Source organism: Arachis stenosperma, chromosome 3, assembly GCF_014773155.1.
Source record: "Arachis stenosperma cultivar V10309 chromosome 3, arast.V10309.gnm1.PFL2, whole genome shotgun sequence".
Classification (NCBI taxonomy): Eukaryota; Viridiplantae; Streptophyta; class Magnoliopsida; order Fabales; family Fabaceae; genus Arachis; species Arachis stenosperma.
Window position 1 is genome coordinate 47,275,471 of NC_080379.1, and position 72,089 is coordinate 47,347,559.

Sequence of the window (72,089 nt, forward strand, 5' to 3'; positions counted from 1 at the left end):
CAAGTTATGATCAATTTAGTACTGAGAGGTCAGGGTTAACAGCTTTCCAAATCTCATTTTTTCATGGTTTCTTCCCTTTTGCATGCTCTTCTCATCACTAATCCAACCCATGCTTGCCTTAAAAATCTGAAATCACTTAACAAATATATCAAGGCACCAATTGAAATTAAAGTGAATAAAATTAACTAGGATTAAGCACAAAAGAGCATGTTTTCACATTTAAGCACAATTTAGCGAGAAATCTCAAAAGCATGCTATTTAGATGAATAAATGTGGGTTTATGTGATGGAATCCACTCAAATCAAACCAAAATATATCGTAAAATATGGATTTATCACCGATCAAAAGCGTCAGTCAGGTGTCTTACCTCAGACTGCAAACTCGAGACAGTTGTGACTACACTCCTAGTGATACGGCTACACTCCTGCAGCAATGAATCAAAATGCATAAACATTTTTAATAGGTTGAAAAGTCATATGAGCATCACACACCATGTTGTATAGGAACCGAACGTTTACTATGTCACAAAGTTGGGTTACGTTTTACCTGGCTACAAGCCACAATGGAAGACCGGCTGCTGGCAGCATATGCATCATCCTGTTCACTAGCAGTCGTTGCTGGCCTGAAGTATACAATCGACTACTTCAGTAAAGCAAATAACCTCAGAGTCACAGTGACAAATCCAGGAATCAAAGAGTAGAGTGGCCGAAAATTAAAATTTTTTATATTCAGTTGTAGTGTCATATATTAGATATTAGAAATAATCAACATTAGTTATTTATTTCAAAAAATTAACAAGTCCTTCTCAAATACAATAATTATCTTCGTGTTTATAATTTTTTTTACTGTTTCAAATGTAACAAAATATATAATTAGCTATTTTTAAATATTATGTTAATTAAGTTGCTTCGTTAAGTATCTATGTAACAACAAATTATATTTTTATGCTTGATTATAGTATAAAGTATCGCATGAACTAAAAGTAATTAATTTCACTATTTATTTTGATATATGGATTTAAAATTTACTAAAGTATTTTGATATAATAACATGGACAAAAAATATGACAAAAATAATGAAAACAAACAACTAAACATAATTACAGAATAAACAATGTTATTAGAAATAATATTGGAGTACTTTTTATATGATTATAGAGGTTAAAATTAATTAAAAAATTAAAAAGAAGGTCCAAACCAAATTAAAAATACAGATAATCCGATTGCATACAGAGAAACAAACTAATTCAAAACAGGTAACATAGGTTTCAAACTTGAAATTTGCATGTGCATAAAAGGTCCCTTAAAAGAAAAATCATATTGAATTATTTGTTTCAGGATGGAAAGGTTAGCATTCTTTGACATTCTGCTAAACTTTTTAAGTCAGTTATTTCTAGCCTTCGTCTTTATTCGGGTATTGATGCTCTTAATGTACTCAATAGGTTATTCGTTGCTTTCAAATATTTTAATCATGAAAAACAAATGACATTAGTTTATGGGATGCATGAAAATTTTTCACCCACCACAACATAAAGGTATTGGTACTCTACGAGGTTGTAGTAACATTTGATTAGACAACAAATCACTGCCTAGAAAATGAACAATTTGGAATTTTTTCTTTTTTAATTCATCATGCCATATCCAATTCAAAATGGGTGTACAAAGGGTCCCATGGGGCAACTAACCTATTACTATTGTTAAAAAGTCTTAAAAAGTGTTCACTTACTACTGTTTGCGCGGGGGTGTCTCCCATCTTGCGCATGAGGATGTCGTCTTTCCAGAGGATTCAACTGGAGTGGCTCGCTTCACTCCACTACAAATTTTGTTGCTAGTGTTCTTTGTGCACGAAAAATGAGTCCTCATTGACTTCTTGCAAAGCATAAAGACTACTTGTTATGCATGAGTAGCTAAAATATGTATTCAAATCAAACATTGATTGAAGGCAATTGAAGTAGTCATAGGTATTTAAATTAGAATACAAAATATAGGAGGTCATCAACATAAGCCATTACTATTAAAATATGTTGCACAATTTAATATCTGGTATTAATATCCCAAAAAAACCTTTTCAGATTTTAAGTTTATCGTTTTATATTTCTTTATTGATCTTAACTTTTCTTAAAAAACCATTGATTTCAATATATATATATATATATATATATATATATATATATATATATATATATATATATATATATAATACTTTTAGTTGTTTTTTTCTGAATTATAGCCTCCTTGTTGTAATAATTTATTTCCATGGTTATAAATTTATGATGACCCAAAAAATAAAAAATTACTACATTTAACTTGAACATAAAAAATCTTACATAATATAAACAATGAATGTTAAATTTTAGTTTCCTAAAATCTTTTTTGAAGAATGGCAACTAAGCTCATTAGCGAAGAGTTATACTAAAATTCATTTTCAACAGCATGCAGAAGATTTATGTCAGCACCATAGCAACCTAATTCGTTAGAAAAAAAATGGGTCCATTAAAAAATAACCTGAGTTTTGGTACCAAGTGAAAGCCGGGATGAAGATGTGAAGGCAGGACACCGAAGAGGGGAAGTCGCAACTTTGGGAGGAGGAGGGCAAGATGATGGCGGTGCTTTGAAGAGAAGAAAAAGGGGAAAGATAACTGCTGTGCCTTGAGATGTGTGAGGAGGGACGCCGGTGGCGAGTAAGATGTCAGCTTTGACATTGATGAGATCCTTGGAGAAGAAAAGCCAAAGTCACGATTAGGGTAGTTGGTTCTACCGAGATTGGGGCTTTTGCTTGATGTGGAGGTGAATTTAGGTCTTCAGAGCTTACCCTGACCCAATTGGTTATATTGGGTTGTTTACGGCCATGGCTTATGACAAGTATTGTTTCATAGTTTAGGAACAGCCAGATTTAGCAACGAAGAGCCAGCCAGTGGGGGTAGCCATGGATTTTGGCGATGTAGAGCAACAGAGGCCTACGACAAGAACTCCAATGCAAAAGCGAGTTTGGGGTATGGTTGAGCTTGATGACGGTCTGGGTTTGGATTTAGTTATTTTGGTTAGCCCAAATGAAAAAAATAAAGATTGGGCTTAAACAAATTAACGGATATCGGGCCAAGAATCATTTTATGTTGTTGTTACTTTTTGGTGATGACACATTTGGGGCGTCTGATGACATGTCTCGTTTGGGTTGTTGTAACTTTGTGGCCCATTTTTTAGGCCCATCATAGTTTTGTTGGTAAATGGATCGGAAGGATCAAACCCTGTCATGAACTATGCAGCGTGCTCTGCAACATGCTACCGTTGTTAGGGTTTTCGATCACGCACCCATGATTCAAGCGTCAGGGGGTCACTAACACTGAGACGGAGACCGTCTATAGACATTATTTTTGTAACGCGAACATGTGTCATTACGCAGAGACAACGCAACATTAACAGCTCCGTCATCGCTGTTCATCCAATTCTCATAGCTATAAACATGCACTCATATGGTTGATAGTAACCTAGAATAAAGTAGCGATGCATACAAAGTAGAAAAGACAAGTCAGGTACACTCACATGATTCGCAATGCATGAAAAGATCTCGAGAAATAATGCACATCAACGTGCCCTCCAGCTTTATGTCCAATGTCCTTTTCTTCTCTGTATATTCACACATGCCATGGTTGTAGAGATTCTCAAGTGGAAATATTCCCTCAACCTAGCCTTGTATGGGTCATGAGATTGAAAATCAATGCAAATCTTCAACCTGAGATCTTCGGTGAACCCCCACTCTCACACCCAAAGAAAAGACTAGAGGTGAATGGAAAGGTGTTCGCAAGAATTTTTATGAGTAAGAGGCAACTAGTTGAGTACTTATCTTTCTTTTCCTTCAAATAACCTTTACTGAGTTGTCTGAGGGATAGAAAAGGGTGGCACAAGATGAAGTCAAGGGTAGTTTCGGAAATCACCAAGAATCACGCTTCCTGATGCATGTCCTCTCATGTGTCCCATCTACGTGGCCTCAATCAAATTTCTGATTCCCACCAGTTATTAGGGTGGGAAAAAATTGGACTTTGGTGCCAAATTATTTGCTTATATAGAAGGTGGGCTTATACTTTTTCGAGGTCTAATTATAGGAGTAATACACAAGGGTTTGCCACAGTTGAATATAACCATAACTATAGTTGGGTTTATGTTTGGTCTTTTTAATCTTTGATTATATTTTTGCAATGTCTATAGTTATATCAAATTAAGAAATTTTACCAAGAGTATGTGACATTAAAATTTATAGAATACAATCTCGTTAAAAATATTTAAATTTACTAGAATACAATTTTAAACAGATTATGAGTACTATTTTGTCAAGTTTTTTTTACCAATTAAACCCATGTTAAAAAAAATACATCATTATACCTTTAAAAACAAAACATAATAACCCTTAAAAAAGTTTTTTTTATTCTTATACCAGTAACTCAAATGAATATAGATAAATACTTTGTTATGAAGATTGATTTAATTAAGGAAATAAAACTTTGAAGACTAATTCAATTTGGTTATTAAAAGTTTTCGACAACTAAAGCATTCAACTAAATTTTTTTTATGAATTAGCTTTGGAGTATTATTCATTAATTTAACTATAAGAAGACTGGGCTCATCGGGACAAGTTTAATTAATTTTACTATCTAACATAAATAAAAAATGTTATATTTCTTAGGAATTCGGTGAATAACTTGTAAATTAATGTTAAACTTATAAAGTTCATTTATTAAAAATATTATACATTCACATCAATTTGATCTTTTGAACGTAATTCATTATAATTACCGAACAAAGATAAAAGCACGAGCAATTATACAATAACTACAATAAAAAAGCCATGTGAAATTGATATCTTTTTTAAAATATTGATTTGTTTGTTTCTCTACTCTCTTTATATAATAGATAATAGAGTTTAAAATTTAGTACATCTAATTCTAAAACAGATAAATTTATTCATATTTGCTGGTGTGAATGTTTATCTAAGTTAATATTGTATAGTATAATTTTGAATTTTAATATAAAATTCATAATTTATGTTTGAAAATAACTAAACAAGTTAAGAAAAAGGAATTGAGAATAAAAACACAAATCATATAATACATAATAGAGAAATGTAGAATCATAAATAAACTCTGTTAATCACAATATATTGAAATGTATTTTTATTAACAAGTAGAAGTTGTATCAAAGCTAAACGTATTTAGAGATAATTTTTTCGACCACTCGTTTGATTTACACAATATAAGATGGAGTAATAATCACAAGAATGTTATTGAACATATTTTTGTTAAATCTTTTTTACTCTGAATATTTGAAATTAAAAATTGGCGTCATAATAAAGATAATGTAGATATTAATTATATTTAACCGTTATATTTTAATTCAATTGAAATTATCAATAACAAATTTGATGGATTAGTCGTACATTAACACTGATTTAACTTTTGAAACAGTTGATAATAAACGATACAATTAAATAGAGACAACTATTTTTAATATTAGACTTTATATTCTTTAAATCATTATTATCAATTTATGCTACACAATTATATTAACTTATTATGTTAGATAATTCCATTGTTACTATCAATGGAAAAATTGTTGATAACTACTATACGATGAAAATGTATGTGTTTTAATGAAAAACAAATAATAGGATACTTGTTTGCAATTTTGATTATAATATTAAAATGCAAGATATTATGGATTTTTGAAAAAGTTACTAAATGACAAACTCACCAAAGCAACTTGGGTTCTATAAATACCATTAGAATGAGATCTCTATCTACACCTTAAACACATAAATATGTAACCCATGCCCGCATACATGGGAGATGTGAATAATGTCTACTTTCGGATCAAGTTATACTTTCATACCCTTAACTTCTTCTGCCAATATAACAAGCTACGCGGCTCTTGATGGTCTGCCGTACACATGGAAATGAGTGAAATTGGAAATTCATAGGATGTTGACATTATGTTGACATCCGGAACTGGAAGGATAACGGTGTGAGTATTCTTTCCAGTGAGTTGAAGAGGGAGCGGTTGACGGTAGACACAAGTGATCTTTGGATGATGTCCACCATTATTTTGGCATCCTCCAATGCTGAAATAAGTGGGGTGTCTTCCTAAACGTGACCGATGCATGCGTCTCACCTACCCACATGTCCGACAATTAGGAGGGCTCCAGTGACAAGGGCTTCAGACAACGAGAGTGCCTGCAACTTTCGTCCGTTTTTAATTTATATTTGTAAAACTTTCAATTTAATTTGATGATTTTTTCTAATTTTGTGTTCGAACTCAAATTCAATATTTCGATTTTTCTTCTTTCTCAATTAGTGGTAAGAAATTGTAAAGTGAAATAAAATACTTGCTCTAGTAGAATATAACATTTTAATAACGTGACTTGCTGTAATAAATTGGTACTATGATAATTACCTTCAGCTTGATTGTTTAAATCTTTCCTAGTGATGATGGAAATTAAAAATCGTCTCCACAACATATATACCATTCGTATCATATGTATACTATAGTTTTCAATATTTTAAACATAATACAGCCAAAACAAACTACATATCATAAACTATATAATATGGCACAAGGAGAGATGAAAGACACGGCAAGAATAAGTCAATTATTTAAGATTTTCTAAACAACATTAAAAAAAATCTTACATGGTAATATGTAGGATTAATTCTGATTATTAATAAGCTACCGTTAAACAGAAAAAATGGTCCAACGAGAATAAACAACTCATAATAGAAAAAATTTATTCTCTTTTTTTTAGAGATGCTAGAATGACACTCCCCTCTCCCCTTTTTGTAAAATGTACGTTCCCTTCTCTTATAACTTTCAAAAAACCTCCTCTTTAATGATGGTTAAATTTTATGTATTAACTAATATTAACTTTTATCTATTTTTCAAGAAAAAATAAATTATTCTTTGATAAAAAAACCCTCTAATGAAAAAAATATTTTTGTCATTAAATTTTGCTTCCCAAAATATCGTTTAATAAATTATTTTTTATGAAATTGTATTTTGACAAAAATATGTTAAAAAATTTGGATAATTAGATTATTTGTGTCTAAGATACCGTTTAAGATTTTTTTAATTATTAAATTATTATTTTATCAAAATATTCGTTAACAATTATTTTTATATTTTACAATTAATTCTCCCTTATCAATATATATTATTTAATATCAAACAATAAAAATTTTCACGAACTATTTTTTATGTAATGTTAATATAATATATATTGATATCGAGAAATTAATATAAAAACATATAACTATAATTACTAACAAAGAATTTGGTAAAAAGACAATTTGATAATTAAAATTTTTTTGAAGGGTAACTTAAAAAAAACTAATTTAATTCCTTAAACTTTTTTGACAATATTTTGATAAAAATACACACAACTAGAAAATGGGTTAATACAGATAGATTTACAGATAGATTTAGTCTTTATTAAAGACGGATTTTTGGTTACCGACGGATTTTGTCCCTCTGTAAAAGTTCCGTCGGAAATTATTTACCGACAGGTTTTTTTCCGTCGGAAAATTACTGACGGATTTTTACTAGTTACCGACGGATTTTTCTTCTGTAAATTCTCCATCCATTTTCCAAAGGCGACGAACTTTCCGACGGATTTTTCGTCTGTAATTACAGATAGATTTTCAGACGGATTTTCCGTCTGTAATTATAGACGAATTTTTCTACATATTTTACGTCTGTAATTTGAACTTTGAAAAATCATCTCACACTCTGATTACAAATAGAAAATCCGTCTGTAAATCTGTCATTAAGGTAAAATAGAATTTTTTATTTTTCTAATTACAAAATAAACTTGTTTTCATACAAATAAATATAAATTTAATACAAATTTTTATCTAATTTGTATTCGAATATTTATAATATTTCAAAAAATAAACAAATTCATCGTATTATCAAACTAAAAGAAAAGTACTATAAACAAGCAAGTCAATATAATTCAAAACATAAACAAAATGTATTGATCATCAACTATAATTCCTAGTATATTGTTCAACCATACTAAAACTATCAGCTATAGTCTTCAGTGTCATCTTCATCCTCATCATCATCATAGTCCTCATTCAAAGACATTGAGGGTGGCGGTGGTAGTGGAACTGCACTAGAATTACTTGACGCTCTAACATTCTCATAATAGCTAACATAAGCCTCATTCCATCTCTTCTATTTCAGCTTTTCCTTCTTGGCCTTTCCAATTGCCCGTTCCAACTTTTCTAACTTCTTTTGAGTCTTTTCCAAAGGAGCCAAGCATGTATCTAACAACTTACTAATACGCTCATCTGTTTGTTGAGTAACACAATGAAAAAGCTCTTCATTCAGATTATGAATTTGTTCTCGCAAATCAGGAACAGAATTTTGATTTATTGGTGCTCTTCGAGATACAGAATTGGTAGAAGTTGTTCCAGACTTGATAGAGCTAGAAAAGAATGACCCTTTTTCGTAAACTCGATTCTTCTTTTGTCCACCACACACTTCCTCCCAAATCAAGTCTTCATTAATTGGTTGTAGCTCCATTCCTTGTGCTTGAGCCTCGGCATGTTGGGCCTGAACTTCTGCCAACTTTTTTATAAACTTCTTCTATTGCACAATGATGATATCAATTATATTATTATTATTATTATTATTATTATTATTATTATTATTATTATTATTATTATTATTAAGACAAATAGCCATGCATATCACAGTGCAGCAAATGCAGATTATAGAAAACCAAGATGATAATTATGTTGACTTTTGTAATTGAGATAGCTTAGTTATAAGCTTTTTCAACAAGGTTTAGATTACAGAGAAGTAATAAGCTTCTTCAACAAGGTAAACCCAATCCATACTAACTAATAACCTAAATATACAAAGTAAGTGTGACATGGTAGATGGGCGTATTCAAGGCTCTAACATGGTACCCTATGCTAATCATATCGTCATATATATCAAAGAAAGAAAAATAATTGAAAATAAAAATAAGAAAGAGAAAGAGAAAGAGTGAGGGGCACAGAAAGATAGATAAGTGGGGTGTATGTGTTCTTTGCATGCAATGGCCATATGCACGCAAGAAATCCATGTCAGTTAAAGATGTCTCTTTTTTGAGTTATAGGAACAGAGCGAAGGGCAAGCAACTGAACCTATTTCCTTAATAGAATAGAATGTGGCTAGTTGGCGGACTTGATGTCATCTAAGTCAACTGGGGAAATCGGCTTCGATCCTCTTTGCATTGATTCTCTAGTCGGAGAGTCATTTAATGATTATCCTCTTGATTTGTCTTTGTTACACCAGGCTTCCAAGTAATAGTATGAACCGCTTGCTTTGATCGCAGCTTACACAGGGCTGTGGGAGGACTTGAGCGATGAGATCCTGCGAGACCTCATCTGAATAGGTCTCGCTCCGTCCGTGCCTTTTGATTTGACTTGGGATGGGACTGAAAAACCCATGATCTCAGGTTCGAACTCATTATCATAGTATGGGCTTCGGTTCGGAACTCTGAATCGATCAATCAAATGGGACTACTCCGATCTTCGCATCGGTGAAATAACGCATAATAGATAGACCTGGAAATCGATGCTTTCTGGCTCCTCACTTCCGGCTTGATTAAGAGGTTGAGGGCGCCTCCCCTCTCTTTTACTTTAAAGATACTTTACCCGAAGGAGATAGAAAGAGAGGAGAACAAGTCACTTATTTTCTTTCACTATTCCCATCAAGCCTTGGGTTATCTTGATGCTTTCATTTCCCTCAACCTGAGTAAGCTGGTTGGTGCGCGAAATTGTGAACTATACTTTTTCACAACTCTCATAATCCCTGGTAATGGCTCCAAAAACTTGGTGCGCTCAATACCATGGCATTACACAACTTCGCACAACTAACCAGCAAGTGCACTGGGTCGTCCAAGTAATAAACCTTACGTGAGTAAGGGTCGATCCCACGGAGATTGTTAGTATTGAAGCAAGCTATGGTCATCTTGTAAATCTTAGTCAGGCAAACTCAGATATATATGGTGATGAACGAAAATAACATAAAAGATAAAGATAGTGATACTTATGTAATTCATTGGTAGGAACTTCAGATAAGCGCATGAAGATGCCTTCCCTTCCGTCTCTCTGCTTTCCTACTGTCTTCATCCAACCCTTCTTACTCCTTTCCATGGCAAGCTCGTATAGGGTCTCACTGTTGTCAGCAGCTACCTCCCATCCTCGCAGTGAAAGCTAATGCACACACTCTGTCACAGTGCTGCCAATCACCAGTGTGGTTCCCTCCCCTACCGGAATAGAATAACTCTTTTGCGTCTGTCACTAACGCCCAGTAGGTTACAGGTTTGAAGCACGTCACAGTCATTCAATCATTGAATCCTACTCAGAATACCACAGACAAGGTTAGACCTTCCGGATTCTCTTGAATGCTGCCATCAGTTCTTGCCTATACCACGAAGACTCTGATCTCACGGAATGGTTGGCTCGTTTGTCAGGCGAGCACTCGGTTGTCAGGCGATCAACCATGCATCATGCAATCAGGAATCCAAGAGATATTCACCAAGCCTCAAATGCTTGTAGAACAAGAGTGGTTGTCAGTCACTTTGTTCATGAGTGAGAATGGTGATGGGCGTCAATCATCACCTTCATCATGTTGAAGAACAAGTGATATCTTGGATAAAGAACAAGCGGAATTTGAATGAAAGAACAATAGTAATTGCATTAATACTCGAGGTACAGCAGAGCTCCACACCTTAATCTATGGTGTGTAGAAACTCCACCGTTGAAAATACATAAGCATAAGGTCTAGGCATGGCCGAATGGCCAGCCTCCCAATGATCTAAGAACTAAAATGTCCAAAGATGATCTAGAGATCTAAAAGTGATCAAAAGATTTCTATACAATAGTAAAAGGTCCTACTTATAAGAAACTAGTAGCCTAGGGTGTACAGAAATGAGTAAATGACATAAAAATCCTCTTCCGGGCCCACTTGGTGTGTGCTTGGGCTGAGCAATGAAGCAATTTCGTGTAGAGACTCTTCTTGGAGTTAAACGCCAGCTTTGGTGCCAGTTTGGGCGTTTAACTCCCATTTGGGTGCCAGTTCCAGCGTTTAACGCTGGGATTCCTTGAGGTGACTTTGAACGCCGGTTTGGGCCATCAAATCTTGGGCAAAGTATGGACTATTATATATTGCTGGAAAGCCCAGGATGTCTACTTTCCAACGCCGTTGAGAGCGCGCCAATTGGGCTTCTGTAGCTCCAGAAAATCCACTTCGAGTGCAGGGAGGTCAGAATCCAACAGCATCTGCAGTCCTTTTGAGTCTCTGGATCAGATTTTTGCTCAGGTCCCTCAATTTCAGCCAGAAAATACCTGAAATCACAGAAAAACACACAAACTCATAGTAAAGTCCAGAAAAGTGAATTTTAATTAAAAACTAATAAAAATATACTAAAAACTAACTATATCATATCAAAAACATACTAAAACAATGCCAAAAAGTATACAAATTATCCGCTCATCACAACACCAAACTTAAATTGTTGCTTGTCCTCAAGCAACTGAAAATCAAATAAGATAAAAAGAAGAGAATATGCAATGAATTCCAAAAACATCTGTGAAGATCAGTATTAATCAGATGAGCGGGGCTTTTAACTTTTTGCCTCCGAACAGTTTTGGCATCTCACTCTATCCTTTGAAATCCAGAATGGTTGGCTTCTTTAGGAACTTAGAATCTAGATAGTGTTAATGATTCTCTTAGTAAAGTATGATGATTCTTGAACATAGCTATTTATTGAGTCTTGGCTGTGGCCCAAAGCACTCTGTCTTCCAGTATTACCACCGGATACATACATGCCACAGACACATAATTGGGTGAACCTTTTCAGATTGTGACTCAGCTTTGCTAAAGTCCCCAATTAGAGGTGTCCAGGGTTCTTAAGCACACTCTTATTGCCTTGGATCACAACTCTTATTCCTTTCTCTTTTTTTTTTTTTCGTTTTTTTTTTTCGGTTGTTTTTTTTTTTTTTTTGAAATGCTTTTTCTTACTTCAAGAATCATTTTATTGATTTTTCAGATCCTCAGTAACATGTCTCCTTTTTCATCATTCTTTCAAGAGCCAACATTCATGAACCACAAATTCAAAAGACATATGCACTGTTTAAGCATACATTCAGAGAACAAAAATATTGCCACCACATCAAAATAATTAAACTATTATAAAATTCAAAATTCATGCAATTCTTTCTTTTATCAATTAGGCACGTTTTTATTGAAGAAAGGTGATGGATTCATAGGACATTCATAACTTTAAGGCATAGACACTAAGACACTAATGATCATAAGACACAAACATGGATAAACATAAGCATTAAAATTCGAAAAACAGAAGAACAATAACAAGGAAATCAAAGAACGGGTCCACCTTAGTGATGGCGGCTCTTTCTTGCTCTTGAAGATCCTATAGAGTGCTTGAGCTCCTCAATGTCTCTTCCTTGTCTTTGTTGCTCCTCCCTCATGATTCTTTGATCTTCTCTAATTTCATGAAGGATGATGGAGTGTTCTTGATGCTCCACCCTCAGTTGTCCCATGTTGGAACTTAGTTCTCCTAGGGAGGTGTTTAGTTGCTCCCAATAGTTTTGTGGAGGAAAATTCATCCCTTGAGGAATCTCAGGGATCTCATGATGAGTGAGATCTCTTGTGTACTCCATCCTTTTCTTGGTGATGGGCTTGTCCTCATCAATGGGAATGTCTCCCTCTATGTCAACTCCAACTGAATAACAGAGGTGACAAATGAGATGAGGAAAGGCTAACCTTGCCAAGGTGGAGGTCTTGTCCGCCACCTTATAGAGTTCTTGGGCTATAACCTCATGAACCTCTATTTCTTCTCCAATCATGATACTATGGATCATGATGGCCCGGTCTATGGTAACTTCGGACCGGTTGCTAGTGGGGATGATTGAGCGTTGTATGAACTCTAACCATCCTCTAGCCACGGGCTTGAGGTCATGCCTTCTCAATTGGACCGGCTTTCCTCTTGAATCTTGCTTCCATTGTGCGCCCTCTTCACATATGACTGTGAGGACTTGGTCCAACCTTTGATCAAAGTTGACCCTTCTAGTGTAAGGATGCTTATCTCCTTGCATCATAGGCAAGTTGAACGCCACCCTCACACTCTCCGGACTAAAATCCAAGTATTTCCCCCGAACCATAGTGAGATAATTCTTTGGATTCGGGTTCACACTTTGGTCATGGTTCTTTGTGATCCATGCATTGGCATAGAACTCTTGAACCATCAAGATTCCGACTTGTTGAATGGGGTTGGTAAGAACTTCCCAACCTCTTCTTCGGATCTCATGGCGGATCTCCGGATATTCACCCTTTTTGAGTGAAAAGGGGACCTCGGAGATCACCTTCTTCAAGGCCACAACTTCATAGAAGTGGTCTTGATGCACCCTTGAGAGGAATCTATCCATCTCCCATGACTCGGAGGTGGAAGCTTTTGCCTTCCCTTTCCTCTTTTTAGAGGTTTCTCCGGCCTTGGATGCCATAAATGGTTATGGAAAAACAAAAAAGCAACGCTTTTACCACACCAAACTTAAAATGTTTGCTCGTCCTCGAGCAAAAGAAGAAAGAAGAGAGTAGAAGAAGAAGAAATGAAGAAGAGGGAGATGGTGGTGTATTCGGCCAAGAAGGGGGAAGAAAGGGTGTTTAGGTTGTGTGAAAATGAAGAGTTGAAGAAGGGTATTTATAGGAGAGAGGGGGGTAAATGGTTCGGCCATGATGGGTGGGTTTGGGAGGGAAAGTGGTTTGAATTTGAAGGGTGAGGTTGGTGGGGATTTATGAAGGATGGATGTGAGTGGTGAAGAGAAAGATGGGATTTGATAGGTGAGGGGTTTTTGGGGAAGAGGTGTTGAGGTGATTGGTGAATGGGGGAAGAAGAGAGAGAGTGATGGTAGGGTCCTGTGGGGTCCACAGATCCTGTAGTGTCAAGGAAAAGTCATCCCTGCACCAAATGTTGCTCAAAATCACGTTTTGAGCCATTTCTGGCGTTAAACGCCGGGCTGGTGCCCATTCCTGGCATTTAACGCCAGGTTCTTGCCCTTTACTGGCGTTTAACGCCAGTCTGGTGCCCCTTTCTGGCGTTAAACGCCCAGAATGGTGCCAGACTGGGCGTTAAACGCCCAACAGCTAGCATTACTGGCGTTTGAACGCCAGTTTCTTCTCCTCCAGGGTGTGCTGTTTTTCTTCCTGTTTTTCATTCTGTTTTTGCTTTTTTCATTGTTTTTGTGACTTCTTATGATCATCAACCTACAAAAAAGATAAAATAACAAAAGAAAATAATTAATTATAAAACATTGGGTTGCCTCCCAACAAGCGCTTCTTTAATGTCATTAGCTTGACAGAGGGCTCTCATGGAGCCTCAGAAATGCTCAGAACCGTGTTGAAACCTCCCAACACCAAACTTAGAGTTTGAATGTGGGGTTTCAACACCAAACTTAGAGTTTGGTTGTAGCCTCCCAACACCAAACTTAGAGTTTGACTGTGGGGGCTCTGTTTGGCTCTGTTTTGAGAGGAGCTCTTCATGCTTCCTCTCCATGATGACAGAGGGATATCCTTGGGCCTTAAACACCAAGGATTTTTCATTCACTTGAATGATTAACTCTCCCCTGTCAACATCAATCACAGCCTTTGCTGTGGCTAGGAAGGGCCTGCCAAGGATGATGGATTCATCCATGCACTTCCCAGTCTCTAGGACTATGAAATCAGTAGGGATGTAATGGTCTTCAATCTTCACCAAAACATTCTCTACAAGTCCATGAGCTTGTTTTCTTGAGTTGTCTGCCATCTCTAATGAGATTCTTGCAACTTGCACCTCAAAGATCCCTAATTTCTCCATTACAGAGAGGGGCATGAGGTTCACACTTGACCCTAAGTCACACAAGGCCTTCTTGAAGGTCATGGTGCCTATGGTACAAGGTATAGAAAACTTCCCAGGATCCTGCCTCTTTTGAGGCAGTTTCTGCCTAGACAAGTCATCTAGTTCTTTGGTGAGCAAGGGAGGTTCATCCTCCCAAGTCTCATTTCCAAATAACTTGTCATTTAGTTTCATGATTGCTCCAAGGTATTTAGCAACTTGCTCTTCAGTGACATACTCATCCTCTTCAGAGGAAGAATACTCATCAGAGCTCATGAATGGCAGAAGTAAGTCCAATGGAATCTCTATGGTCTCATTTTGAGCCTCAGATTCCCAAGGTTCCTCATTGAGGAACTCAGAGGAGAGTGGTGCACGCCCACTGGGGTCTTTCTCAATGGCGTCTTCTTCCTCTCTTTCCTCTCCATATTCGGCCATGTTGATGGCCTTGCACTCTCCTTTTGGATTTTCTTCTGTATTACTTGGGAGAGTACTAGGAGGGAGTTCAGTAACCTTCTTGCTCAGCTGACCCACTTGTCCTTCCAAATTTCTGATGGAGGACCTTGTTTCATTCATGAAACTTTGAGTGGTCTTTATTAGATCAGAGACCATTGTTGCTAAGTCAGAAGTATTCTGCTTAGAACTCTCTGTCTGTTGCTGAGAAGATGATGGAAAAGGCTTGCCATTGCTAAACCTGTTTCTTCCACCATTATTGTTATTGAAACCTTGTTGAGGTCTCTCTTGATTCTTTCATGAGAGATTTGGGTGATTTTTCCATGAAGAATTGTAGGTATTTCCATAGGGTTCTCCTAGGTAATTCACCTCTTCCATGGAAGGGTTCTCAGGATCATAAGCTTCTTCCTCGGATGAAGCATCCTTAGTGCTGTTTGGTGCATTTTGCATTTCAGACAGACTTTGAGAAATCAAATTGACTTGTTGAGTCAATATTTTATTCTGAGCCAATATGGCATTCAGAGTGTCAATCTCAAGAACTCCTTTCTTCTGACTAGTCCCATTGTTTACAGGATTCCTTTCAGAAGTGTACATGAATTGGTTATTTGCAACCATTTCAATCAATTCTTGAGCTTCTGCAGGCGTCTTCTTCAGATGAAGAGATCCTCCAGCAGAGCTATCCAAGGACATCTTAGATAGTTCAGAGAGACCATCATAGAAAATACCTATGATGCTCCATTCAGAAAGCATGTCTGAAGGACATCTTCTGATTAATTGTTTGTATCTTTCCCAAGCTTCATAGAGGGATTCTCCATCCTTCTGTCTGAAGGTTTGGACTTCCACTCTAAGCTTACTCCATCTTTGTGGTGGAAAGAACTTTGCCAAGAAGGCATTGACTAGCTTTTCCCAAGAGTCCAGGCTTTCTTTAGGTTGAGAATCCAACCATATTCTAGCTCTGTCTCTTACAGCAAAAAGGAATAGCATCAGTCTATAGACCTCAGGGTTAACCCCATTAGTCTTGACTGTGTCACAGATTTGCAAGAATTCAACTAAAAACTGATGAGGATCTTCCATTGGAAGTCCATGGAACTTGCAATTCTGTTGCATTAGAGAAACTAATTGAGGCTTAAGCTCAAAGTTGTTTGCTCCAATGGCAGGGATAGAGATGCTTCTCCCATAGAAGTCGGGAGTAGGTGCAGTAAAGTCACCCAGCACCTTCCTTGCATTGTTGGCATTGTTGTTGTTTTCGGCTGCCATGGGTTCTTCTTCTTTGAAGAATTCGGTCAGGTCCTCTAAAGAGAGTTGTGCTTTGGCTTCTCTTAGCTTTCTCTTCAAGGTCCTTTCGGATTCAGGATCAGCTTCAACAAGAATGCCTTTGTCTCTGCTCCTGCTCATATGAAAGAGAAGAGAAAAAGAAAATGTGGAATCCTCTATGTCACAGTATAGAGATTCCTTGAAATGTCAGAGGAAAAGAGAAATAGAAAGAAGAAGGAGAAGAAGAATTCGAACTTTAATTAGATAAGGTTCGAATTGTGCATTTAGAAGGAGTGGTACTCCATAAATAGAAGGATGTGAGAAGGAGGGAAGAGGATTTTCGAAAATTCAATCAAAAGATTTTGAAAACATTTTGAGAATTTGATTGATAATTTTCGAAAATTGAAAGTGGAAGAGAAATCAAGTGATTTTTGAAAAAGATTTTGAAATTAGAAACTAAAAAGATTTGATTGAAAACTAATTTGAAAAAGATATGATAAAAAAAATATGATTGAAAGGTTATTGTCTTAAAAAGATGTGATTGAGAAGATATGATTTGAAAACCATTTTAAAAGATATGTTTTGAGAATTATTTTAAAAGATTTGATTTGGAAAATTAGTGACTTGCCTAACAAGAAAAGATATGATTCAAACATAAAACCTTCCTTAACAGAAAAGGCAAAAAATGTTCAATCAAATCATTAATTGTTAGTAAGTATCTTTGAAAGGAAAGAAATTAATTTTGAAAACATTTGAGTGAAAAGATTTGATTTGAAAAAGATTTGATTTTGAAAAACTTGAAAAAATTGATTTGAAAACAAAATCTTCCCCCTAGCACCATCCTGGCGTTAAACGCCCAGAATGGTATACATTCTGGCGTTTAACGCCCAAAATGCTACCTTTTTGGGCGTTAAACGCCCAACCAGGTGCCCTGGCTGGCGTTTAAACTCCAGTCTGCCTTCTTCACTGGGCATTTTTGAATGCTCAGCTTTTTCTGTATAATTCCTCTGCAGTGTGTTCTGAATCTTCAATCCCTTGTATCATTGACTTGAAAAGACACAAATTAAAAATATTTTTGGATTTTTAATAATTAAAATGCAACAAGAATCAAATAATAATGCATGCAAGACACCAAACTTAGCAGTTTGTATACTACTGACACTAATGAATTGAAAATGCATATGAGACACACAAAATACTCAAGTCAATAGAATTCAAAGATCAGAGCAAGTGAATCATCAAGAACATCTTGAAGATCACTAAGACATATGAATGCATGCAGTTGACACCAAACTTAGGATGAGACACTAGACTCAAACAAGAAATATTTTTGAATTTTATGATTTTTTTTTTAATTTTTTTTTGTGTTTTTCGAAAATTAAGTGGAAAAAGAAGGTATCAAAATTCTTAATGAGAATTCCAGGAATCAGTGCAATGCTAGTATAAGACTCCGGTCCAGGAATTAGACATGGCTTCACAGCCAGCCAAGCTTCCAAAGAAAGCTTCGGTCCAAAACACTAGACATGACCAAAGGTCAGCCAAGCCTTAGCAAATCACTGCTCCAAAAGCAAGATTGATACGAAATCAACAAGCTCTTGTGGTGATAAGTTGAAACCTCGGTCCAATCAGATTAGACATGGCTTCTCAGCCAGCCAGATTTCAACAAATCATCATGAAACTCTAGAATTCATCTTCAAGAATTTCGAAAAAAAATACCTAATCTAAGCAACAAGATGAACCGTCAGTTGTCCAGCCTGAACAATCCCGGGCAATAACACCAAAAATTTGATGTTGTTGCCGGATCTTGGCACTGATGTTACCAAAGGCTTGCTCAAAACTAGAACAATCCCCGGCAACGGCGCCAAAAACTAGGTGCGCGAAATTGTGAACTATACTTTTTCACAACTCTCATAATCCCTGGTAATGGCTCCAAAAACTTGGTGCGCTCAATACCATGGCATTACACAACTTCGCACAACTAACCAGCAAGTGCACTGGGTCGTCCAAGTAATAAACCTTACGTGAGTAAGGGTCGATCCCACGGAGATTGTTAGTATTGAAGCAAGCTATGGTCATCTTCTAAATCTTAGTCAGGCAAACTCAGATATATATGGTGATGAACGAAAATAACATAAAAGATAAAGATAGTGATACTTATGTAATTCATTGGTAGGAACTTCAGATAAGCGCATGAAGATGCCTTCCCTTCCGTCTCTCTGCTTTCCTACTGTCTTCATCCAACCCTTCTTACTCCTTTCCATGGCAAGCTCGTATAGGGTCTCACTGTTGTCAGCAGCTACCTCCCATCCTCGCAGTGAAAGCTAATGCACACACTCTGTCACAGTGCTGCCAATCACCGGTGTGGTTCCCTCCCCTACCGGAATAGAATAACTCTTTTGCGTCTGTCACTAACGCCCAGTAGGTTACAGGTTTGAAGCACGTCACAGTCATTCAATCATTGAATCCTACTCAGAATACCACAGACAAGGTTAGACCTTCCGGATTCTCTTGAATGCTGCCATCAGTTCTTGCCTATACCACGAAGACTCTGATCTCACGGAATGGTTGGCTCGTTTGTCAGGCGAGCACTCGGTTGTCAGGCGATCAACCATGCATCGTGCAATCAGGAATCCAAGAGATATTCACCAAGCCTCAAATGCTTGTAGAACAAGAGTGGTTGTCAGTCACTTTGTTCATGAGTGAGAATGGTGATGGGCGTCAATCATCACCTTCATCATGTTGAAGAACAAGTGATATCTTGGATAAAGAACAAGCGGAATTTGAATGAAAGAACAATAGTAATTGCATTAATACTCGAGGTACAGCAGAGCTCCACACCTTAATCTATGGTGTGTAGAAACTCCACCGTTGAAAATACATAAGCATAAGGTCTAGGCATGGCCAAATGGCCAGCCTCCCAATGATCTAAGAACTAAAATGTCCAAAGATGATCTAGAGATCTAAAAGTGATCAAAAGATTTCTATACAATAGTAAAAGGTCCTACTTATAAGAAACTAGTAGCCTAGGGTGTACAGAAATGAGTAAATGACATAAAAACCCTCTTCCGGGCCCACTGGTGTGTGCTTGGGCTGAGCAATGAAGCAATTTCGTGTAGAGACTCTTCTTGGAGTTAAACGCCAGCTTTGGTGCCAGTTTGGGCGTTTAACTCCCATTTGGGTGCCAGTTCCAGCGTTTAACGCTGGGATTCCTTGAGGTGACTTTGAACGCCGGTTTGGGCCATCAAATCTTGGGCAAAGTATGGACTATTATATATTGCTGGAAAGCCCAGGATGTCTACTTTCCAACGCCGTTGAGAGCGCGCCAATTGGGCTTCTGTAGCTCCAGAAAATCCACTTCGAGTGCAGGGAGGTCAGAATCCAACAGCATCTGTAGTCCTTTTGAGTCTCTGGATCAGATTTTTGCTCAGGTCCCTCAATTTCAGCCAGAAAATACCTGAAATCACAGAAAAACACACAAACTCATAGTAAAGTCCAGAAAAGTGAATTTTAATTAAAAACTAATAAAAATATACTAAAAACTAACTATATCATATCAAAAACATACTAAAAACAATGCCAAAAAGTATACAAATTATCCGCTCATCACTGGTCCCCCCATCTCTAAATACAAACTTCTTCAAGTTCGCGTTGTTTACCTTGGTCGGAAATCAGGGTGGATCAAAGGGTTCCTTCGGAGCAAATAAATCTTGCGTTGCTTTATTAAGGAGCTCCCCACATTCGCACGGGCTGGGGACATGATGAGAGCAGCAAACATGGCTCTGGAATGTGTCCCTTACCACCCTAACTACTAGCTCTAGATCAGGAGAGGAAAGAGCCCTCGGATTTACAAGCAATTGCTCTGGTATGCTAAACCACCAAACGGAGAATCCAATCCATAAGCAAGTTAGGAGCTCCCTTACATACGAATAAATGAGTGCCTCCTCTAACTCTTTGATTCAGGCGTTGTACATCACAAAAAAACCCCTACCTTCGACCTCAGAAAATAGGAATCTCTTCCTACTTCTCTTATTCTGAACGGGAATTGCTCCATATTCGCTGTAGGTGGAAGCCAAGGACCAATGGAATACATTCTATGTCGCTCGCCCTGCTTTCCCAAAGTGTACGCCGGGCAGGAAGTCGAATGGTGCAGGTGGATGTACTTATAGTATAACTGTCGTTGGAAGGGACTTCTCGTACTTCAGGCACTCCAGAGGTTAGTTTGTAAAAGAGTGAGAACATGTGAAACAACAAAGAGAATTAGGAATGGAAGGTGGGTGCCCTCTATATTGGGGGTTGATTCTAGCTAAAGCTAAAATATCTAAAACGAATAGGTAAGGGCTTTCACTAATGTACCAACTGTCGTGAGTTGGGCGGGTCAAGGCTCAAATCCTGGGGCAGTCGCTACGGAATAGACTTGAAACCGAGCGGGAACATGGCTGGGAGTAGCTTTTAACAGTGCTGGTCTACCCCGATTTACCCATGGAGAGGGACTGAAAGCCTTGGTTTCGCCGCCCCTATTTCATTAGTAGAGCTCTATTGAGAAAGACCTTGGAATTGGCCAATCACCAACCAAACCAAGGGCGATGTTAGGTTAGCATATGCTGTGGGGTGATCAATGAAAGCGAACACACCTTCAATTCATGCATCATCATATCCCACCATATGCCATATATATCCATCATTATTATCATTGTTTGCTACTGCCAATATTCACCATGCATATATCTATAATCTCTTTTTCTCTTATTTTTGGTAGAACCATTTCTATGAAAAAAAGCTTAACTCGTTAGGTAAATGCTGATAACTACTCATATATTTAATAGTTTTTTTTTTTTGTGGGACAACAAAATTAAATTCTACATATTTTCATAATATATATATATATATACGAATTTTGATATTATATCATGATATTTTTTTAATTAAACTGATAAAAATATATATTAATAATTATATATGTGACAGATTTAGACAATCAACTTTTTGGGGTTTTACATTCAGTTTAGATAAGCTTCAAAGAGAAACACAATCTTGTTCAATTACCGCATCAATTCAGTTTACATTTTCTATTTTGAAAGGTGTTTGCTACAGTACGATGATAAATATATACGTACTGATATGTTTAAAATATGGACAAATAACATCAAGACATGTGTAATTTATTTTCCACGTCAGCATTTAATTTTTTTAAATATATAGTATATTACCGCTTTTACTAAAATACCCTTTTAATTAAATAAAAATAAAAAATATTTATTTATTTAATTTTATAAAAAAGACTTAAACATCCTTTCTTTGTTTGATTAGACAAAAAATACCTTTTTAAATTAATCAAATTTTAGAATTCAGTTAATCCTAATTTTATAGATTCAAATAATTAAAACAACAAAAAAAAATATATTAAAAAAACAAAAAATTAAAATTATTCTTCATTTGTATTAAACATATTAAAAACACAAAAAACCAAAATTGTTCTTTGTCTGGGTTCAGAAACCTTCTCATTCACGCTTATGAAGGTTTCAGTCTTCTTCATCGTCTTCTCTCCTCTTCCTATCCTCTCTCTCTCTCTCTCTCTCTCTCTCTCTCTCTCTCTCTGCTCCTCGATCTGCGTCGCATGCAAGATGCCATCTGCCCTCTTTGTGAAAGGACCCTTTCCTTTCCCTCCGGTGACAATTCTGATGCCCCAGCTTCTTCCCTCTGTAAATTCTGCCACCCACACCCTGCTTCTGCCTCCTTTGCCTCCAAAAGACTCTTCCAAATCCTAGTATCTTCTTCCTTTTTTTCCCTCTTCAAAGTTCTGTTGCAACAACGCGATTTTCTAATCCATTGCATGACGAAACCCTAACTTTCTCGTGTGTAGTCCCCCCCCCCCACAAAAAAAGACCATGTATGGTTGTGTGTTTATAAGGAATTTGATTGCTTAAAATTTAATATTGCAGGGGATGTTGGTAGTGTTTACTTCGGGCCAAACCATCCGATGAAGCCTCACAGGCTATGCACGACTCACCATCTTGTTCTCTCATACGAACTTCACAAGAAGATGGAAATATATGTTAGTTACATACACTTTCTGTTCAAATATTATATGTATTTGGGGTTATTGTTACCTCATCTGTTCAATATTGTGTGCTTCATTATGTAAACAATGATTTCCTCAATGTATGATGCAGCGCCCACATAAAGCATATCCTGTTGAGCTTGCCCAGTTTCATTCAGCTGACTATGTTGAGTTTTTGCATAGGATTACACCTGACACTCAGCCTTTGTTCTCCACAGAATTGGCAAAATGTATGACTTTTTCCTCCTTATTTCCTATATAGTTTTTTTAATTACCATTTGCCATCAAAGACATACTGAATGAAGGTGTTTAGCTAGGACCCTTTTTTGATGAATCATTTGCAAACATTTCTTTCGTTATAAATTTATGGTTGACTTGTTATGTTATAAGTCTTGTGCCTTTTATTATCAACATCTATAAAAAGAAGCATGAAGTCCTTTATATGAAAAGCTAAGGAACTTAATTTCAAAGAACCATATATTGAATTTAATGTAGCTACTGGTGAATATTGCTCAAACATGAATATTACATTATTTTCGTGCCAGGCCTTTTTTCTTTTTGCTTTAATGCTATCTTGGATAAATTGATGTTATTAGAGAAGATATTAGTTCAGCTTAAGGCTTCTAGCAGTGCAGAGTGCATGGTTTATTCTATTGAAACTTGGAATTGACAGTAAAATGTTTATAGTTTCAAATTTTTTCAACATGCTACACAAACATTTATGAAAATTCCCTTCTTTGGAGCCGTCTCATATCTAACATTTGCCATTACCCCCTTTTGCATAGTGTTCGCTGTGATATGGGCAGTTTATTGTTGTGCTTCATTTGCTTGGATCGGTCAAGACATTCTTGTAAGATTAACTTACTACTTTCACCCCCCTTTTTTACCATACCAATGTCTTCTACTGTTTATTATTTGGCCTGAGCTACCTAGCATATCTTTGTAAAACTATAAAATGTTCATGAACTAGAACAGAATCTGTTACTTCTCATTTGAGTGTAATATGATACTCATTGCATTTATTTTGAGAATGTTCTTGGTCACTGAGATAGGATATAGCCACTACTAGTTTTTGTGTCCATGTTACTTGTAGTTTCAGGTTCATGTTGATGTTGTCTATTTTCTCTTATCATGTTTTATTTTTCATGATATTAGTTCTCTGTTAATGTTTGATTCAAATAGAAATTGACAAAAGACTATTGGTTGCGTGAGGGAATCATTGTTAAGGTTATGAGCAAGGCCTTGGCAGAGAAGGGGTATGGAGTATTTCTTTTACAATGGAGTAATATGGAGAGATATGGAGAGATAAAAGACGTATTTTTGGATGGTGCAAAAGGAGAAGGGAAGAAGGACATGGAGTATTTCTTTCACACTTGGTTCTCTCTCATTCACCAGCTTCAGCCCCTCGCCGTTATATTTTCTGATGCTGGTCTTGACACTAGGTGGGTTGGGAATGAACTTGGTCTTGGTGCCTCTACTTGTTGGTCTATTTACAACTCCACTCTCACTCCAATTCATGGCATTTACAATGATCCTCGGTGGGTTACTTAAATTCCTACGCTTTAAGCTCTATGCTTTGTTATGCCTTATCTCAGATTATTCAATGTTTTCTTTATTTCTAACAGATATGCGGCTGAGGGAGATTCGGCTGGTCATGAGTGGGTACCTGCCCTCTGTGATGTCTCAATCAGACCTGGTTGGTTTTGGCATCCTTTAGAACTTCCAAAGTCTGCAATCAATCTGCCTGAAATATACTATAAGAATAATTGCTTTTATTCTTTTTGCTAGAGGAATGTTGCTTTTACTAGAGGAATGTTGCTTTAGATCCTCAATTAGGTTTTACTAGAGGAATGTTGCTTTTATTCTTTTGAATGCATGACCATATACAAGTAGCCATATCAAAAAGATTTCTTCTCCTTGCTCATGCTTTCATATATTAATATGTTTATTTATATGCTTTCTTCAGATATGGTCAAGAATAAAGGCTTCTTGCCATCGGGCCGCTCAGAAATTCATAAACAAAGAAATCAGATAAAGGCTATTATCAACTCTTTGCTTCCAGCTTGCAACAGTGCTGATCCAGATACTCATGTTGCATTTAACGCAGATGCAATAATTGCCAACCCTCCAGCATACGGTTACACTCTAAAATAACTGGTTGAAGATTACGTGTGTGTTTGGATTGTGGTTGGTCAAACTGGAGTTTGAATAAAAGTGATTTTATAAAATTGATTTTGAGTAGAAGTAAGTTTATGTCAACATGATTTATGTTTGGCAATTCTATACTAAAATTGATTTTGATAAAATAAATATTGTTTGGATAATATTAGTTAAAATCACTTTTAGATAGATAATTACTAAAAAGGACATGACATTAAATTATAATGTTATTTTTTATATATATTTAATTTTTTATATTTTTTTCTTATATGTTTTTATATAGTATATTTTTAGTATTCTTAGTACTTATTTTTAGTATGCTATAATTTTTTACTATTATTATTATTTATGGTTAATTTTTTTGTTTAATTTATTTTACTTAATGGAATCAATAAATTATATTATAAAAAAATAATAATAAATATAATGTACAAAAATTACCATTATAAAAATATATAATGTCAAATAAAAAATTAATAAAAATATAAATAATAAATAATAGAAAAAAAACTCATATAAAAAAAAATAAGAATTCTATAAATAATACAAAAATATGTATAAAGGATAAAGTTGGTAAAAGAAAAATAAAGGTTAAATGTCAACGGCTAAAAGCGAGTTAGTACAACGCAGAAGCTAGAAATTCTTGCTTCTTGTAAACGTGATTTTGTAACCAAAATCACTTCTGTGTTTATAGATAGAAAAATTAGCCAAACCAAAAATTGAAGCGTTCAAGAAGCTGTTACGTGCTTTTCCTCTTTCAACCAAACACACCCTACATTGTCAAATAATGAAAATGGTATATTGCTAAGAGTTATATAGGAGAGATTAATTTGCGACCTGTTTCAGCGGCTATGAGAATCAAATCATGGCAGAAAGAGAAGGAAAGGGAAATGCCTTTCACCATTGATGATTTGATGTCTTAGTTTTTACAATGTCCATAATGAGTGAATCATATCTTAGATCTTGACAAGAATTTCCTCCTTTTGTGCAACTAAGAATGGAAAAGTCAATCATAAATTGCTAATAGCAAATTGAAAGAAATTCATCGATAGAGTATAGAAATTACTATAAAATTAACAAATAATGTGGCATTGTTTACATCCAATGTATGATGAAAAAGTATCTCACGTTCTTTTAATGTATGAAATTATGCAGGGCATACTCATGTTGCTGAGTTACTAAAAGTTCCACTTCACATATTCTTTACAATGCCATGGACGTAAGTCTTGCTTGGTACACAGACTAATCCTGCACTTAGTCACCTGTATTTTTGACTAAATTATGTGCTATATTGCATCATTCATTGACTTGGGCATTAGGAAGGTTCTCAGTAAGGCTCATTTATTGATTTGTTGTTAGCATAAAGATTATTTGAGCAACTAATATAGGTGTAAGGATCTTATTCTAATGATGTTTGACTATATTTTCAGGCCAACATATGAATTCCCTCATCCTCTTTCCCGCGTTAAGCAACAAATGGCATACAGAGTAAGTTACATGGCCTCAGAGAGTTTATCCAACATAATCAATCTATTAGTTTCACTTGATATGACTAAGTTATTAGTTTTTTGTATGTCTTTCAGCTGTCATATCAAATAGTTGATTCTTTAATCTAGCTTGGAATACGAGATTTAATAAATGAATTTAGGAAGAAGAAGCTAAAGCTAAGGCCTATTACTTATCTAAGTGGATCTTATACGTCCCCTCCTAATATACCATATGGTTATATATGGAGCCCTCATTTGGTTCCTAAACCAAAAGGTTAGATATGCATTTATATTTTATAGTGTCATCTCATCTTTCCATTTTTGGCACTCTCTAACTCCGAGCTGTTTCTTGACGATGTTATGATAGACTGTTTGTGTTTTGCTTCTTATTTTACAAATTGGGGACCCAACTTTGATGTTGTTGGATTTTGTTTCCTTGACCTTGCTTCAGATTATGAGCCACCAATATCATTATTAGAGTGGCTTGAAGAAGGCGAAAAGGAAGGAAAAAAACCTATATATATTGGATTTGGTGGCCTTGTGAGTTTCTTTGTGACTGTTCACTTGTTTGGGCTTTTGGATATATGATTACACAGCAATAAATTTGCAGTTTTTCCCCCCGAGTCTAGCAACTAGTAGACTCTAACTGGAGTTGTCAAGTCTGCCCATAATGGAGTGATATCCCAGCACTAATTATTTCAATAAGCAACACTCGAACTTGAGACCCTGCTTAAATAGAATAAGTTGAACCAATAATTATTGGTGCATTCTTTTTTATCTAAACATAACCTTCTTAGGTAACATTGAAACCTGGTTGTAAGATGTTCTAAATGTTTTCAGGTGCATCATGAGGGTGCTAGAACAACTGCTGCTGGTCTTAGAGCTGTTGTAATGTATCTTGCATTTGTGAATTTTGTAATCTAAGTGGTATATTCATCTTACAACAAGAACATCTATGTTTGTTTCTACAGTGCCCAACAATAATTGTACCATTCTTTGGGGACCAGCCATTTTGGGGAGAGCAAGTGCATGCCAGAGGAGTAGGTCGGGCACCGATTCCACTGGATGAATTTACATTAGGTAGGCTGGTTGATGCTATAAACTATATGCTGAAGCCATAGGTAATATATATATGCAATCAAAGTGGTTAGTATTTGTCTCATACCATATGTACCAGAAAAAGGAAAGTAGAAAAAGCTTTTAGATGTAAAGGGAATTAATCATCAGAGACAAAGCCAAGCATAAGATCCATTTATAATTTCCTCCTAAAATACAGCATGGAATCATACAGAAGAGAGTATAAATAAAATAAATGCAAGTTATGTTGACAATTTTGGCTTTTTATTAGCATTACATGTTTTACATCGTTCTTACATCTCACAGGTAAAAAGGAATGCCGAAGAACTTGCCGATGCCATGAAACATGAAGATGGGGTGGCAGGAGCAGTTGCAGCCGTCTATAAACATTATCATCCTCAAACACCTGATTCCGAGACCAACCATCAACCGGTAGCCACCGTGCCTAGACTTGGGTTCTCCTTCCTAGGATGCTTTGGTCTCTCTAGATCTAAATCCACAACTTCTAGATAGATATAAATCCTCGTACAGCTAACTGGCTCACTTAAATCACATGTTCACCCTTCAGTCTATTCTAATGTAATGTGCCATTAAGAAATGTAAATCGTGTTTTTTTTAATTCTGTGTAATCATCTCCATGGATATTTCTGAATGATCCATCAGGATCTAATTTACTTGTGAATGATAATCACTCTTCTCTCTTATTTAGTAGCAAATAGTGAATGTTCCTGCTCCTCATTTTATTGATCAATGCTACTTATTTTACACCCACTGGTGGATGGAATGTAAATTCCATTTACTTTAGGCCCTATGTCTTATACTAAGAAATCAAGGTATATTAACTCATATTCTTACAAATGTTATTTCAGATATCATTATTCCAATCTCTGTTGACACTTATACTAGAAAAGTAGAGAGTATTTTGTGCATCCTCCTCTAAATTTCTATAGATGAATTTATAGTTTGTGAATTTAGGTAAACTATTTTATAGAAGTTATGTCGATGTGAAAGATATCTGTGCTCCAATCTTATTACATGCATAAAAAAATGGATGGAAGATAGCAAAATTGTAAACAGGTCCTTTTGTGAAGAAAAACCCGAACATCCCACTTATATGCCCACCACATATAGCATGGCCTGCCTTCTTCCCGGCTTCAACAATGCCGCGAACAAACTCACCTGTAATTTTATCCAAATATTCATAAGTTCCTGCCTCCTTAATGTGCTTCAGAGTCTCTATACCTGCAGTCATAGCCAAAGGGTTCCCACTCAAGGTCCCGGCTTGGTACATCGGTCCAGCAGGTGCCACCATCTCCATAATATCCCTCCTCCCTCCATAAGCTCCTATAGGCAGGCCCCCACCAATGATCTTTCCTAGTGTTGTTAAATTAGGAGTTATGCCAAAATATTCTTGAGTGCCACCATATGCCAAATGGAATCCAGTCATAACCTCATCAAAGATTAGAAGGGAATTGTTCTCTTTGGTGATTTTGCATAGGAAACTAAGAAAATCACATTTAGGGGGAATGAAACCAGAGTTTCCAACAACAGGCTCGAGCATGACTACAGCTATCTCTCCCTTGTTATCCTTAAAGAGTTTCTCAACAGCTGAGAAGTCATTGAAGGGGGCTGTAAGAGTTTCATAAGTAGCACCTTTAGGGACACCAGGGGAGTCAAGAAGTCCTAAAGTTGCAACTCTACTACCTGCCTTAACAAGAAAAGGATCTGCGTGGCCATGATAACATCCTTCAAATTTGATGATCTTCTCATTTTCGGTATAAGCTCGAGCCAGACGGATTACACCCATTCTCAACTCCCTTAAACCCTTTCTTCCTAATATCTTCTGACTCAGCCTTCCAAAACAGTACCTCATTGATGCAAGTTTTGTGATTTGTTCCTAATTGTAAGACTTATGGGGAACAGACTTACTACAAATTGTCAACTGCTAAGAGATTGTTCACATGATTAATATACTTACAGCAACAACATTTACAAGGGAAGTCTTTCCAGCATTCTGGAGTCCTATCAGAGATAGCTCTATTTCCTGCTTGAAGAATAGGTTGCAATCATATTCATAATAACATAGTAAGCTCAAGCATTTCAGATAAAGTGATCCACTATTAGAGTTCAAATTAGATGATACATCATACTAAAATATGAATAAACTTAAACAGGTTTATTGAAAACAAAAGACATTGCAACAAATAACATGCGAATAAATGGACGCTTTAAAACAAATTTAGAAGTGCTATGTAAGGATCAAAAGGATGATCACCAATGCTGTGTCAATTATAAAGTCTAGTGTCTTTGTTAATCCCTACATGTATACATATATATAGCAATATTAGTCAACATTCAATTTTGACAAAATAAATAAACATGAAATAGGTGATGCTTTTTTAATTTGTTATGCTTACTTTCATTTGGTCTTGATCAGATGAAATTACATAGTTATATGCACTAAGCAAATTGAGGGCTTCATCTTCTTTAGATATGCTGGTGCTAAAAACTATATTCTTTCAAGATAAGGTTTAGAGATCTCAATCAGAATCTAATTGGGTTGACTGAATTAGAAAGATATGAGAAAATGCTATATTCTGAGGAAGAGAAGAATGGTACATTAGGGTCTGAATGGTATAAACAAACTCAAATTCATTAACATTGATTTCAAATTTATACCCTCCAAAAAGATAGAGAATGAACTATGAAGTGTTGTTAGTAGCGTTTACCTCTGGAAGCATTTACGAGAGCGAAGAAGCTCTGTTCAAGGTCATGGATGAAATCACCTTGCTTCTTTGACAAGAAGAGCTTGATGCGACGGTAACTCTCAAACATGGTTCGAACCTCATCTTTGTTCCTCTGCTTGGTGACGACCTCATCCTGTGACAGAGGCAGAGGAGGAGATGTAGGCGGACGTGCTAGGGTTTGAGGAGATTGTGGCAGCAGTGCTAGCGGCGGTGGTGTGGCAGTGGGGATTCCAGGAGAGTGTCGTGCTTTCGCTTCTTCAATGGCTGCTCGGCGGACGCCATTGGTTATGGTTAGTGCCGCTGAAATCGGTGCTGTAGTTTTATAAAATCGTGAAGGTAGACGAAGGCGACGAAGACGGTGGCGGAGAAATACGCATTAGGGTTCAAAAGGGAACGATGCAAGCAACACATAGAAGAGCCAGGAAGGGGGTGTGACGGGGCAATAGAAGTTCAGTGCAATGGAGGTTTGGTGCGGTGGCGGTGCAAGGCTGAGAAGCGATGCTCTGTGACGCACAGTGAGAGAGATCGAGCAGAGAGACATAGAGAGAGAGAGATGATAGGAAGAGGAGAGAAGAAGATGAAGAAGGTTAAACCTTCAGAGGCGTGATGAAGAACAATTTTGGTTTTTTGTGTTTTTAATATGTTTAATACAGATTTTAATTTTTTGTTTTTTTAATATGTTTTTGTTTTGTTGTTTCAATTATTTGAATCTATAAAATTAAGATTAATTGAATTTTAAAATTTGATTAATTTAAAAGCGTATTTTTGTCTAATCAAACAAAGGAAGGATGTTTAAGTCTTTTTTTAAAATTAAATAAATAAATGTTTTTTATTTTTATTGAATTAAAAAAATAAATGCTGATGTGGAAAATAAATTCCACATGTCTTGATGTTATTTGTTCATATTTTAAACGTATCGGTACGTATATATTTATCATCATACCATAGCAAACACCATTTTCAAAAGAGATACCTTCCTGTTCTTCAATTCATCATATGCCTTCTTGTTCTTCAATTCATCAATATTTCTATTTCTCTTTAAAAAAATTAAGATAATTACTAAAAATATATTATATACAATATATATATATATATATATATATATATATATATATATATATATGCACGTACAATATATATATATGTATATGCATGTACAATACCCTAGAAATCAATGAAGTTTACAACACAAGAATTGCACTAACCTTAACTCTAAAAAAAAATTGAAGAAATTGGACCAAAAATCTCTGAGCGAACATACAAATTAGTCTTCTAATAATTAACTACTTTGCAATGAGAAAGAGAGAGTGTGTGTGTGTCAGAGTATTATTTTTATAAAATCAACACACAAATTTATGAATATTTATAAAATAATATTTCAAGATTAAAGTAATACATATTTGACTAAAATATCTTTTACTAACTATATATAAAAAAGAAAATTTAAAGAGAAACCAATCGGATCTAAAACTTTTTTTATTTATGTATCATTTTTAACTTAATTAAACAATTTTATCAATATAAAAGAGAAACCAAACGGATCTAAAACTTCAAATTCCCACAGAACCATAACCCTATAAAATGGCTGTAGGAAACATATCAGATACATACATAGATAAAGTAGTATTGATTTCCTATAAAATATAAATGAATGTTACTTTGGATTATTACACAAATTGAGAGTCAGATTTATGCATTAATAAAATAAAAAAATAGATACACAAATCTAATTAATAACAAATCTGATAGTTTGATTTGTGTCTTCTACATCTTAGTTAAATACAATATACTTCAATAACACTGTAAAACACTGCCTTCTTCCTATATCAAAAATAAAAAATGAGCATAAAATTCTAAGAATATATTTTAAAAGTATCAATTATCTAAGACAGAAATTTGCTGAAAATGGCCCAGTTCTTCTAACCAATATACTTAACATCCAGGCAGCTACAAACACAAGTGAAATGCAAAGGATAACCTTTAATGAACCAAACTAACCAAGAGGATGAGAAACTCACTAGATTGCTATTTGAGTATATTTGAGTCCTTAGCAGATCAGTTTGAGGCCCAATTGCAACTGGTAGTAACAGTAGAAGTAATACATTAGCCAAACAAGAGAGAAAACAAAGTCAGAAATTCATATAACTCATCTAAAAGAAAACAACGTGGTAATAAGCAAGAGCAGCAAGCAAAGACAAGTTAATAGAGTAATATAATATTAAGCAGAACATGCAGCCAAGAAAAGAAGCACATGTTCCTAACTGATATTTATTAAAGTGTAGTTATGTGTCATCATAAAAATCACCACCACTACAACAACAACTACTAAACATTGCATGGCTACATGAACCAAACAAAACAAGGCCATAGTATCCTGTCCTAAATCAAAATTAAATTTAAATAATTAACATTTAATCCCCTTTCAGATTTAAATATCTACCTTCCTACAATAATATAAGATGCTAATATATACTATATTCCATGAAAAATCAAATGTAGCTAGGGCAGAAGCAGAATGCCATGAAAAAGACAAGGATTTATGGATGTGGAGATAATTACAACACAGCTACATCAACACCTTACATGCATGTATTAAAACTAGCTGAAGAGGGAAACTTTAGAATCCTAGGAGCTAGAGCTGCACGACTCATGCGTACAAAAAATAAAATTGAGGAAAGAATAAACAAATTGTTAAGTAAGCAAACTTGATTATCAAAACAAGTAAAAAGCTTGAGATTAACAATATGCAGCACAACAGTAGCAGAAGAGGGTAGTTCTTTTTTTTTTCAATTTTTTTTTTAAATAATAAATAAAATAATTGGATATAGTTAGCTGAATATGAAAGAAAGAGATACAGAATATAGAAAAACATATCAAAATAGTTTCCAATATGACTCCAATCTAATTCCCTATATCTATGTTAAAAATCCAACATAGGGACCATGCCTTTTAGATTCATTAACTCCAAATTTAATAACAAAAAATCAAAATACTATACAAAATCAATACAAGAAATAGCTTAGATCTTCGTCTCTTTAATTAGCCACTAATATACCATAAAAATATATATAGGATTAACACCAAAATAAAAATAAAAAATAAAGATCCTAATAAATACAAGAATTAAAAATTGAATTATTAGAAGATTTAGAAGCTAGCTCTCTTAAGAGAAGTGAGGGTAATCTTAGAGCCCAAGGATGAAGTTCCAACTTGAATCTCAAAGGGATCATAACGAAGGAAGAGTTCAACAACAAGAAGCCTTGAAACAAGCATAACAAAATCCTTCCCAGCATATTACTTATTGGAAACACTGGGATTTTCGGTTTTAGGACCATTGGACCAAATAACATACTTCAACAGCTTCTCCCAATAACATTTGCAACTATGTTTCTCTGATTGATTCTTTTATTCACACCAAGAATGGAATGGACTTCATCCAACACAATACCATTGCATCACTTTTCATCAATACAAAAAAAAGTCTAAATAAAAAGGTAAAACAGTAGGAAAAGATATTATGGAGAATTTTGAGAGCAATTCTCCATTGCCAACACATTTTTACAAAATTTGGAATTTCAAAATGCTAATTCCTAGGTCCTTAATTTGATGGTTTTCCAATGAAGAGATAATAAATGCCTGCAGCATGCTTAAATATATGATAATAAACGCCTGCAAAAAATGGGGGAAAATGGAATGCATGTAGAGAAGTTACTTCTGGAAATTTAATCACCTCAATGAGCCTATCAAGCAAAAGGATCACCTTTAAAGTAGGATTAGCACAAAGAACCAGTGTATCAACTCACGCACAAAAGGGAGCATCTGGTGGCAGGGTATTAAAAACTTTATTCAATAAAAGCAAAATATTCTTTTAGACAAAGCCAGTTCAAACTTTGTAAGCTTAAGCAAACATACAGCTCCAACAAAAGAAGAAAATAATCGGGTTTCATACAAGGATCAGCCAAGTATAATTTAAATTGTGAATTCTGACTTCTTATACAATTTTGAAGGGAGAACAAATAGAACAGTATATAATTGTAACAGTTTTACAAAAATTATTGAGGATAAATATACCACAGGCCATCGCTGAACCACATGCAACTAAAAACCACTCAGTTTTTGCTTCAATCTTGAAAGAGTTGTACTATATTATCCTGATGTTGAAGGACTAACCGCAGAGTCCTGTGAACTACAACTCCTATAGAACTTTCACCATAACTCTCAGCAAACTCTGAATCAGCAAGGGCAGTGCTATGAGAAGCAATTCATGAACTGTCAAATAAACAATCAAGTCATCACAAAACTTGACACATAGTGGCTCTTTCATGGTGAATAATCAAAGAACTCGATGAGTTAATCCAAATTTAGGAGAAACAGGCAAACGCAGAGATTAAATCACAAAATCAGAAATAAAATCACAAAATCAAAGGCAAATGCTAGCTTAATCCTAAATGAAAAATGGCGAGGAGCAGAGAATCAGAAACAAGGCACGACGAGGAGGGGAGGAACCCTTCGCGACGGCGATGCCACGAGCTCAACTCAAAACTTCGTGCGACGGCGAGGAGAGGAGGAACGATGCGAAGAGGGCCTAGTAGAGCTTCTCCAGATGACGAAGGCACCCACAGTCTGTCCCCGCCGGCGGCGACAGCACCTTCTACCGGAGGAGAAGAGTTCGAGGGATAAGGGCAAAGAGTTCAACAGCACCTTCTACAACAACGTTCGAATGGAGTGTGAATGGGTAGTGATAAAATTAGGGTTACCTCAATATTTCTAACGGAAAATTTAAATTACAGACGGATTTTCCGTCTGTAATAATTTAATAAAACACAGCATTTTGTCTATTTAATTACAGACGGATTTTCCGTCTGTAACCATTTCTCACAAAAAAATTATTTTTTTCGACGGAATTATCGACGGGTTCTCTTTTTCGTCTGTAATTTATGCTAATCCATTTTTTTGTTTTTCGACAAAAAATCCCTCTGGAATTCCTTCTGTATTTTCGTGGGATAAAATTCGTCGAAAATATCCATCTGTAATAACTAGTTTTCTAGTAGTGACAAATCAAGTGATTAAAAAAATAATTTATTCAAGGCTATGTCAATAAGCAAAATTTAATTAAAAAAAATTTAAATTTTCGCTAGAAGCTATTTTTGTAAAAAATAATTTATTTTTTCTTGAAAAATAGTTAAAGTTAACATTAGTTAATACAAAAAAAAAGTTAAACTGACTTACAGAATAGAAGAATATTATATAAAAACTGCAAGGACTTTATTTCAAATGATAACTACCACTTCCAAAAATTTAATATAAAATGAACATAAGAATTAGTTGTTATCATGCATAAATTCTCTTCCTTGTCTTACACTAAGAAAAACAATGAAATTAACGTCAACACAACCTACTTGTCACTTTTTTTTTGTGGTCCCCATTTCACCTCCCATGCACAACCATATATAGGAAGGCACCCTCATGGTCATGGTCTTGCCTTCTCAATACAAAATTTAAGCTTCCCCAGATATACACACCGTGCACGGTTTTCTCAATCATACAAGATTAACACCTCCTCTAACACATCCACAAGTGAGCACGACGGTACCGTGACTAGACCACAACTGAAAGTGTGTGGTGCATAAGTTCTTTCTTACGTCATGGATCTTTATGCTCTGGAATTGGGTTGCATTGGGAAAATTGTATCGAAACATGTACGAACTAAGGCGGAGACTTGTCGGCCAATGCGTTTACTACATGTCCGAATAAGGAGTGAGGTCTAAAAGTTCACGCATTCCCATGTTTAATAAGGTATTGAGAGTGGTCACGATAGGGTTTGTTTAGTATATTAAGGGTTACATTCCCTCAATCCTTGACAAACCTTATTTAACGATCTCAATCCCAATTTTAGAGCCTCAATATTACACATTTAGAAAGGCTCCATTAATATTATATATAACTTGCTATGGTCTATCAAATTGATTATTTTAGCATGACGAGTAAAGTAAAAACGTACCCTGTACTCTCCTTCAATTTTATATATAACTTATACTAAAGCATAACAAATTGATTTACTCTCGTAACTGTGTCACTTGTAATAGTTCATTTCTGTCTATGTTACATTCTCAAATCATTTTTGAGTATTTTCGTTATCAGCAACAAACAAATATAACCACAACATGTTTGATGAGGTTCTTATGGATATTACACCAGTTTTCCGCCAATCCTTTCATACAAAAAGGATTCTGATTTTGTAACATAAACAAAAATTACTAGGACTCCTCTTATATCTATCTTAAGAATTCTATTTTCTTAAAAAATGTTAACAATAAAAATAGGTGTATCAAAAAAAAAGTATAATAATTCCATCAGTATGCTCATTTAATACTGTTTTAATATTAAAATTAACTCATTCTTTATAGAAAGAAGCAATTAAATCAACTTGGAAATATGTTATACTAACAAACAACAACAACAACAACAACAACAACAACAACAACAACAACAACAACAACAACAATAATAATAATAATAATAATAATAATAATATAATTCATCTACTTAATAAAGTGGCGTTCTACGTTTCAACAAAATTATATGAGGTAAAGAAAATATTTATTTTTTTCTCTCCTTTTTTCCTCTCATTACTACATGAGATACACTTTATTTATTTTATATAAAGGTGTGCAAATAAGAAAAAATAACGTGGTCAGAAGAAAAAAACAAATTACAAAATCATGTAAGGATGTAGCAAATTCGTTAAAAAAAATTGGTTTTATTCTATAAATATTGTCAAAAAATTTTGTTCACTTTCTTAATGAAGATTGGTGCTAATATAGAGGTTGAACAAAGAAAATAGTGAATTACTAACCTATTAAGTTCAATCACTGGTTCTATTCTTATGACCATGTTTGTCGTGTTCAGTGATTAAAAAATGATAATGATTATATCCGACTGAATATATTTGACTCTATTACGATATTGTTTTTTGGCGACTGAAACTAAATTCAAAATTATTTTTGGTAAAAAATTTGTTTAAAAAGTTATGTTGTTCAATTTCATGTGTATCTGCATGTATTGGGTTAAATTTAATTTAGTATCCGTAGAAAAAAAACAGCGGTGATAATTTTCGTCTTCAATTTTTTCGGTGAGTATTCCTCTTCAAATTAGTCAATCAGATCATTGCTGAACTCCTGTTTAATTCTTTGAATAGAAGTAAAATTCTTCTTCTCAATCAATAATTACTTCAGATAAGAAAAGTGTTACTTATCCACTAAATAAATAAAATTTTTATACTACATGTAATCATCGTTATCCGATGTGAGTTAGTTATTTTTAGACATTTTTAGTTTCAAATTAAAATTTATTATTTTCAATTAATAATATTTAATTATTTTTAAACCCAAAAATAAATTATGACTTATTGACCACCTACTTAGGTTCCTATAGCTAAAAGGCACAAAATAAGACAAGTGGAAAGAAACTCTTCCTCTGGTGCACATCTAAAATTTGGCAGCCCATTCTCTTCGACTTCATCTCTCTGTAGGAACCGAGCAACTATAAATTCCTTTAACTCCATCCTGGTAAGGGACATCAACCCTCACTAATCACGTGATCACACTTCCACATACCTAAAACTGAAAGCCTATCGATTTATCAACCTATGTGGAACCCAACCCACCACTGCCCAAGCATTGCTGAGGTTGCTGCCATTCAACACATCTGGGGGCTCATAGCTCAAGCTACACAACATGACGGAGGTCCTTCCACACCTTTAATTCTAAGTACGCAACCAAGACTACCACAATGGCCGAACGAAACTCTGCGTCAGCTGTCGATTGCTGAGCCCGAGCAAGGAGGTCAGTGTCTCTAACCTGAACCCATAAGTTGTGTAATATTATTAACATCAGAATGACATCGCATCCTACGTCCGCTTCCTTTTGAGACCCGACAGATTACATTCCTTTTCAAATGACAGGTCTATGCTTCGTACTCGAGTGTGATTGGAGTAAGGTCACCATATGGACTAGCCGACAGACTACTCTAAGGCTACTTTGCAAGGAGATAAACCGCCCACCACTGGTTTTTAAGTCACAGCTAAGGGAACTCACGGATAGGGGGCTAGTCCAAAGGTTTCTCATTTCCGTCCCACCAGGTCCTGATACCCCGGCACTACAGGACAAGCGATGAATGGCGGCGGTTTATTTGCCAAATTGTGGCGGTTTTGAACCGTCGCTAAACAGATTGCCAGCAGAACAACATCCGCAGTGCATAAGGGCGCGGGAGTTACATTTTGCAGCAGTTACTAGCAACCGCTGGCATAACCGCCGCAAATAAGCGGTTTTGCGTCGAACACCTTAGTGGCGGTTTATAACCGCCGCAGTTTTTAAGAATCGTATTTAATGAAATTGATTTGCGGCGGTTTTAGAACCGACGCTATTTGAGGTTTCGTTTTTTAAATATTTTATTCACGGCGGGTTGAAACCGCCGCTATTTGACTTTTTTTTTATTTTGGGTAATTTTACAAACCTGGCCCTTTTTTCTAAACTAATTTTAATTTAAAGGATCTTAACGTTACTTAATTTTTGTTATTTTTTATATTTTATATATTTTTTCCATCTTTTTTAATTAAAGGATATTAAATTTTTTTTCTATAAAATGCTGCACTATGGAAAAAAACTCATTAATATTTCACTGCAAAGCAATCTAACATGCCTATTTTAATAATGTCAATAAGGTATTTCAATAGTCTTCTAAAAAGGTAAAGTACTTGGCTAATACTTAATGCCCCATATTTAACATAAACAAAACATGTAATGAAAATCTAAGTATCACATAAATCCTAATATCTATGTTCCTCCATGTCTGTCCAAAGAATTCATCCGTGCAGCGATGTCTGGAGGCAGCTCCCCACATTGCTGTTGGACCAGATAACTCAGCACACTATCTATTTCCTACCTCTTCATCTTCTCTGCTGCTAATTCATCCTCCATTGCTTTCCTCTTCAATTTTCGGTCGTCACCTCCACTTGTAGTTCACACAGCATCCTTTGGGTCTCTTCTACTTGAGCTCTATCCATCGGCGACTGTGAACTCGGACGGAAGAGTTGACTTGGTGTCGGCCCGTGTCCCATCCCACACACTATACCCGGGTGCTCTTTGCCCAGAGCTTGGGTAAGGGAATCATTCTCTGACAATATTCTTGTAGATTCATCCAGTTGCTCAATCTCAGATATTTTTTCCTGCAGGCATAAACATAATTACACAATCACACCAGGCTAATAGCATACTCAAGACATTTTACTTACTAAACCCAACATGTTACAACATATATGACTAAGTGTACTTACACCAATCCTCCGAGCTTCTTCATGTATATAGCTGCCATCAGATCTTTTGTGCTTTAGGATCCATACTTCTCCCCTACCAACAGTCCTCCCTTGTAGTTGTGACTGTGAGAATAAAATTTATCCCATGAATTTCACTTCTATAAAATTTTTCAATACGTCTAACATTGTTTACTCTATGAATAAATCAACACTAAAAGCCACTTATTCTCTATTACAAGTTTATATTACCTCTTCTTCCCTAGCCCTTGCCAAGCTTTTAGATCCGCCAGTGTGCGTGTAAAGTTGCTTCTTTCGATTCAGCGCATTTTGCTTGCACTTCGCCTATTAAAAATCAACAGTAAGCTTGAATTCAATGAAGTACTAAAACTTGCTAAGTATAGTATACATATATCCTACGTTGCAAGAGACTCAAAATAATGGGGCATTAAGTATACTAGTGTGAAATTTGAATAAACTGTACGTAATCTAAATTTAAGTATTGCTTTAACAAAAAGAATAGTTATACGGATGCAGTCCCAATTTACATATAAAAAGTTAACAATATTATTTTATTTCTAATATGCAAATGCCACCCATAACTCATACCACAACTAACGGAAAAAACATTTAGCAGCCCCTGTGAGATAGTCCAATAACAATCATATAGCATAAATTATAATAATTGGGGTACTCAACTTAAATTAATTGTCTTATATGGTAACCTACAAAAAATAAGGTTCTAATAAGGAAGAATGGTGTACACCAATCTCAGCATCATGCATGTATATATTATGATCTTAGTCAAATAGCCTGTGCTGGGAATTGATATATTAAAGTGAATTAATCATGTATATTAATCAACATGGTACAAATTCAGCTCAATCGGAATAAAAACTATTTATTTATACCAAATCATATTAACAAAACAAATGGATTACATTTTTTTATTTCAAGGATATTCATTTTTTAAAAAAGTATATGTATTAAATGAATGGGGTACCTTTGTTGCAGGATCATTACGATACTCAATGAACCACTTCCAATGCTCTCTAGGAATTCCCTCCAGGCGCTGCTCAAGATTCTGCTCAAGTGTCCTTGTTACTTTGTAATGCGAGTCAAACAGCCTCCCCCCTTGTGTCCTTCCAAGACTTCCCCATTTGTTTCAAAAATGATTTCTTGATTAAACCACTGCTATCCTGGAAGTGGAACATCTCCTGCGACGACAATGTCCAGCAAGTTGAAAGTTTGATATGATTAAACAATGCCAAAAGTCATTACCTTTATACAATCGTCATAAACCATGTCTTTGCCCCGCACCTTTGCCCAACTCTTTTCACAGATAGAAAATTTGCTAAAATCAGAATCCAGCGCTCCTAGAATGCCACTCAACAGGCCAACTCCATCTCTGACTGCCTGCAGTTCCTCATTGAACCTCAGGATGATCTTGCTACCATTAAGAGAACGCTCCATAGCCTCTCTCACACTCATTTTAGCTTGATTATTCCTTCAGAATCTAACAATAAAGAAGAAAAAATGTAATTTATGTGCTCAATGTGCCCCACATGTAAGGAGCATAACAAAATCTTAAGCTGATCAATTAAAAAGAATTAAAGTTCAACACTTGTTACCAATGAGATCAACATCCCAAAACTCAGTAGTCTTTCGTCGTTTGCATTTTGCAGCATCATAAGCAGCAAACATCTTGTCAACGTATTCCTCAAACGAATCTACCTCGTTCGCCTCTAGGTCAATGTCTTCATTGCACGGTTCCGTCACTCGTGAACCATTAGCGGCCTGTGGCTCAGGTCTTGGTTCGCTCCTGGGTGGACAAAAGGGTTGCAGAATAGCCGCTGCGAAGACACCACCATTACTGGGAGGTGGAGGGATGAGCCAGTCATCGTCATCGGATGGTGAAGACACAGGAGGTGCAGCTGGAGGCTGCTGACGTGGTGGCTCGACTCTTGTGCCTTTCTTGAAGCGAGTTTTCCTGGGCATCTTACAATCCTAGTAAAAACACATGTATCATGCCAAAAAAAAAAAATTAATTCCTCATGGAAGAATAGAATAATTAACCAACAAATAGCATTACTCACATTTTAATTATGTAACAATATATTAAAAACCAATCTATATCTGTATATATAGTGATTATATAAATAAAATCTATTTTTTTTTCAAATGATCGGATTACATGTAAATTAGAAGAATCTAATGAAATTTCATAGGGAAAGCTGTTAATGGAAGAGGACACTAATAAAGCCATAGGATTTTCTGTACAGAAATGATACCTTATATACAGAATTATTAATTCAGGTACTATGATTAAAATTACCATTTTTAATATTCCTATTTATCACAGGTGTATTAAATTCCAAATATTTTTAATTAACGTAATATGATTAAAATTAACATCCATCATTAATAATCATTACCATAATAATTAAGAAACCATGGTTAAAATTAACATCCATCATTAATAATCCTAACAGAATTAATTAAGAAAATATGACTAAAGTTAATATTCCCAAATTTGCATGAACAATATCTACTCCATTAAATTCACCGTTCCCGTTATCAATGTTCATATTCATAGCAGTTGTGCCAATCACAGTTTTTTTTAATCAAGAGAATATTTTTTTACTTAATATAATTAACTTAGAAATTAGAAGGAACTATCAGTGGCCATATTCTTTAACCCTTTTTTATAGTTACATTGAAGACTAGAACATGCAACCCCCCAACTGACTTATATTTCATCTGTGAATGTTTATACCCACATAGAATTCAAGTTAAAATTAAATCGGTAATTAAACTAATAAAGTTAAAAATTGAAACAATTTCAAAAGATTAACCAAAATTTAATGAAAAGTTGAAAACCCATATTACCTTTATAATCAAAATGGAAAATCAATTAGTATCATTAAGACATTTGTACTTAGTACTATTTAAAATCTGTTGACTTAGTAGTATTTGCTAGTTATGTTATATTGCTGCGGTCACCATCGAAATCGAATAAGAATCAGTTGTGGGATCATTCTTGACCATGTTGGAAAAGTCCTCGTGCAATTAATTAACCAACAAGAAAAGAAAAAATCTCAAGGTTTTTTTCACCGTTTTTTTTTTCTCGGAAAATAAAATTTTAAAAACTAAATAAAAATACTAAAAATAAGAAATCTAAATAAAAATACTACCAATATTACATGAATAACCTAGTACAAGTACATGTGTTATTATTCTCTATCTCTTGTGATTTCAACATTATATATAGTGATTAATATCTTTCAAAGAAAAAGGTTGATGTGTTTATTAGCATTAATCAATGACCCAAAATTCGTTATATAAGACAACTTTCTATTAGTAATATGATTTTGAGTGCTGCTTAGGATCTATTTGGGTGAATTTCTACAAAATAATAATTCTTTTAAGTGATTTTTTAAAAAAAATTATATTTAAATATCTCGTATAAAAATATTTTTTATTTAATAATTACGTTGGATAGAATAATATAAAAATATTTGTTTGTTTATATGTTATGTTAAAAAAATTTTATGTAACAAAATTAAAATAATAAATTATAACTTCTAATGAAATATTTTTTATTTTTTTAGTATTTTTATTTTTACTATTGAAATTTATTAAACACAAGAAAAATATATATTTTATCAAAAAAAATTTAATAACTTAGTGAGACCTAAATAGGTACTTATGGGAGTATGTATAATAAAAATAGAATGAAAAGAAATTATATATGTATATTCAAACCAATAATTGTTTCAGTTATCCTATCCCTAGCATGCAACTGTACTATATATATATATATATATATATATATATATATATATATATATATATATATAGTTTGATTTTACTTTTTTTAAAATCAATAATCTATATGTTAACTTTCATTGAGCCAAACCAATAATTGTTTCAGTTATCCTATCCCTAGCATGCAACTGTACTATATATATATATATATATATATATATATATATATATATATATATATATATATATATATATAGTTTGATTTTACTTTTTTTAAAATCAATAATCTATATGTTAACTTTCATTGAGCCTTAATATCTTGCGAAATATTAAAGTGATGTCCAAAATAATAACAGTAACAATAACAATAATAACATTTAATAAGCTGATTTTATACTTTGACCTTCTCCAGTATTTTATGGGAATGTCTAGCATCTGTAGTTGTTAAGAATTCGAAGCCAAATTTTTTTCGGTACTTCGCTCCAAATTGACACAAATCCTACAATGTTCAGAGTCTTATAAATCATCCGATAGTTGGCTTTGTCTTATGGTTATAGTTATAGAACCCTTGATTGGTCATCCAGTTTGCATACGTACCGAAATTAGTTTAATAGGCGCCCTACTAATAGTTGTACCTATGTGCCTGTGTGCAGAGAATACATCCAACCATGCTCTAATAGGCGAATTGTTGAACCATAAATCTCGAGTGAATGAAATTGCGTGCTCAAGTGAAGAGAACAGAGACGCCTCTTGCATCGAGCGGACGAAAAAAAAGCTGCTGGCACACATAAAGAGGTCATTCTCTTCTGATTTCCCTGCTTAGTCCCAACACATAAAAGGGTGAGCAAGAGAACTCTGAGTATACAGGTCTTGCATATTAAATCTCAAGATACATACACTTAAAAAAAGGCAAAATTAAATAAGATCAAAGTCGATCCAGACGACTGATTTTTATTATTATTCTATTTGCTTATAAATGAAATTTCAAGAGTATAATAAGGGGAAAGGTACAAGTGTGCATGTCATATATTGCTAGCCAAATATATGTATGAATCAGCAGCCTCTTCACCGGTTTCGATTGCGTCAGGCGTGGGTTCTTCTAAGTCGCCATCCCTTGTCAACGAGATACCTTCAACATCACGCTTAGACAAATCAGTCAGACTTTGTTGGAGGGAAAGTTTGACCTCACAGTGTTCATTGTATTCATCCATGTCAAACAAATCTCTCGGCTTCACATGGACCACTAGGCTCCATTCCTTATCGACTTCATCGTCCACATAGTATACAAGGCGAGCCTCGAAGCAAGAATGTATAGCTCGTCATCTTCACGATCACCAGTGTGAATTGGATTGCTAAAGTTAACACAGGTGTGTCCTAAAATGTCTTGCTTTATGCCTCTACCAGACGTGGTGTCTGCCCAGATGCTTCTAAACAAGGCCACAGAAAATTGCCCACTGTAATTCAGCTCAATGATATCTACCAATCTTTCATAATAGGAGACGCCACCAACAGCCATGTTATTGTCAATAGCGCTTGCATAACTTTGATGCACGGAAACTTGTCTCTCAACAAATTTCCCATCGGCAAGTGTACCGAATTGTCGTCAAGTAAAAACTCACTATAGAGTGAGGTCGAATCCCACAGAGATTGATTGATCAAGCAACTTTAATTAGAGGAATGTTCTAGTTGAGCGAACCAAAATTTGATTTGAGATTTGCAGAGAATTTAAATTGCGGAAAAGTAAATAGCAGAAAAAGTAAATGCTAGAAATAAAGAGCTGAATGTAAATGGCAGAAAGTAAATTGCAGAATCTTAAATGGGAATGGGGGAACTGTTCATAAAAGTAAATGGCAGAAATTAAAGAGAATGGGTAAGATCAGAAATGGGGAGTTCATTGGGCTTAGGAGATGTTGCATTCTCCGGATCAAATTCATTTTCATCTCTTCCTCAATCAATGCATTCATTGATCTCCTTGGCAATCTTAAGTGATCGAATTCCAATTCCTTGGTAATCCAATCTCTCAAATCTTGATCAATAGCCAATTCCTTGGTCAATTGCTCATGAGAAGAGATGAAGTATGGTCACTGATTATACCACATGCATTCCCAAATCAAGTATTGGTAGGATTATAGTCACATATCCATCCAAACCCAATTTGGTCCAGCATGAGAAAGCATTTCTAGCATGATCTCTTCATTCCTCTTCCAAGGTTCTGAAGAGATCCAAGTATGAATAGTTTCTTTTCCAAGATAACTACTGTTCATACCCTGGATCGAGCTGTCCGACCCGGGATGTTCCACAGACAAAGCGACCGACCTCTTCAAGTCAGGACAACCCGACCTCTTCTTAAAGAGCTCGGACAAGTCACAGGAAAGCCCAAACAAAGGGCCCAAATAGAGGAACACGTCCCAAATCCAAGGGCAGCCCAAGCCCGAAGAGATAAAGGCGGTTTCCTTAAAGATGACCTCGCTTAAAGATAAAGATAAGATAAGATAACTAACTTATCTTATCCGCAAGAGGCCACATCTCACCATTATAAATACACTGGAGCACCCAGGTATAACTCATACTCTGATACTACTCAATACCTGCTTAATACCCTTGCTAACTTAAGCATCGGAGTCCCTTGCAGGTACCCCCCACCCTCCGGGGACGAAGGATCACGCACTATCATCAAGTCCAACAAGTCGGACACACCAACTCCGGCCGCTGAACACCTGCCGGATACGTCAGCTCCGACCAACATAGAAAATCTCGACCGAGATCGACCTACAGTTTCAGGTAACCCTCGAAACATTGGCGCCGTTGCCGGGGAACCTGGAAGTCATCCCATCAACATGGCGGATGACCATGACAACGACCACGATTCAGGTTTGAAAGACAGAACGCCGCATAAAAACGCGAATACAATACTTAAAAATACTCTGAAAACCAACGGAGACAAAAGTTCATCAAATCCAGGAGTAATAGAAGCACTCTAAAATCGATTGGAGCAACTTGAGAAAGAAGCCCAACATCAACGAGAAAAAGAAGAAGATCTACGCCGGGAGATAAGGCGGAACCAAGAATTAGAAGATAAGCTTATAAAACTCGAAGCTGATCTCAAAACTAAAGCTACTCGACCATCCACAGAGGATAGCTCTCAGAAAGATCAAGATCCATTCACCAGAGAAATTATGAAGACCAAAATTCCAAAAGATTTCAAACTTCCGGATATGACTCTATATGACGGCACCTCGGACCCCAACCATTATCTCAGCAACTTCAGAAGTAGAATGTACCTCACTGATGCCTCAGATGCAGTTCGCTGCAAAGCCTTTCCAACAACTCTCACCAAGACAGCCATTAAATGGTTTGACAACCTACCTCCAAAATCCATCTCGAGTTTCGACGACCTGGCCAAAAAGTTCCTGACCCGATTCTCCATACAAAGAGACAAAGCCAAACACGCACCTAGCCTACTAGGGATCAAGCAAGGAGATCGGGAGAGCCTTCGCAACTACATGAAAAGATTCAACAAAACATGCATGGACATACAAAGTCTACCAACAGAAGCTGCCATTATGGGCCTCATAAATGGCCTGCGAGAAGGACCATTTAGCCAATCTATATCAAAGAGATACCCGACATCCTTAGACGAAGTACAAGAACGGGCGCAGAAGTACATCAACATGGAGGAAAATTCTCGACTTGGCGAAGCCTCAAGGTTCGGTTCTGCCTACCGAGACAAAGAATCCAAGAAAAAGGAAGATCGCTCCGAAGAGAAAATCAAGAAATATCATAACTATACCCCTCTTAGGGTATCCTTGGTAGATGTTTACAAAGAAGTCTGCCATACGGAGAAAATCCCTCCAGCTCGGCCACTTAAAGGCAAAAGAGGAGGAGGAAATCGGAATGAATACTGTGAATATCACCGACTTCGAGGGCATTCCACCAACGAATGCTTCGACTTGAAAAACGTCATAGAAAAATTAGTAAGAGAAGGAAAGCTAGATCAGTTTTTGGCCAATCGGAACGAAGAACCGAGAAAAAGAAGAAGGGATGAGGATATCGGACGATCTGAACGATCACCTCGCACATCGGAAAGACACGTTCACGTAATACACGGCGGATTTGCTGGAGGAGGAATCTCCAAATCATCCCGCAAGCGACACCTCAAAGAGGTGTACCACGTCGAAGGAAAGAAGGAAGCCCCAAACATCCCAGCAATCACGTTTACTAAGGAAGATGCATCCGGAATCACCTCGGGACATGACGACCCCATGGTCATTACGATCATACCAGCAAACGCCAACCTTCACCGTACACTAATTGACCAGGGAAGCTCTGTCGACATCTTATTCAAAATTGCCTTCGACAAACTCGGCCTAGAAGAAAAAGAGCTAAGAGCGTACCCGAACAGCCTGTTTGGACTAGGAGATACCCCAATTCAACCGCTGGGATACGTATCGCTGCATACAACCTTCGGAAAGGGGAACCACTCCAGAACACTCAAGATAGACTACATCGTGGTCGACGTAAGCTCAGCCTACAATGCCTTAATAGGTCGGACAACGTTAAATCAACTTGGCACAATAGTTTCAACTCCACATCTATGTATGAAATTCCCAACTGCGGAAGGGATAGCTACAATAAAGGCAGATCAAAAGATGGCGAGTCGTTGTTATAACGAAAGTCTAAACCTCCGAGGTGAGAGAGGAGAGTTCCACACAATCGAGCTCGGTGGAGTTCAGAGGCGAGAAGAACTCCGACCACGACCCGAATGAGAAGTAGAAAGAGTCCAGATCGGAGACACCTCGGATAAAACAACTAATATTGGCACGATCCTAAAAGGAGACACAAAGGAATCACTAATACGGTTCCTACGAGATAATGTTGATCTCTTTGCATGGAAAGCTGCCGACATGCCAGGCATTGATCCCAAACTAATGAGCGACAAATTGGCCGTCTACCCGGGATCCCGGCCCGTACAACAAAGACGAAGAAAACTCGGACCAGAACGATCTCAAGCTGTAGAAGAACAAGTACAAGCGCTACTAGAGGCCGGGTTCATAAGGGAAGTTAAATACCCACTATGGCTAGCAAACGTCGTCTTGGTGAAAAAGTCAAATGGGAAGTGGCAAATGTGCACCGACTACACCGACCTCAACAAAGCTTGCACAAAAGACCCTTACCCACTCCCAAGCATCGACGCTCTAGTAGATGCTTCATCAGGATATAAGTATCTCTCGTTCATGGACACATATTCGGGGTACAACCAAATCCCCATGTATCCACCAGATCAAGAAAAGACATCGTTCCTAACACCGAAAGCAAACTACTGTTACATCGTGATGCCTTTCGGTCTCAAGATCGCAGGAGCTACTTATCAAAGGCTAATGAATAAAGTTTTCTCAGATCACATCGGAAAAATCATGGAAGTTTATGTAGACGACATGTTGATAAAGACACAAAGCGAAGACACATTATTATCCGACCTGACTCAAGTGTTTTACACTATCAGGAAACACCACATGCGGCTCAATCTCGCAAAATGCACCTTCGCAGTAGAAGCAGGCAAATTCTTAGGCTTCATGCTCACACAAAGAGGAATTGAAGCAAATCCAGACAAATGTCAAGCCATACTCAACATGAAGATCCCAACCTATGTCAAAGAAGTACAACAACTCAACGGGAGGTTGGCCGCCCTATTCCGATTCTTAGCAGGAGCTGCGATAAGATCTCTTCCCTTCTATGCTACTTTAAGAAAAGGAAAACAGTTCGAATGGACGACAGAATGTGAGCAAGCCTTCCGAAACTTTAAGGAGTTCTTAGGACGGCCACCTATCCTATCTCGGTCACGAGAAGGAGAACCGCTCATATTATATCTCGCAGTAGGGAGCCGGGCAATAGCCTCAGCACTAGTCAGAGAAGACGAACATGGGCAACAACCCGTCTACTTCATTAGCAAAGCGCTACAGGGATCCGAGCTAAACTACCAAAAAATAGAAAAGTTTGCCTACGCTCTGATCCTCACATCCCGGCGGCTTCGCCCATACTTTCAAGCGCATACCATTAAAGTTCGGACCAACCAACCCATAAAAGAGATATTGCAGAAAACAGATCTAGCAGGAAGAATCCTACAATGGGCAATCGAGTTGTCCGAGTTTGACCTCCAATACGAGGCGCGGACAGCCATCAAATCGCAACACCTGGCCGACTTCATCGCAGAATTCATAGACATCCCGGAAATCCCCATAGAATGGAACATATACGTGGATGGATCCTCGAATAAAACAGGAAGCGGTGCGGGTGTGATAATCGAAAGCAACCAAGGAACTCAACTTGAGCTCTCCCTTAAATTCGAATTCCCGGCCTCAAACAACCAGGCAAAATACGAAGCACTATTAGCTGGTTTGAAGCTGGCTAGGGAGGTTGGAGCTCGGAAACTCAACATCTACAGTGACTCACAAGTCATCACCTCACAAATAACAGGAAGCTACCAAGCCAAAGATCCGACCATGAAAAAATATTTGGATAAAACCAAAGAACAGCTCGGACAACTTGGGGAATATAAGATCTCCCACATACCCCGTGAGCAAAATGCCCGAGCTGACGTCCTTTCAAAATTAGCCAGCACCAAACCAGGGGGCAACAACAGAAGCCTCATCCAGGAGATACTACAGAACCCGTCAATAACGGAAGAAGAAAAAGTCCTAGTCATAATAGGTCGGGATCAAGGATGGATGACCCCCATAATAAACTACCTCAAAACAGAAACATTCTCTACAGATGAAAATGAGGCAAAGAGGCTGAAAAGGGAGGCACAGTACTACACTATCATAAATAACATACTATACAAAAGAGGGATATCAACACCTTTACTAAAATGCGTACCGACTTCTAACACAAAAGAAGTCTTGGAGGAAGTGCACAGCGGCATTTGTGGTAATCATCTCGGAGCGCAAGCTCTCACCAAAAAGGTACTCCGGGTGGGATTCTATTGGCCAACTCTACAAAAGGAGGCTACAGAATTTGTGAGGACATGCCCACCATGCCAAAAGCATGCCAACTTTCACATTGCCCCACTAGAAAAGCTCAGCAGCGTGACCTCACCCTGGCCATTTACAAAATGGGAACTCGACCTTCTCGGACCCTTCCCACAGGGATCGGGACAAGTAAAATACCTCATAGTAGGAGTAGACTATTTCACAAAATGGATCGAGGCAGAACCCCTAGCCAACGCCACCGCTCAAAGAAGTCGAAAATTCCTATATAGGAACATTATTACGAGGTTCGGAGTACCATACTCCATCACCACGGACAACGGTACCCAATTTACAGATGCAGGCTTCAGAAAACTGGTGGCCGACTTGAACATAAAACACCAGTTCACCTCCGTTGAACACCCCCAAGCCAACGGACAAGCCAAAGCGGCCAACAAAGTCATATTGGCCGGACCAAAGCGGAGGCTACAAGAAGCAAAGGGAGCTTGGGCCGAGGAACTTCCACAAGTCCTATGGGCGTATCGAACAACCCCCCATTCTACTACAAACGAATCACCATTCTGACTAGCATACGGAGCGGAGGTAATAATTCCAATAGAAATCGAGGAAGGATCTCCCCGAGTAGTCCACTACAATGAACGAGCAAACTCCCAACTTTAGAGAGAAGAGCTCGACTTGTTACCCGAAATCCAGGAAAGAGCTCGGATCAGGGAAGAAGCTCTAAAGCGCCGAATGGCTTCTAGATATAATCAAAAGGTAGTACCGAGAAGTTTTGCAGAGAATGATCTCATCCTAATCCAGAATAATATTGGAACAACTCGACCCGGAGAAGGAAAGCTGGCAGCAAACTGGAAAGGACCCTATCGAGTCATAGAAGTACTTGGGAAGGGCTACTACAGACTGTCCGAGCTCGATGGACGAGAGCTTCCCCGATCGTGGCACGCCTGCAACCTACGAAGGTACTATAGTTAGAAAAGGTAAAGGGTCTCACTAAATGGATGCACTCTTTTTCCTGAAAAGGTTTTTTAATGAGGCACCAGGTCGAGACCTAGACCAGAAAATTCCCACATGTATATATTTGCATTTTCCTTTAAATAAAATATATTTTAAATATTCTACAAAGATTTCAAGACGCATTAATCTGAAGCATTCATCATCCGATTATAAAGCAACAGATCGGCAGGAAGTGAAAAACAAATTTCACTGCACGATCACGGTAAAGACAACCGTCTGATAAAGGTGAAAACGTGATTCACCCAAAGGACGATCTAGAGATGACAACCACTTTCTACAAATCGGCAAAGATGAACACAGAATAATGTAAGAAGTTATCGAAAGTGATCTAAAAAGAACCTGACGAGGTCTTACGGATCGCTAAAATAATAACTTAAGGATTGGTCGAACGTTAAGAAATCGAACCAAGTCAACCCAAGTTATAAGTAAACCCTGGAAAGAGGTCTGGCCAACCCTACTAAAGAGGATTACTTTAACTTAGAAGGGCCTGACATAATAAAGTCTGCCCAAAACGAAAAATTATACAAGTAGTCCCTGAAAGAGATCTGACAAAGATCCAAGAAAGAGGACTACGAAAAATAACTTAAAGGAGACCGACACAACCAAGTCGGACTCCTATCACTAAAAAAGTTATACAAGTAGTCCCTGAAAGAGATCTGACAAAGATCCAAGAAAGAGGACTACGAAAAATAACTTAAAGGAGACCGACACAACCAAGTCGGACTCCTATCACTAAAAAAGTTATACAAGTAGTCCCTGAAAGAGATCTGACAAAGATCCAAGAAAGAGGACTACGAAAAATAACTTAAAGGAGACCGACACAACCAAGTCGGACTCCTATCACTAAAAAAGTTATACAAGTAGTCCCTAAAAGAGATCTGACAAAGATCCAAGAAAGAGGACTACGAAAAATAACTTAAAGGAGACCGACACAACCAAGTCGGACTCCTATCACTAAAAAAGTTATACAAGTAGTCCCTAAAAGAGATCTGACAAAGATCCAAGAAAGAGGACTACGAAAAATAACTTAAAGGAGACCGACATAGCCAAGTCGGACTCCTACCACTTAAAAGTTACCAAAGTAGTCCCTGAAAGAGATCTGACTAAGATCCAAGAAAGAGGGACCAGCGCAAAAGACCCATCAAGAAACAAGTTGGGCCCCTGGGTCACAAACTCAAAGGATCAAAGCTACAAATAAAAAAACAATCCGAGGAGGTCGAGCTGCAAGATCTCAACATCAGCAGAAAACAGAAGAAAAGGCCAAGTCAAAAAACTACTTTTTTTTAAGGCCGTGAAAGGCCACCAAAACCTACTATCAAAAGACAGCAAGCTATTGTTCAAAATATAAAAGTTGCTAGAAGTGTCAGTAATTAAATAAAAAAGTTTCAAAAGCCCACAAGCCGGGCCAGCTACAGATCAACAAGCTTCAGGAACCTTCTTGGCATCATCAAGACAAGGAGAAGGAGGACGAGTCTGAATAGGAACGGCATCTATAGTTCCATCTTCCCGGTTTAGAACCTGGCAATCCGAATCAGGCGCAACCAGAGGAACAGAAGAAGTCGACACTTTGGCAGAGGACACAGGAGAAGGATCAGCATCATCATCACCATCGTCATCAGGGACAATCTTGCCATCCCTGACAATATTGTCCAGGCTGAAAGGGGTGAGATCGGCCTCGGGGGCAATGACCCGAGCTTGCTCCTTCAAGTTCTCGTAAGCAGCAGTCACACTACCCACGAGATGACCTTGGAGCTCAGAATAATCCTCCTGGGCATTGTTCAACTCCTCCCTCAGGCACATCACCTCCTGATAAGTCATAACATAACTCTCCTTATGCATCAGGGCTGTGTCCTCGGCCAACCTCAAAGAAGCCGCCAGTGAAAGAGAACTCGCCTTCTCATTTTCTAGATCCTTCTCTAACTTGGTCACCTTTAATTCAAGCTCCTCCTTCAGCCCCTTTATCCGGTCAAACTCCTGCTTTGCCTCCTCCATAAATGCCTTGGTGGCATGAAGAGGGAGACTTTGAGCAGTCCGGTGTATAGCGGCTGCCATATACGCCATCTGTACGTGATTCCGAGCCATAAATTCCAAATGATGGAGGATGGACACGTCGTCCATTGAGAGGGTACCATAGGGCCTAATTTGTTGATCTATAAACTCAATGGCATTGAAGTCAGGGGCATTGAGATCGAAGGGCTCAACCGTCTTTTGCTTCTTACTTGGAGGGGCAGCAGATGGAGCAGCAGAAGTAGGGTGAGGGTCCACCAAGCAGACCCGAGGTGTTGGGATCACCTTCCTCACCCCGGGGGAACTCGACACTGATGGCTTCTCGCGCACTTGGGAGGACCCCTCCCCAGCCACCTTGGCAGCAATATTCCTGGCAGCAGTCGCCTTCTGCGCCCTCTTAAAAGCTTTCATAGATTCGTTATTCTTCATTGCCTTTGTAAATAAAACAGAAGTCAAGCTACAAATCAAACAAGTCGGAAATACAGCTACAAGTAACATAAACAGATAGCAAAGAAAACACAAGATACCCAGTTCAGTTTGAAGAAGAGAAGGATTGGTTAGAAATTTTTTTGTATCAAGATGGGGAGGTTGACCCCAGCGCTCTTCCAAAATAGTCACAAAGGCCTGCTCAGCCTCATCCAACATGTCCCAAGAATACCTGGAGACCCTCACATTTTTTTGCCATTCCAGGGGAAAGGTAGGCTCATCATTTTCATCCAGAAAAAAGGGGCGAGTTCCTTTAACAGCTCGGACCTTGAAAAAATAGTTTTTAAACGGAATGACTCGTCAAACATGGAAAAAACTTTCTTTCCCTGCGTGGAACGAAAGGAGACCCAAGCTACCTTCTTTTTTTACCACTCCAGGCTTAGTCAAGACAAACAAATAGAAGAAAAGAGATTGGGAAGCAGGAATACCAAAGCCATTGCACAACAATTGGAAAATTTTTATGAAACCCCAGGAGTTGGGGTGAAGTTGAGAAGGGGTAACATTACAAGACCATAACAGGTCGATTTCAAATTGAGTAAAGGGAAGGGTGATACCCAGCTGACCAAAGAAAAAGTCATAAGCATAAAAGAAAGGGCGACCATCAACAACCCGAGTTGAAAAATAGACTCTCTCGTCAGAAGAAGGAGGGACAAGTTCATAGTTCTTCTCATCACCAGAATTGCTACAGACACTATGAAACTGCCTAAGCTGAGTACAAAACTCAGAATCAGCCAGCGAGACACACAGGAGAACCATGGAGTCCACCCAATCGGCTATACCCGCAGGAACCTGGGAAGGCATCTCTACAACGTTATTTCGGAAAGACACGAGGCCAACTAAATCCTACAAAAAGAAAAGAAAAGTGGATTACTTAAAAACATCTCGGACATGGGTCAAGATATCTCGATGGGCGGATAAACCAAAAAGGGAAAAACCCCAAGACTCAAGATAAAAAGTCTTGGAGCATCCCTTGGAGGCAGTAAACAAGAAAGGTCTTCAAATCATTTCTACAGTCTACATCTTGGCACTCATCAAAATAAAATCCAGAAAAGAAAACAAAGGAAGCAAAAAACGCAAAAGGTCCACCCTTCTACAGTTTATCAGGAAAAGCATTGCTTCTACAGTTTACCAGCACTACTGCTACAGTTTGTCAGAACACCAAAAAAGGCCAAAATGGAAAAACAGCAAAGGCACAAACTTTTCAAAATCAAGCAAAAATCATCTAACATGGCACAAACAGAAACGGCGGCAACATGCAAAAGAAAAAGATTCAAGCAAACAAAAGATTCGCATTGAAAAAGAGAAAAAACCAGAGCATGCAACAAGTCAAGCACGATAAAAATAGAAAGATCCAAACTTTCTCCAAAAGGAAGATCAAAAGGAAAACCCCATCGCAAAATTAGAAATAAACGAGGAAACACGAAATGAGACTAACCTGGAGAATAGAAGGAAACCTCGAAGAAAGCTGAAAAGCAGAAGCAACAAAGCCACCCCCTCGAAGAGGAAGAATGCGAAGACAGAAGGAAAAAATGTAGAAACAGCCCTCTTCCAAAACCGCAGTAGCAGAACAGACGTCACAAAGAAGAAACTACAGACTCTGGACAAGAAACAGAAAATGAGAGAGTAAAGGAAGGAGTTACGGAGAAGAAGTGAAGAAGAGAAACCATTTTTTGATTAAGAGATTCAAAAAAAAGCCAAGAGAGAATGGGGCAATTAATGCCAATTAAATGTGGATGTTAAAACCGCTTGCATTCCCAAAAAAAAGCGCTAATACAAAAGCGCGCGCTTTTAGAGGAAAACGTTCTACATTCAAAAAAGACTCTACAAAGAAAGGAATCGACAAAATGCTTGAGTTCGACTTCACTGAAGAATGACCGAAGTCAAAGACTCGACCTCAAAAAAGAAGACCAAGCTCAAGCAGGGGCACTGTTCATACCCTGGATCGAGCTGTCCGACTGGTGCACGAAATTGTGATCACTACTTTTACACAAAACAATCCCCGGTAATGAATCCAAAAACTTGGTGCTCAATACCATGGCATAAAGACAACTTCGCACAACTAACCAGCAAGTGCACTGGGTCGTCCAAGTAATAAACCTTACGCGAGTAAGGGTCGATCCCACGGAGATTGTTGGTATGAAGCAAGCTATGGTCACCTTGTAAATCTTAGTCAGGCAGACTCAAATGGGTATAGTGATATACGAATAAAGCATAAAGATAAAGATAGAGGTACTTATGTAGTTCATTGGTAGGAACTTCAGATAAGCGTATGAAGATGCCTTCCCTTCCGTCTCTCTGCTTTCCTACTGTCTTCATCCAATCCTTCTTACTCCTTTCCATGGCAAGCTCATGTAGGGTTTCACCGTTGTCAGTGGCTACCTCCCATCCTCTCAGTGAAAATGTTCCTATGCTCTGTCACAGCATATGGCTAATCAGCTGTCGGTTCTCGGTCAGGCCGGAATAGAATCCATTGATTCTTTTGCGTCTGTCACTAACGCCCCGCCTGCTAGGAGTTTGAAGCACGTCACAGTCATTCAGTCATTGAATCCTACTCAGAATACCACAGACAAGGTTTAGACCTTCCGGATTCTCTTGAATGCCGCCATCAGTTCTCGCCTATACCACGAAGACTCTTATCTCACGGAATGGCTGGCTCGTTTGTCAGGCGAGCACTCGGTTGTCAGGCGATCAACCATGCATCGTGTATCAGGAATCCAAGAGATATTCACTAGAGCCTTGATTGCTTGTAGAACAAAAGTGGTTGTCAGTCACCTTGTTCATAGGTGAGAATGATGATGAGTGTCACGGATCATCACATTCATCAAGTTGAAGAACAAGTGATATCTTGGACAAAGAACAAGCGGAATTGAATAGAAGAACAATAGTAATTGCATTAATACTCGAGGTACAGCAGAGCTCCACACCTTAATCTATGGTGTGTAGAAACTCCACCGTTGAAAATACATAAGAACAAGGTCTAGGCATGGCCGTGAGGCCAGCCTCCCAAATGATCTAAGAACTAGATGTCCAAAGATGATCAAAGGATCAAAAATAATCCAAAGATGAAAATACAATAGCAAAAGGTCCTACTTATAGAAAACTAGTAGCCTAAGGTTTACAGAGATGAGTAAATGACATAAAAATCCACTTCCGGGCCCACTTGGTGTGTGCTTGGGCTGAGCAATGAAGAAATTTCGTGTAGAGACTCTTCTTGGAGTTAAACGCCAGCTTTTATGCCAGTTTGGGCATTTAACTCCCATTTAGGTGCCAGTTCCGGCGTTTAACGCTGGAATTTCTGAGGGTGACTTTGAACGCCGGTTTGGGCCATCAAATCTTGGGCAAAGTATGGACTATCATATATTTCTGGAAAGCCCAGGATGTCTACTTTCCAATGCCGTTGAGAGCGCGCCAATTGGGCTTCTGTAGCTCCAGAAAATCCACTTCGAGTGCAGGGAGGTCAGAATCCAACAGCATCTGCAGTCCTTTTCAGTCTCTGGATCAGATTTTTGCTCAGGTCCCTCAATTTCAGCCAGAAAATACCTGAAATCACAGAAAAACACACAAACTCTTAGTAAAGTCTAGAAAAGTGAATTTTAACTAAAAACTAATAAAAATATACTAAAAACTAACTAGATCATACTTAAAACATACTAAAAACAATGCCAAAAAGGGTACAAATTATCCGCTCATCACAACACCAAACTTAAATTGTTGCTTGTCCCCAAGCAACTGAAAATCAAATAAGATAAAAAGAAGAGAATATGCAATGAACTCCAAAAATATCTATGAAGATCAGTATTAATTAGATGAGCGGGGCTTTTAGCTTTTTGCCTCTGAACAGTTTTGGCATCTCACTCTATCCTTTGCAACTCAGAATGATTGGCTTCTTTAGGAACTCAGAATCCAGATAGTGTTATTGATTGTCCTAGTTAAGTATGATGATTCTTGAACACAACTACTTTATGAGTCTTGGCCGTGGCCCAAAGCACTTTGTCTTCCAGTATTACCACTGGATACATACATGCCACAGACACATAATTGGGTGAACCTTTTCAGATTGTGACTCAGCTTTGCTAGAGTCCCCAATTAGAGGTGTCCAGGGTTCTTAAGCACACTCTTTTTGCCTTGGATCACAACTTTATTCTTTCTTTTTCTTTCTTTTTCTCTTTCTTCTTTTTTTTTCGTTTTTTTTTTGCATCTTTTTTTTTTTTTTGTATTCACTGCTTTTTCTTGCTTCAAGAATCATTTTTATGATTTTTCAGATCCTCAGTAACATGTCTCCTTTTTCATCATTCTTTCAAGAGCCAACATTCATGAACCACAAATTCAAAAGACATATGCACTGTTTAAGCATACATTCAGAAGACAAAAGTAATGCCACCATATCAACATAATTAAACTGCTATAAAATTCAAAGTTCATGCAATTCTTTTCTTTTTCAATTAAGAACATTTTTTTATTTAAGAAAGGTGATGGATTCATAGGACATTCATAACTTTAAGGCATAGACACTAAGACACTAATGATCATAAGACACAAACATGGACAAACATAAGCATTAATTTTCGAAAAACAGGAAAATAAAGAACAAGGAAATTAAAGAACGGGTCCACCTTAGTGATGGCGGCTCTTTCTTCCTCTTGAAGATCCTATGGAGTGCTTGAGCTCCTCAATATCTCTTCCTTGTCTTTGTTGCTCCTCTCTCATGATTCTTTGATCTTCCCTAATTTCATGGAGGATGATGGAGTGTTCTTGATGCTCCACCTTTAGTTGTCCCATGTTGGAACTCAATTCTCCTAGGGAGGTGTTCAGTTGCTCCCAATAGTTTTGTGGAGGAAAGTGCATCCCTTGAGGCATCTCAGGGATCTCATGATGAGTGGGGTCTCTTGTGTGCTCCATCCTTTTCTTAGTGATGGGCTTATCCTCATCAATGGGGGGTGTCTCCCTCTATGTCAACTCCAACTGAATAACAGAGGTGACAAATGAGATGAGGAAAGGCTAACCTTGCTAAGGTAGAGGACTTGTCCGCCACCTTATAGAGTTCTTGGGCTATAACCTCATGAACTTCTACTTCTTCTCCAATCATGATGCTATGAATCATGATGGCCCGGTCTAGAGTAACTTCGGACCGGTTGCTAGTGGGAATGATTGAGCGTTGGATGAACTCCAACCATCCTCTAGCCACGGGTTTGAGGTCATGCCTTCTCAATTGAACCGGCTTCCCTCTTGAATCTCTCTTCCATTGTGCGCCCTCTTCACATATGACTGTGAGGACTTGGTCCAACCTTTGATCAAAGTTGACCCTTCTAGTGTAAGGATGTTCATCTCCTTGCATCATGGGCAAATTGAATGCCAACCTTACACTTTCCGGACTAAAATCCAAGTATTTCCCCCGAACCATAGTAAGATAATTCTTTGGATCCGGGTTCACACTTTGATCATGGTTCTTGGTGATCCATGCATTGGCATAGAACTCTTGAACCATCAAGATTCCGACTTGTTGAATGGGGTTGGTAAGGACTTCCCAGCCTCTTCTTCAGATCTCATGTCGGATCTCCGGATATTCACTCTTTTTGAGTGAAAAAGGGACCTCGGGGATCACCTTCTTCAAGGCCACAACTTCATAGAAGTGGTCTTGATGCACCCTTGAGATGAATCTCTCCATCTCCCATGACTCGGAGGTGGAGGCTCTTGCCTTCCCTTTCCTCTTTCTAGAGGTTTCTCCGGCCTTGGATGCCATAAATGGTTATGGAAAAACGAAAAAGCAACGCTTTTACCACACCAAACTTAAAAGGTTTGCTCGTCCTCGAGCAAAAAAGAAAGAAGAGAGTAGAAGAAGAAGAAATGAGGAAGAAGGAAATGGCTTATGTGTTCGGCCAAAGAGGGGAAGAAGTGGTGTTTAGGTTGTGTGAAAATGAAGGGGTGAAGAAGGGTATATATAGGAGAGGGGGGTCATGGTTCGGTCAAGTGAGGGTGGGTTTGGGTGGGAAAGTGGTTTGAATTTGAATGGTGAGGTAGGTGGGGTTTTATGAAGGATGGATGTGAGTGGTGAAGAGGAGAGAGAGAGAGTGGTGGGGTTGGTGGGGATCCTGTGGGGTCCACAGATCCTGTGGGGTCCACAGATCCTGTGGTGTCAAGGAAAAGTCATCCCTGCACCAAATGGCATTCAAAATCACGTTTTGAGCCATTTCTGGCATTAAACGCCGGGCTGGTGCCCATTCCTGGCGTTTAACGCCAGATTCTTGCCCTTTTCTGGCGTTTAACGCCAGTCTGGTGTCCCTTTCTGGCGTTAAACGCCCAGAATGGTGCCAGACTGGGCGTTAAACGCCCAACTGCTAGCCTCACTGGCGTTTAAACGCCAGTGGGTTCTTCCTCCAGGGTGTGCTGTTTTTCTTCCTGTTTTTCATTCTGTTTTTGCTTTTTCAATTGATTTTGTGTCTTCTTATGATCATCAACCTACAAAAAACATAAAATAACAAAAGAAAATAGTCAAAATATAACATTGGGTTGCCTCCCAACAAGCGCTTCTTTAATGTCAGTAGCTTGACAGAAGGCTCTCATGGAGCCTCATTGATGATCAGAGCAATGTGGGAACCTCCCAACACCAAACTTAGAGTTTGAATGTGGGGGTTCAACACCAAACTTAGAGTTTGGTTGTGGCCTCCCAACACCAAACTTAGAGTTTGACTGTGGGGGCTCTGTTTGACTCTGATTTGAGAGAAGCTCTTCATGCTTCCTCTCCATGGTGACAGAGGGATATCCTTGAGCCTTAAACACAAAGGATTCTTCATTCACTTGAATGATTAGCTCACCTCTATCAACATCAATCACAGCTTTTGCGGTGGCTAGGAAGGGTCTGCCAAGGATGATGGTTTCATCCATGCATTTCCCAGTCTCTAGGACTATGAAATCAGCAGGGATGTAATGGTTTTCAATTTTTACCAAAACATCCTCTACAAGTCCATGAGCTTATTTTCTGGAGTTGTCTGCCATCTCTAATGAGATTCTTGCAGCTTGCACCTCAAAGATCCCTAGCTTCTCCATTACAGAGAGAGGCATGAGGTTTATACTTGACCCTAAGTCACACAGAGCCTTCTTGAAGGTCATGGTGCCTATGGTACAAGGTATTGAAAACTTCCCAGGATCTTGTCTCTTTTGAGGTAATTTCTGCCTAGACCAGTCATCCAGTTCTTTGGTGAGCAAAGGAGGTTCATTCTCCCAAGTCTCATTTCCAAATAACTTGTCATTTAGCTTCATGATTGCTCCAAGGTATTTAGCAACTTGCTCTTCAGTGACATACTCATCCTCTTCAGAGGAAGAATACTCATCAGAGCTCATGAAAGGCAGAAGTAAGTCCAATGGAATCTCTATGGTCTCATTTTGAGCCTCAGATTCCCATGGTTCCTCATTGGGGAACTCAATGGAGGTCAGTGCACGCCCACTGAGGTCTTCCTCAGTGGCGTTCACTTCCTCTTCTTCCTCCCAAAATTCGGCCATGTTGATGGCCTTGCACTCTCCTTTTGGATTTTCTTCTGTATTGCTTGGGAGAGTACTAGAAGGGAGTTTAGTAACTTTCTTGCTCAGCTGTCCCACTTGTGCCTCCAAATTCCTAATGGAGGACCTTGTTTCAATCATGAAACTTTGAGTGGTTTTAATTAGATCAGAGACCATAGTTGCTAAGTCAGAGGGGTTCTGCTTAGAATTCTCTGTCTGTTGCTGAGAAGATGATGGAAAAGGCTTGCCATTGCTAAACCTGTTTCTTCCACCATTATTGTTATTGAAGCCTTGTTGAGGTCTCTCTTGATTCTTCCATGAGAAATTTGGATGATTTCTCCATGAAGAATTATAGGTGTTTCCATAGGGTTCTCCTAGGTAATTCACCTCTTCCATTGAAGGGTTCTCAGGATCATAGGCTTCTTCTTCAGATGAAGCATCCTTAGTACTGCTTGGTGCATTTTGCATTCCAGACAGACTTTGAGAAATCAAATTGACTTGTTGAGTCAATATCTTGTTCTGAGCCAATATGGCATTCAGAGCATCAATCTCAAGAACTCCTTTCTTCTGATTAGTCCCATTGTTCACAGGATTCCTTTCAGAAGTGTACATGAATTGGTTATTTGCAACCATTTCAATTAGCTCTTGAGCTTCTGTAGGCGTCTTCTTCAAATGAAGAGATCCTCCAACAGAGCTATCCAAAGACATTTTGGATAGTTCAGAGAGACCATCATAGAAAATACCTATGATGCTCCATTCAGAAAGCATGTCAGAAGGACATTTTCTGATCAATTGTTTGTATCTTTCCCAAGCTTCATAGAGGGATTCTCCATCCTTTTGTCTGAAGGTTTGGACTTCCACTCTAAGCTTACTCAATTTTTGAGGTGGAAAGAACTTTGCCAAGAAGGCATTGACTAACTTTTCCCATGAGTCCAGGCTTTCTTTAGGTTGTGAATCCAACCATGTCCTAGCTCTGTCTCTTACAGCAAAAGGGAATAGCATAAGTCTGTAGACCTCAGGGTCAACCCCATTAGTCTTGACAGTGTCACAGATTTGCAAGAATTCAGCTAAGAACTGATGAGGATCTTCCAGTGGAAGTCCATGGAACTTGCAATTCTGTTGCATTAGAGAAACTAATTGAGGCTTAAGCTCAAAGTTGTTTGCTCCAATGGCAGGGATAGAGATGCTTCTCCCATAGAAGTCGGGAGTAGGTGCAGTAAAGTCACCCAGCACCTTCCTTGCATTGTTTGCATTGTTGTTGTTTTCGGCTGCCATGTGTTCTTCTTCTTTGAAGATTTCTGTTAGGTCCTCTATAGAGAATTGTGCCTTAGCTTCTCTTAGCTTTCGCTTCAAGGTCCTTTCAGGTTCAGGGTCAGCTTCAACAAGAATGCCTTTGTCTCTGCTCCTGCTCATATGAAAGAGAAGAGAACAAGAAAATGTGGAATCCTCTATGTCACAGTATAGAGATTCCTTGAGGTGTCAGAGGAACAGAAAATTAGAAGAAAGAGGTAGAAAAATTCGAACTTAATCAGAGACAGTTTGAATTGTGCATTGAGAAGGAGTGGTACTTGATGAGCGGATAATTTGTATGCTTTTTGGCATTGTTTTTAGTATATTTTTGGTATCTTTTAGTTAGTTTTTAGTATATTTTTATTAGTTTTTAATTAAAATTCACTTTTCTGGACTTTACTATGAGTTTGTGTGTTTTTCTGTGATTTCAGGTATTTTCTGACTGAAATTGAGGGTCCTGAGCAAAAATCTGATCCAGAGACTGAAAAGGACTGCAGATGCTGTTGGATTCTGACCTCCCTGCACTCGAAGTGGATTTTCTGGACCTACAGAAGCCCAATTGGCGCGCTCTCAACGGCATTGGAAAGTAGACATCCTGGGCTTTCCAGCAATATATAATAGTCCATACTTTGCCCAAGATTTGATGGCCCAAACCGGCGCTCAAAGTCACCTACAGAAATTTCAGCGTTAAACGCCGGAACTGGCATAAAATTTGGAGTTAAACGCCCAAACTGGCATGAAAGCTGGCGTTTAACTCCAGAAAAGGTCTCTACACGAAATTCCTTCATTGCTCAGCCCAAGCACACACCAAGTGGGCCCGGAAGTGGATTTTTCTGTCATTTACTCATTTCTGTAAACCTTAGGACACTAGTTTACTACTTATAGGATCTTTTGACATTGTATCCGTACCTAATGACCTCATAGCACTTTTTACATGTTCTTGTATACTTCCACAGCATGAGTCTCTAAACCCCATGGTTGGGGGTGAGGAGCTCTGCTGTGTCTTGATGGATTAATGCAATTACTACTGTTTCCTATTCAATCTGCTTGCTTCGATTCTAAGATAACACTTGTTCTTAATCCGGATGAATGTGATGATCCGTGACAATCATCATCATTCTCAACTATGAACACGTGCCTGACAACCACCTCTGTTCTATCTTAGATTGAGTAGTTATCTCTTGGGTTCTTTAATCGGAATCTTCGTGGTATAGGCAGGACCTGATGGCAGCATTCAAGAGAATCCGGAAGGTCTAAACCTTGTCTGTGGTATTCTGAGTAGGATTCAATGATTGAATGACTGTGACGTGCTTCAAACCTGTAACCTACTGGGCGTTAGTGACAGACGCAAAAGAGGGATTCTATTCCGGTAGGGGAGGGAACCAAACCGGTGATTGGCAGTACTGTGACAGAGTGCGTGCATTAGCTTTCACTGCGAGGATGGGAGGTAGCCATTGACAACGGTGAAACCTACATGAGCTTGCCATGGAAGGAGACTTGCGTGTTTGATGAAGAAGACAGTAGGAAAGCAGAGATTCAGAAGATGGAGCATCTCCAAAACCCCAACCTATTCTCCATTACTGCAAAACAAGTAACCATTTCATGTTCTTTTACTTTTTTACAATCAATCCTGATAATTTCTGATCTCCTGACTAAGATTTACAAGATAACCATAGCTTGCTTCAAGCCGACAATCTCCGTGGGATCGACCCTTGCTCACACAAGGTATTACTTGGACGACCCAGTGCACTTGCTGGTTAGTTGTGCGGGATTGCAAAAGTGTTATTGCAATTTCGTGCACCAAGTTTTTGGCGCCGTTGCCGGGGATTGTTCGAGTTTGGACAACTGACGGCTTATCTTGTTGCTTAGATTAGGACTGTTTTATTTTTATTGGTTTAGAGTCTTTTAGTTGAGTCTGGTTCATATTCTAAGTTTGGTGTCAATTGCATGCTTTTGTTTTTCTTTTAATTTTCGAATTTTGCATGTTCTTAGTCCCTTTTTGATTCATAAAAGTCTTAAGTTTGGTGTTCTCTTTGTGTTTTTTCTTTAAAATTTTCGAAAAAATTAGTGTTTGATTTTCTAAAATTTTAAGTTTGGTGTCTTCTGGTGTTTTTCTCTTTCCTCTTTTTAAGAATCAAATCTTTTTCATAAAAATTTTTTCAATCATATCTTTTTAATTGCTGTTTTCAAAATCTTTTTCTTTACTAATTGATTCAGTTCTCAATTTGCTTTGATCTTATTTTATTTTTTCTTAATTTTTGAATTTTATTTTTATTTTCCTTTTGTTTTACTTTATTGTATTTTATTTTTTTTTCGGCTATTTCAAAAAAAAATTAAAAATAAACAAAATTTATCTCTTTGCAATCATTCTCATTTCCCTTTTGTCCATTATGGACTTAAGTGGAATTAATCAGTCCAAGAGGACTCTGGGGTCTTATGCTAACCCCATTACAGCTGCATATGGGAGTAGCATCTGTATACCTCCCATCAAAGCAAGCAGCTTTGAGCTAAATCCTCAACTCATTATCATAGTGCAGCAAAATTGCCAGTATTCCGGTCTTCCACAGGAAGAACCTACTGAGTTTCTGGCACAGTTCTTACAAATTGCTGACACAGTACATGATAAAGAGGTAGATCAGGATGTCTACAGACTATTACTGTTTCCATTTGCTGTAAAAGATCAAGCTAAAAGGTGGTTAAATAACCAACCTACAGCAAGCATAAAGACATGGAAACAGTTATCAGACAAATTCCTGAATCATTTTTACCCTCCAAAAAGGATGACACAGCTAAGGCTGGACATCCAAGGCTTTAAACAAGAGGATAATGAATCCCTTTATAATGCCTGGGAGAGGTATAGAGGTATGCTAAGAAAATGTCCCTCTGAAATGTTTTCAGAGTGGGTACAGTTAGACATTTTCTACTATGGGCTTACAGAAAAAGCTCAGATGTCTTTAGACCACTCAGCTGGTGGATCTATACACATGAGGAAGACAATTGAAGAAGCTCAAGAGCTTATAGACACTGTTGCTAGAAACCAATATCTGTACTCTAGCAATGAGTTCTCTCCAGAAGAGGAAGTCATGACAGTAGTCACTGACTCTAATCCTCAAGAACAGATAATGGAGCTTAATCAACAACTACTCCTGATGACAGAACAGTTAGCAGAATTTAAAGAGATGCTCCATGAAACTAAAGTTGCTAATAAAAGCATAGAACTACAGTTGAATCAAGCAAAACAGCAAATATCTAAATAGATAACAGAGGAGTGTCAAGCAGTTCAATTGAGGAGTGGGAAGACCTTGAATAACACTGCTCAAAAGAGCAAAAAGCCAAACAAGGAACAATTGACAGAGGACAACCAACCCACTGTTCAAAATCCCTCTGAGGACAGTAAGAGCCCAGAGAGGAATATTGGCGTTCAAACGCCAAAAAGGGAAGGAAAGCTGGCGTTAAACGCCCATTCCTTGCCCAGTTCTGGCGTTCAAACGCCAGAAAAGGGGGAAAAGTTGGCGTTAAACGCCCATTTTCCACCCATTCCTGGCGTCCAAACGCCAAGGGAAAATCAGACACCTGAGAGTGCTGACAGTAATCCCTCTAACAAGGCTTCTTCAACCACTTCTGTAAGGAATAAACCTGCAGCATCTAAGGTTGAAGAATATCAAGCCAAGATGCCTTATCCTCAGAAACTCCGCAAGGCGGAACAGGATAAGCAATTTGCCCGCTTTGCAGATTATTTAAGGACTCTTGAAATAAAGATTCCTTTTGCAGAGGCACTTGAGCAAATACCTTCTTATGCTAAGTTCATGAAGGAAATCTTAAGTCATAAGAAGGATTGGAGAGAAACTGAAAAAGTGTTTCTCACTGAAGAATGCAGTGCAGTCATTCTAAAAAGCTTACCAGAAAAGCTTCAAGATCCTGGAAGCTTTCTGATACCATGCACATTAGAAGGCACTTGCACCAAGACAGCTTTATGTGATCTTGGAGCAAGCATCAATCTAATACCTACATCCACTATCAGAAAGCTTGGGTTGATTGGAGAAGTCAAACCAACCAGGATATGCCTCCAACTTGCTGATGGCTCCATTAAACACCCATCAGGCATAATAGAGGACATGATTGTAAAGGTTGGGCCATTTGCCTTTCCAACTGACTTTGTGGTGCTGGAAATGGAGGAGCACAAGAGTGCAACTCTCATTCTAGGAAGACCCTTCCTAGCAACTGGACGAACTCTCATTGATGTACAAAAAGGGGAAATAACCCTGAGAGTCAATGAGGATGAGTTCAAGTTGAATGCTGTAAAAGCTATGCAGCATCCAGACACACCAGAGGACTGTATGGACGCTGACATTATTGACTCTCTGGTAGAAGAGATCAATATGGCTGAAAGCCTAGAATCAGAGCTTGAGGACATCTTCAAAGATGCTCAAACTGATCAGGAAGAGCCAGAGGAGGCAAAGGAATTTTTGAAAATTCCTCAGGAGGAGGATAAGCCTCCTAAGCCTGAACTCAAACCACTACCATCATCCCTGAAATATGCATTTCTGGGAGAGGGTGACACTTTTCCAGTGATTATAAGCTCAGCTTTAAATCCACAGGAAGAGGAAGCACTGATTAAAGTGCTAAGGACACACAAGACAGCTCTTGGGTGGTCCATCAGTGATCTCAAGGGCATTAGCCCAGCTAGATGCATGCACAAGATCCTATTGGAGGATAATGCCAAACCAGTGGTTCAACCACAGAGGAGGCTAAATCCTGCCATGAAGGAGGTGGTGCAGAAAGAGGTCACTAAATTACTAGAGGCTGGGATTATTTATCCTATTTCTGATAGCCCCTGGGTGAGCCCTGTCCAAGTTGTTCCCAAAAAGGGAGGCATGACAGTGGTTCATAATGAAAAAAAATGAACTGGTTCCTACAAGAACAGTCACAGGGTGGCGCATGTGTATTGACTACAGAAGACTCAATACAGCCACCAGAAAGGATCATTTTCCTTTACCATTCATAGACCAAATGCTAGAAAGACTAGCTGGTCATGACTACTACTGCTTTTTGGATGGCTATTCAGGCTACAACCAAATTGCAGTAGATCCTCAGGACCAAGAGAAAACAGCATTTACTTGCCCTTCTGGCGTGTTTGCCTACAGAAGGATGCCTTTTGGTCTGTGCAATGCACCTGCAACCTTTCAAAGGTGCATGCTCTCTATCTTCTCAGATATGGTAGAGAAATTTCTGGAAGTCTTCATGGATGACTTTTCAGTATATGGAGACTCATTTAGCTCCTGTCTTAACCACCTATCACTTGTCCTGAAAAGATGCCAAGAGACTAACCTGGTTTTAAACTGGGAGAAATGTCACTTTATGGTGACTGAAGGAATTGTCCTTGGGCACAAAATTTCAAGCAAGGGAATAGAGGTGGATAAGGCAAAGGTAGAGGTAATTGAAAAATTACCACCACCTGCCAATGTTAAGGCAATCAGAAGCTTTCTGGGGCATGCAGGATTCTATAGAAGGTTTATCAAGGATTTTTCGAAAATTGCTAAACCTTTGAGTAACCTGTTAGCTGCTGACACGCCATTTGTGTTTGACACACAGTGTTTGCAGGCATTTGAGACCCTGAAAGCTAAACTGGTCACAGCACCAGTCATCTCTGCACCAGATTGGGCATTACCATTTGAATTAATGTGTGATGCCAGTGATCATGCCATTGGTGCAGTGTTGGGACAGAGGCATAACAAACTTCTGCATGTCATTTATTATGCTAGCCGTGTTCTAAATGATGCACAGAAGAATTACACAACCACAGAAAAAGAATTACTTGCAGTGGTCTATGCTATTGACAAGTTTAGATCCTACTTAGTGGGATCAAAGGTGATTGTGTACACTGACCATGCTGCTCTTAAATACTTACTCACAAAGCAGGATTCAAAACCCAGGCTTATAAGATGGGTGTTGCTTCTGCAAGAGTTTGATATAGAAATAAGAGACAGAAAAGGGACAGAGAACCAAGTGGCTGATCATCTGTCCCGGATAGAACCAGTAGCTGGGACGTCCCTCCCTTCTACTGAGATCTCTGAGACTTTCCCAGATGAGCAACTCTTTGCCATTCAGGAAGCTCCATGGTTTGCAGATATTGCAAACTATAAAGCTGTGAGGTTCATACCCAAAGAGTACAGTTATGTGCAGAGAAAGAAACTAATTTCAGATGCCAAGTACTACCTTTGGGATGAACCATATCTCTTTAAGAGATGTGCTGACGGAGTGATCCGCAGGTGTGTACCCAGAGAGGAAGCACGAAGGATCCTATGGCACTGCCATGGATCACAGTATGGAGGGCATTTTGGAAGTGAACGAACAGCCACTAAAGTTCTCCAGTGCGGCTTCTACTGGCCTATTCTCTATAAAGATTCCCGAGAGTTTGTGCGTAACTGTGACAGTTGCCAAAGAGCTGGTAACCTTCCTCACGGATATGCCATGCCTCAACAAGGAATATTAGAGATAGAATTGTTTGATGTATGGGGAATTGATTTCATGGGACCATTCCCACCATCATACTCAAACACTTACATTCTGGTGGCAGTAGACTATGTATCTAAGTGGGTAGAAGCAATTGCTACACCCACTAATGATACCAAGACTGTACTGAAATTCCTCCAGAAGAACATTTTCAGCAGATTTGGTGTTCCCAGAGTACTAATCAGTGATGGGGGCACTCATTTCTGCAATAAACAGCTATACTCTGCTATGGTTAGATATGGAATCAGCCATAAAGTGGCAACTCCGTATCATCCACAGACAAATGGGCAAGCTGAAGTCTCTAACAGAGAGCTAAAAAGAATCCTAGAACGGACTGTGATAGCCCGAAGAAAGGATTGGGCAAAGAGCTTGGATGATGCTCTGTGGGCATACAGAACAGCATTCAAGACTCCTATAGGAACCTCTCCATACCAATTGGTGTATGGGAAGGCCTGTCATTTGCCTGTGGAACTGGAACACAAAGCCTACTGGGCAACCAGATTCCTAAACATGGATGCACAGTTAGCTGGTGAGAAAAGACTGCTCCAGCTAAATGAGCTAGAGGAGTTCAGACTCAATGCCTTTGAAAATGCAAAAATTTATAAGGAAAAGGCAAAGAAGTGGCATGACAAGAGATTGTCAACCAGAGTCTTTGAGCCAGGACAAAAAGTTCTGCTCTTCAACTCCAGGCTCAAATTGTTTCCAGGAAAACTCAAATCCCGGTGGAGGGGTCCGTATGTGATTACAGGAGTATCACCATATGGATATGTTGAGCTTCAGGATATTGATTCTGACAAGAAGTTCATTGTTAATGGACAGAGAATCAAGCACTATCTTGAAGGAAATTTTGAGCAGGAATGCTCAAAACTGAGACTTGAGTGATTCTCAGTGAAAGTCCAGCTAAAGACAGTAAAGAAGCGCTTGCTGGGAGGCAACCCAGTCATTAGAAGGTTGTATGAATTGTTCTTACAAAGGCAAGTATCAAAAATGAAGGAATTCACAGAGTTACAGAAGGATTCAGCTCAAAAAGCAGAGAAAATGAGCTTACTGGCGAAAAAACGCCAGTAAGGGGCATTTTGGGCGTTAAACGCCAGAATGGGCACCATTCTGGGCGTTTAACGCCAGGTGTGCAGCATCCTGGGCGTTTTGGAAAAACGCCCAGTGATAAAGGATTTCTGGCGTTTAACGCCAGCCAGGGCACCTGGCTGGGCGTTAAACGCCCAAAAAGGGTAGCAAATGGGCGTTAAACGCCAGAATGGGTGCCATTCTGGGCGTTTAACGCCAGAAAGGTGGGGGGACCACATTTTTTTTTTCAACTCAATTTTTTTCAAACTTTCCTCTTTTTAACCATACTCTTCTACATAAATGCACTTCAACCCTTCATCATTCACTTTCAAATCTTCACAAATCAAAACCATTCTTCAAATCTATTTCAAATTAATCCCAAATCTTCTTCAAAAAACTCACCCTTTTCTCAATTTCTTTCCATATCTTTTCAAATCCCTCTCTCTTTTTTCGAAAACTCCCCTCCCCACCTTATAAATACACGTTTGGCTCCCTCATTCCACCACACCATTCGAATTTTCTCTTCCTCCCCCTCTCTTCTCTCTTTTATTTTGCTTGAGGACAAGCAAACCTCTAAGTTTGGTGTGCTTTTCCGTGATCACTAAGCCAAGATTCATCAATATCATGGCTCCTAAGGGAAAACAAACCAATTTAAGAGGCAAGAAAGAGAATAATCCAAAGAATCTTTGGAATGAAGAGAAGTTCTTAACCAAAGAACATGAAGACCATTATCATAAAATAATGGGTCTGAGGTCAGTGATCCCGGAAGTGAAATTTGATCTGAAAGAAGATGAATATCCGGGGATCCAAGAGCAAATTCGAAACAGAGGATGGGAAGTTCTAACCAATCCTGAGACAAAAGTTGGAAGGAACATGGTTCAGGAGTTCTACTCTAATCTGTGGCTGACAGATAAGCAGAGAATGACTGGAACCGCTTACCATACCTACAGAACCATGGTCAGAGGGAAAGTTATATACTTCCATCTGGACAAAATAAGAGAAATCTTCAAGTTACCTCGACTGCAAGATGATCCTGATTCCTTTAATAGGAGGATGGTGAGAGTAGATAAGGGGTTGGATCAAGTTCTAGAGGACATATGCCTCCCTGGAACTAAGTGGATAACCAATTCAAAGGGTGTCCCAAACCAACTCAAGAGGGGAGACCTCAAACCAATTGCAAGAGGTTGGCTAGACTTCATTGGGCGTTCCATATTGCCCACTAGCAACCGTTCTGAGGTCACCATCAAGAGAGCAGTGATGATTCATTGCATTATGCTTGGAAAAGAGGTGGAAGTCCATCATGTGATTGCTTGTGAGATCTACACAATTGCGAATAAGAATTCCACTGAAGCCAAATTGGCTTATCCAAGCTTGATTTCCTTGCTCTGTAAAGAGGCTGGGGTGAAGATGGGAGTAGATGAGTTCATACCCATTGAACACCCAATCACCAAGAAGTCAATGGAAGGACAAGTGCAAGACAACTCCATCAAGAGGAGGGCGCAGGAATTCCTCCCTGAATTCCCAAGAATTGACTACTGGTCCAACCTAGAAGCATCTATTAATAAGTTGCAAGAGACTATGGAGCAACTGAAGGAAGAACAGCAGAATCAAAACTGCATGTTCTGCAAATTGCTGAAGGAACAAGAGAAGCAGGGGCGTGAAATTCAAGAGATGAAACGCCAAAAGTTCTCCTCTCAAGCTGAGGGAGCATCCACTTCTCAAAATCAAGGTTGTTGAGTTCTAACTCTGTGAAAACCTCTATCATTAGGAGCCTATGTTTGCGTTTTTTTTTATTTTCTATTGATTTTTTTTAGTTTCATCTTATATCTATATTTGAGTCTTGTTCTTAGTTCATAATTAATAAAATTTAAGTTTATGCCTTAAAGCTATGAATGCCCTATGAATCCATCACCTCTCTTAAAAGAAAAATGCTTTAATCACAAAAGAACAAGAAGTACAGGGTTTCGAAATCTATCTCTGAAAACTAGTTGA

At 37.9% G+C, this 72,089-nt stretch overlaps 2 protein-coding genes and 2 non-coding genes across 4 annotated transcripts; 3 read left to right on the plus strand and 1 right to left on the minus strand.

Annotated features, from left to right (window-relative positions):
* The first annotated feature begins 16,125 nt into the window (after positions 1 to 16,125).
* Positions 16,126 to 16,233, plus strand: LOC130971821 (small nucleolar RNA R71). Its single transcript, XR_009083029.1, has one exon. It is a non-coding gene; the product is annotated as a small nucleolar RNA R71 (small nucleolar RNA).
* A 5,902-nt stretch (positions 16,234 to 22,135) lies between these two features.
* Positions 22,136 to 28,155, plus strand: LOC130969454 (sterol 3-beta-glucosyltransferase-like). The gene is made up of 12 exons (XM_057895185.1): positions 22,136 to 22,334; positions 22,575 to 22,687; positions 22,806 to 22,923; positions 23,479 to 23,543; positions 23,876 to 24,231; positions 24,319 to 24,389; positions 24,660 to 24,830; positions 26,009 to 26,072; positions 26,284 to 26,341; positions 27,181 to 27,228; positions 27,312 to 27,420; positions 27,724 to 28,155. The coding sequence occupies exons 1-12, from the start codon at positions 22,250 to 22,252 to the stop codon at positions 27,765 to 27,767; spliced, it is 1,302 nt and encodes a 433-aa protein (XP_057751168.1). The 5' UTR covers positions 22,136 to 22,249; the 3' UTR covers positions 27,768 to 28,155.
* A 110-nt stretch (positions 28,156 to 28,265) lies between these two features.
* Positions 28,266 to 30,757, minus strand: LOC130969455 (glutamate-1-semialdehyde 2,1-aminomutase, chloroplastic-like). Its single transcript, XM_057895186.1, has 2 exons — positions 30,147 to 30,757; positions 28,266 to 29,461 (listed from the first exon to the last, which is right to left on the minus strand). The coding sequence occupies exon 2, from the start codon at positions 29,288 to 29,290 to the stop codon at positions 28,412 to 28,414; it is 879 nt and encodes a 292-aa protein (XP_057751169.1). The 5' UTR covers positions 29,291 to 29,461; positions 30,147 to 30,757; the 3' UTR covers positions 28,266 to 28,411.
* Positions 30,758 to 61,991: 31,234 nt separating this feature from the next.
* LOC130971067 (small nucleolar RNA R71) lies at positions 61,992 to 62,099 on the plus strand. Its single transcript, XR_009082302.1, has one exon. It is a non-coding gene; the product is annotated as a small nucleolar RNA R71 (small nucleolar RNA).
* Positions 62,100 to 72,089: the final 9,990 nt, after the last annotated feature.

Coding starts and splice junctions, on each gene's coding strand:
- LOC130969454 (XM_057895185.1), top strand. CDS start 22,250: ATGCAAGATGCCATCTGCCCTCTTTGTGAAAGGACCCTTTCCTTTCCC. Junction 24,831..26,008: donor TGCCAACCCTCCAGCATACG/GTTACACTCTAA, acceptor GAAATTATGCAG/GGCATACTCATGTTGCTGAG. Junction 27,421..27,723: donor ACTGGATGAATTTACATTAG/GTAGGCTGGTTG, acceptor TACATCTCACAG/GTAAAAAGGAATGCCGAAGA.
- LOC130969455 (XM_057895186.1), bottom strand. CDS start 29,290: ATGAGGTACTGTTTTGGAAGGCTGAGTCAGAAGATATTAGGAAGAAAG.